We start from the raw sequence: 69,177 nt of genomic DNA on the forward strand, positions 1-69,177 counted from the left end.
TCAAAGTTACCCTTTCTTACTTTCTTGCTTACCTTTGTCCTTTTTCAAAAGGAGGCGAGGAGGATGCGAGCAGTCGTTAAACCAATTGTAAATCTACCATGTGCACTTTCTCTATTCCCCTTTCCTCCATTCCTCGCATCCTCTCTCGACTCCTTCTCAAAAGGTCAAAGGTCCCCTCAGGTCCACCTTCTCCTCCAATACAGTTGATAATATGGAAAGAAGATACTGTATAATGCTAGGAAAAGCAGAAAGAAATGTAGATTAGAGCCATGGACAATCATTATTTAATTTTCTATTTCACCTGCAGACAAACCAGGACATACTCTAAAATAAGGTGTATTCCAATCGATATTTGTCTGTTTGAATTCACAATTTAGCCTCACTTCTAGACTCCCACTTTTCATTAGTTAGAGATTTATTGAAACAATACATTTCTTAAATAAATTAATGTACCGTTCTAGTTCTAACAGAGTGTTCTAGGCATTAATGGACTTGGTACATAATAAGTACGGTATTGCGGCATAATATGTTATGTTAATGGAGGGAAGTACTATTGGAATCTGTTAAAATACTTTAGCTGTGCTTGATTGAGCTTGCCTGTTGCAATGGACCCAATAGAAAAGTCCCAAAAGTTCCAACTTAACCCACCTGGCACTCCAGGTAGAGTAGAACAAATGCTCAAAAGTATTTGAAAGATTTCAAATATATCAGATTCTGAACCCAGGTGTGGTTTCATTCCTAGTACAGCAGTCACCATTCTGAAGACGAGCTGTGTTCGAATACCCATACGAACATACTATATTTAATGAGTATATACACACACTGCACACTATTAGTTCATTTTAATATACTGTAAACAAACGGTAATCCTTTCAGTTGAGCGTACTAGTGCTTCGCCTGTCTACCTGAAGTTGATACTGTTGCTATGCAACCTCTTGCTAGCTTGTTAGCATAACAAATGACTAGCTAGACATTTTACGATTTTGGGTGTGTTCGTAAATTCAATCCGTTGTCCGTTAGAAAAGCTCAGAATTTACAATCTCGGAGCTTTCAAGGAGTAGGGATGATCCGAGCGTTCGGACCCCACAACGGCAGTCAAGCACCCAAGCTAACTGGCTAACTACTGCCGAACACAAATGAGAGACCACCTCACTGACCATTTTACTCATCCTAGCCGAGTTGATTAGGCTGTTTTCATGTTATTTCATGTTATCCAGCTGCTGGCAATAATTTAATTCCGCTTTTTTTTGCCGACGTTTACTGACACCGGTCATATTCAACGGGTGTTGAGCATTCATAAAATTAATCTATTATTCTGTGCTCTGGCACACTCAGACGAGAGTGCTCTGAAATCAGAGTAGATAGCTAAGAATGATGTGAATAATAAAGTCCATAATGTTGGGTAGATAGATAGCATATATGTAATATACTGCCTGGCAACTTCGATGTATTAGTAACCAACTAATGTTAGGTAACTAGCGAACATACCGGTACTGCTGTAATGCTATGCGGTTTGTAAGGATAGCGTGGCTAACAAATTGTCAGCCAACATATAACTTATTTGAAAAGCCATGACTTTATTACATTGATCAACATTTTCACATTTGTCATCATTAGTTAAAGCAATGAATTTGTATCTGCTCTCGTCGGACTTCGGCTGCATATTTTCCACCATTTTCTTCAAATCTGAAAAACGTTGTGAAGCCACGCTCATTTTCTGAAGAATTGCATTATGGGGCCCTAAAAGCACAGAAATAGTGTTCACTGCTTGTATACTTTGTATTTTGGCGAATTTAGTACGACATCCGGGAACTTTTGGCATACTAACTCCATCCATACTATGACCAATAAGCATACTACATACTCAATTTATGTCACAAAAAGTATGGTTAGTGTGGTTAGTATGGGTAATCGAACACAGCTAAGGTCATCAATATCACTGTCACATTTCACGTAAGAAAACAGAATCTCTGCTTCTGTTAGGAAACAAAAACATATTCATAACTAAAATATTTAATTCTCTGCAAGTCCCTTTTCAACATGGCCCACCAGCCAAGTACTTTCTATTACAAACACACACCAGAATCAAAAAACTGTAAAAAAAAACAACGCAGGCTGTTGTGAACATCACTACTTTTGATTAACAGATGCGATGAGGCACAGCAAATCTCTAAGTAAGAAGTCCGTTGTGCTCCTTTTCCAGTATCCCTTTGTCATCCTGTGCTGTCCCTGTTGTGACCCCGCCCATGTCTGTGTCCCAAATGGCCCCCTATTCAGTACACTACTTTTGAGCATAGGACACTGGTCAAAGGTAGTGCACCATTTAGGAAATAGGGTGCCAATTGGGACGTAACCCTTGTTCTCTGCATCCCCAGAGCCCCTCGCTCAGCGCTGTCCGGCGTCTCGGATGCGACAGGCCACCGCCGTGATGAGAGCCGCCCCCTTTCCACTTCCGTCCTCTGATTGGAGGAAAGTGACCTCGCACTGAGGCGCCAGGTCCCTGACCGTCTCATGCATGATGCTGGAGAAGCTGTGAAGAGGAGAGATAAGGAGAGAGATCAGAGGCAGGTTAGAATGTTCTTACTAAGAATAGACAATGGACCAGAAGCTGCAGGGAATGAAGGGGAAGTGAGTTCATATGGCCAGGGACAAGAGAATGAGGCAAACCCATAGGCAGATGTACATGCAGGCACTGTAAAAAGGTGCTGTTAAAAGGTATGAGGCTAGACTTATATATTTATATATCATGTTCCATACTTATTCTTAAATGGATTAAATTGTATACATCAACATATACACACAATGACAAAGGAAAAACAGGTTATACATTTTAGAAAAATGCTAAACTGAAATATCACATTTACATAAGTATTCAGACCCTTTTACTCAGTACTTTGTTGAAGCACCTTTGACAGCGATTACAGCCTTGAGTCTTCTTGGGTATGACGCTACAAGCTTGGCACACCTGTATTTGGGAAGTTTCTCCCATTCTTCTCTGAAGATCCTCTAAAGCTCTGTCAGGTTGGATGTGGAGCGTCGCTGCACAGCTATTTTCAGGTCTCTACAGAGATGTTTGATCAGGTTCAAGTCCGGGCTCTGGCTGGGCCACTCAAGGACATTGAGACTTGTCCCGAAGCCACTCCTACATTGTCTTGGCTGTGTGCTTAGGGTCGTTGTCCTGTTGGAAGTTGAACCTTCGCTAAAAAGTCTGAGGTCCTGAGCGGATCTCTGTACTTTGCTCCATTCATCTTTCCCTCGTTCCTGACTAGTCTCCCAGTCCCTGCTGCTGAAAAACATGTCCACAGCATGATGCTGCCACCCCCACGTTTCACCGTAGGGATGGTGCCAGGTTTCCTCCAGACGTGACACTTGGCATTCAGACCAAAGAGTTCAATCATGGTTTCATCAGACCAGAGAATCTTGTTTCTCATGGTCAGAGTCCTTTATGTGCCTTTTGGCAAACTCCAAGGGGGCTGTCATGTGCCTTTTTACTGAGGAGTGGCTTCCATCTGGCCACTCTACAATAAAGGCCTGATTGGTGGAGTGCTGCAGAGATGGGAGAACCTTCCAGAAGGACAACCATCTCCACAGAGGAACTACGGAGCTCTGTCAGAGTGACCATCGAGTTCTTGGTCAAATACCTGTTTTCGCTTTGTCATTATGTGGTATTGTGTGTAGATTGATTAAATACAAAATAACCTCATCAATTTTAAAATAAGGCTGTAAAGTAACAAAAATGTGGAAAAAGTCACAGGGTCTGAATATTTTCCGAATACACTGTGTGTGTGTATATATATATATATAAAACACAATCTATCTATTTATATCTCACACCAATTAAACTCAAATTCTTATCATTATTGAAAGGAGATTAGGTTTGTAAATGCATAAAGAAACCATGCGTAACATTTTAATTAACTACATTGATGTTTGCATTTTACCTACGTAACCACGAAATGGAAACCATGGAAACAGCGCCTCAAAGAAAAACTTATGTTCGAGTTTCTCAATGTTTATCCTTTTGGCACCCACTAATTTTATTCATAGATTCATTAAGATAAAAGGGAAAAGTAAGAGCAAAGTAAAGGCTATAAACTAAAACTACCAGCGGCCTACAGTTAAATGCGCAGTAATGTCTGCGCCAGTATTTTAAAAAGTGTACGAAAAACAGTGCTGATCTAGGAGTAGAGTACACCCAGTTCATATGTTTTTCATTGTAATTCGAAAAGGCAAAATCCTAAAATCAGCACTCGTACTCTGAGACGATTCATGAATACAGCCCCTGGATTATAGCTTTAACCGGACTCTCTTTTTGTGATAATACTATCTAATAACCACTCACTGTGGATGTAGTTTGTAGAGCGTTCCATCGACACCCACTGTGATTTTGAGCTCGGAGAGGTTGCGGTTCTGCCGGATCTTATCGACCACAGCGGCCAGGCCGGCACCACAGAGTTGGGCAGCGCGGCGAGCCACCACGCTGCACACCTCCTTCACCAGGATACTGTCGTCACACGTAGAACTGGTCAGACCCAGGTGCTGCAGGATGGAGCGCACCTGCCTCAGGGCCAGAGAGGGAGGGGGGGGGGGGGGGGGGGGGGAAGACAGGCAGGCACTGACTGTTACAGACAACAGTCAAATCATTTTTGTGATCATGAAGTGCACACAACATTGTTCTCCATCCTATGCTAGACATTGGTGTCTAGGAGGGACATAATTGAAATCCAATAGCTTTGATACCCTGAAAAAGGGACGCAGACGTTGCTCCCACCATGGCTGTTAAACTTTTTAGTGACACTTTTCCAAATCTTCCTTTTGCTCATCAGACATCAACACTAGATAGTGACTGAAGGCATAATTGCCACAAACATTCCCAGACAAGCAAACTGACAGACTCACCTCTCGATCTGGGAGAGGAACTTGGTTTCAAAGATGCCTCTGGTCTTGAGCCTCTCAGAGAGTTTGCCTCGGAACAAAAGTCCCTTTGCAGTGAACTCCAGCAGTACGTTCCTCACTATCTCCCCAAGGTACATCCCACTGATCATCTTCTCATACCTGAGAGAGAGAGAGAGACTTGAATCCTGAGGCTTACTGCTGAATCCTGAGGCTCACCACACTTCAGGTTTTATTGATGAAAGCGTTATTGCACTGGTGCGTGTAGTCCCAGCCAGGTTTACAAAAAAATGACAGCAATTTTCTGCTATTTTGGTAATTAACAGACAATATATGTTGGTATTTTATACTTTAATAACTATTTTGTTATATATACACACACACATAACCAGTCAAAAGTTGACACACCTACTCATTCAAGCGTTTTCTTTATTTTTGACTATTTTCTACATTGTATGAAGACATCAAAACGATGAAATAACATGTGGAATCATGTAGTAACCCAAAAAAGTGTGAAATCAAAAGATATACAAAGCTGTCATCAACGCTACTTTGAAGAATCTAAAAAAAAATGCTTGTCCTTCTAAACTCAGCAAAAAAAGAAACGTTCTCACTGTCAACTGCGTTTATTTTCAGACAAAACCGCGACTCCTCAGTGAAGAGCCCTTTTTGCCAGTCCTGTCTGGTCCAGCGACGGAGGGTTTGTGCCCATAGGCAACATTGTTGCCGGTGATGTCTGGTGAGGACCTGCCTTACAACAGGCCTACAAGCCCTCAGTCCAGCCTCTCTCAGTCTATTGCAGACAGTCTGAGCACCGATGGAGGGATTGTACGTTCCTGGTGTATCTCGGGCAGTTGTTGCCATCTAGTACCTGTCCCGCAGGTGTGATGTTTGGATGTACCGATCCTGTGCAGGTGATGTTACACGTAGTCTGCCACTGCGAGGACGATCAGCTGTCCGTCCTGTCTCCCTGTAGCGCGGTCTTAGGCGTCTCACAGTACGGACATTGCAATTTATTGCCCTGGCCACATCTGCAGTCCTCATGCCTCCTTGCAGCATGCCGAAGGCACATTCACACAGATGAGCAGGGCATGTTTCTTTTGGTGTTTTTCCAGAGTCAGTAGAAAGGCCTCTTTAGTGTCCTAAGTTCTCATAACTGTGACCTTAATTGCCTACCGTCTGTAAGCTATTAGTGTCTTAACGACCGTTCCACAGGTGCATGTTCATTAATTGTTTATGGTTCATTGAACAAGCATGGGAAACAATGTTTAAACTCTTTACAATGAAGATCTGTGAAGTTATTTGGATTTTTACGAATTATCTTTGAAAGAATCTCCTCTGTGGAGATGGGAGAACCTTCCAGAAGGACAACCATCTCTGCAGCACTCCACCAATCAGGCCTTTATGGTAGAGTGGCCAGACGGAAGCAACTCCTCAGTGAAAGGCACATGACAGACAGCTTGGAGTTTGCCAAAAGGCACCTAAAAGGACTCCGACCATGAGAAACAAGATTCTCTGATCTGATGAAAACATGATTGAACTCTTTGGCCTGAATGCCAAGCGTTATGTCTGGAGGAAACCTGGCACCATCCCTACGGTGAAGCATGGTGGTGGCAGCACCATGCTATGGGGATGTTTTTCAGCAGCAGGGATTGCGAGACTAGTCAGGATCGAGGGAAAGCTGAATGGTGCAAAGTACAGAGAGATCCTTGATGAAAACCTGCTCCAGAGTGCTCAGACTGGGGCGAAGGTTCACCTTCCAACAGGACAACGACCGTAAGCAAACAGCCAAGACAATTCAGGAGTGGCTTCGGGACAAGTCTCTGAATGTCCTTGAGTGGCCCAGCCAGAGCCCAGACTTGAACCCGATCGAACATCTCTGGAGAGACCTGAAAATAGCTGTGCAGCGACACTCCCCATCCAACCTGACAGAGCTTGAGAGGATCTGCAGAGAATGGGAGACACTCCACAAATATAGATGTGCCAAGCTTTTGGCTTCATACCCAAGAAGACTTAAGGCTGTAATCGCTGCCGAAGGTGCTTCAACAAAGTACTGAGTAAAGGGTCTGAATACTTATGTAAATGTGATATTTCCATTTTTTATTTTTAATAGATTTGCAAAAATCTGAATACTTTCCGGATGCACGGCACATACACTGAACAAAAATGTATAACGCAACAATTTCAAAGATTTTACTGAGTTACAGTTCATATAAGGAAATCAGTCAAATTAAATAAATTCAGTAGGCCCTAATCTATGGATTTCACATGACTGGGAATACAGATACCTTCAAAAAAGGTAGTGGCGTGGATCAGAAAACCAGTCTGTATCTGGTGTGATCTCCATTGCCTCATGCAGCACGACACATATCCTTCACATAGTTCATCAAGCTGTTGATTGTGGTCTGTGGAATGTTGTCTCACTCTTCAATAGCTGTGTGAAGTTGCTGGATATTGGCAGGAACTCGAACACGCTGTACTACACTTTGATCCAGAGCATCTCAAACAAGCTCAATGGGTGACATGTTTGGTGAGTATGCAGGCAATCGAACAGACATTTTCAGCTTCCAGGAATTGTGTACAGATCCATGAATTATCATGCTGAAACATGAGGTGATGGCGACGGATGAATGGCACAACAATGGGCTTCAGGATCTTGTCACAGTCTCTGTGCATTCAAATTGCCAAAGATAAAATGCAATGCTGTCCGTAGCTTATGCCTGCCCATACCATAACCCCTTGCCACTACGGGGCACTCTGTTCACAACGTTGATATCAGCAAACCGCTCGCCCACACGACGCCATACAAGTGGTCTGCGGTTCTGAGGCCAGTTGGACGTACTGCCAAATTCACTAAAACGACTTTGAAGTCTGCTTATGGTAGAGAAATTAACATAAAATTCTCTGGCAAGAGCTCTGGTGGACATTTCTGCAGTCAGCATGCCAATTGCACGCTCCTTCAAAACTGTTGTGTTGTGAAAAAAAACTGCACATTTTAGAGAGTCCTTGTACTGTTCCCAATACAAGGTACACCTGAGTAATGATCATGCTGTTTAAATCAGCTTCTTGATATATGACACCTGTCAGGTGGATGGATTATCTTGGTAAAGGAGAAATGCTCACTAAAAGAGATGTAAACAAATTTGTGCACAAGATTTGAGAGAAATAAGCTTTGTGTGTGTTTGGAATATTTCTGGGATCTTTAATTTCAACTCATGAAACACTTTACATGTTGCATTCATATTTTTTTAGTGTATTGTTCATTTATTATCTCCGTCTAGTCGATAGCCCATATGTTCGAGAAAATAGTATAATAAATGAAAAAAAATATTCTAAAAACAATGTCCTTATTTTCTATTAACACCGCAACTCTTCCAACTATTTACTTTTTTCACAATTGCCACCAGTTCAACTCCAAAACATTAACAAATACATTGACATAGCAAAATAAGTAAATAAATGGATATGTCATGCTAAAATCGTCATATTAACACCAATGGTATTGACTAAGTTTGTTTATATTTAGAATATTTTTTTTTTTTTTTTTTTTTTTTTTTTTTTTACAGCTGTCATTCTTTAAATTTAAAAAATAATCTAATTTAATATATTTCACATTGATAAAGCCACACAGAGGGACAGAGATAATTACAGACACCTGTGATAATCTGAAGTACCCAAAATGGCCACTAGATGTTTTGTGATAGATTACACAAATTCTGGTAGTTTACTGGTAAATTTGGAAAGTTTCCTTTAATATACCTTCCCTTTGCAAACCTAATCCCAGCCTCCAAAGACATATACATCAACTTTAACAAACAGTCTAATAAATCAACAGGAAGGAGATTTAATTTGTTAAATTCAGCCTCCGTAAATCAGCACCCCGACTAAAGGTCTCTTTCTTTCTTTTTCTTTCAACACCGCTATAAACACCGTTATAAACAAACAGTAATAGGCTACCTCTGTTTGCCAGGGTTGGTGGCACAGTCGTCCACGGCTCTGTCGAATTCTGTGCTGAAGTCGTCCAGCTCCCCGTGGTCCCCAAAGGCCCCCCACTCCATGTTAACACACATCCTCCCCTCGTCCCCCTCCACCAGCTCCACATTCTGCATTTCCTCCATGTAGCAGGCATTAGTGCCAGTACCTGGAGAGAGGGGAAATGTGTGTGTGTGTGTGTGAGAGAACAAGAGTGACAGACACTCAAAGAAAAAGGCAGTTATTGATTTCTTACAGACTGTGCTTGTGATTCAGAAAGAACATACAGTAGGCTATTGGAGACTCACCTACGATGAGGCCCACCTCACACAGTGGGTCTTCGTAGCCACAGGTCATCATGGTGCCCACAGTGTCATTCACCACGGCAACCACGTCCAGATCAAACTCCTACAAAAACATCAACACAAGGACTTACGGATCACTAACATGGAACCCTTTTTCATAACCAAAGGATTTCAGATGGGTATACTATAATATCAAATTCCAAAAAGTTACGGTTGGTGTACTTTCATGGTATCATATTAAATTTTAAATGGATTTGAGATCCTACCGGTACTGTAATGTGTAACAGCGTTTTGATTCTGGGCAGTGTAGGATTGTGACTAAGCCCAGTGGGTGGGTGTGACCTCTAACCTCTCTGCGCTGGATAGCATCCTTCAGTAGACACACAACATCCTCTCCCTCGCAGCCGGTAGCTTTGAAACCCTTGGTCCACTTTATCAAGATACCCTGAGGAGGAGGAGGAATGGACATCACATTAGGAGGGCGGGGGATGGGCATCTTTACCTGGCCCTGAGCAGAGTGCTGGTTAGTCTATACTATGTCAGGACGCGTCATAATTCCTATAATAACTACAACCTAAAACTAACTGGGAATATTGAAGAACTGGGAATATTGAACCACCAGCTTTCATGTGTTCTGGGCAAGGACCTTAAATTATTATTATTTTTTTTACATGGCACATATTGCAATTTGACTTTCTTCTCCAACACTGTGTTTTCTGCATTATTTAAACCAAACTGAGCATGTTTCATTATTTATTTGAGACTAAATATATTTTATTAATGTATTATATTAAGTTAAAATAAAAGTGTTCATTCAGTATTGTTGTAATTGTCAGTATTACAAATAAATATTTAAAAAAAAATATATATATATATATATAAAAAAAGGCTGATTAGTCGGCATTGGCTTTTTTTGGTCTTCCAATAAATCGGTATCGGAGTTGAAAAATCATAATCGGTTGACCTCTACTACAGATGCCTATAGAATGTGTGAATAGACCATGTGATGCACTTCGTCCACTCCTGTCAGCGCTTGTCCTTCCAAGCTTTGCCATTTGAATGAACAGGTGCAGACAGAGCACATTGACTGTTCTCAAGTGTTTTCAACGTTCTGTCTGTGAGGTTCAGCAGTGGTTCAAGCCATCCAAAAACTATGTTTAAAACGACTTTTGCGTGTGCGTGTTTGCTTTGTTACCTGGTCCAGTTTATTCTGATGGCAGGGGAAGGAGAAAGTGAAGCCGAGGGGCAAGGAAGCTCCTTTCATACCCATGTACTCCAGGAAGTCAGCGATGCAGTGCACTATGTGGTCAAACAGCTGACAGAGAACAGACCGAGAGAGATGTGTCAAATGACCAATACAGTGGACTGGGACTGTGACATAACAGACATTGAGACAGACATTTCTGGTTTACCTCCTCTCCAGTGCCCTGCATAGCCTCCTGGGGGATGGCGTAGATCTTGTTGTGCATCTCCACGCTGCGTCTCTTCCCGCCCCGCACGCGAACCAGCAGAACTCGGAAGTTGGTCCCACCCAGGTCAAGGGCCAAGAAGTCACCGTGCTCTGATAAGTTCAATGAGTCAGACAATCGGGAAGGTAGCTAAGCAAGCGCGATAACATTTAACTTAACACATATATATATATTTTTTTTTACATTTAGCAGCTTGAGAGTTATGGTGCCTTGTTAAAGAACGGAAGTAGGTGTTCACATCCTGGCAGACTTTTTTGTCAGCCCTGAATTTCCAACCGGTAACCCTCTGATTGCTGGCTGACCACCCACCCACACATCCCAGGTACAGGTGGACTGTTCCTAAGTGAAATTGGTGTATTGATTTGGTAAATTCTTAATTACATGCAACAGCTTACAGTTTCCTACTCCTCAGTCTCCTGCTATCTATAGTCCTTCCAAGGACATCTGTCTATTTTCCAGGATGTTCAATCAAGGGCTTTCTGAAATTCTAAAACTTAAGAATTTTCAAGGCCCATGGTGGGTACCCTTCAATCTCCTCCCAGACACACACATTCCTCCCATCTCCCTCCCCTCTGACCTTCTAATCCAATGTTTTTTGAGAATGAGCCGAGAGGACACGAGGAACTGCAATTGAGATTCTTCCGCAGATACCACCCCTTCCTATGCTGAACCTATATACCTGTGCCGTCAGGGGTGGAGCGGACGTAGGTGGGCAGCATCTTGACGGTGGCCTGGTCATGACTCTCCTTGGCCAGGCCCCTGTTAATCTCCTCTCCCATCCTCCTCTTCACCTCCAGCAGCTGCTCCCGGCTCAGACGCAGGGTGTCCAGGATACGCTGCCGCTCAGCATGTTGGGTAGCCAGCCGGTACGCCACCGCCGTCACCATGGCCGCCCCCTTCCCGCTGCCGTCCTCTGAGCGCAGAAAACGCACGTCGCAGTCCGGCACCAGCCGCCGCACCATCTTGTGGAGCCGCCGCGCAAACCTGGGCGAGGAGAGGCACAACTTTACTTTTAATAAGCTTATAAAAATGTTAAAAGGTTTAATTAGCTATTAGTAAACTAAATACAATTTGTTCATGTTTCTTATTAGTGAATACATGTGTATAAACCATTCCTTACTTGGTCTTGTAAATTCAATTGGCACTTGAGATTTAAGGGTCATTTCCATTGCAATTCCCCTCATCCAGTGTAATTTATACAGAATAAAAATATAAAAACGCAACATGCAGCAATTTCAAAGACTTTACTGGAGTTACAGTTCATATGAGGAAATCAGTCAGTCAATTGAAATCAATCCATTAGGTTCTAATCTATGGATTTCACATGACTGGTAATACAGATATGCAGCTGTTGGCCAGAGACAACAAAAAACTTTTTATTTTATTTTATTTTTTTAATTTAAGGGCCACACAATAGGCCTCAGGATTTCATCACTGTATTTCTGTGCATTCAAATTGCCATTGATAAAATGCAATTGTGTTCGCTGTCTGTAGCTTATGCCTGCACATACCATAACCCCTCACTACCATGGGGCACTCCGTTCACAACGTTGACATCAGCAAACCGCTTGCCCACACGACGCCATACACATGGTCTGTGATTGTGAAGCCGGTTGGACATAGTGCCACATTTTCCTAAAATGATGTTGGAGGTGGCTTATGGTAGAGAAATACATTCATGAGGTCCTACTCCAAACGGGCGGCGGTTCGTGTGCAAAATATATGATTACTGTGTGAGTAGTTTCTAAATGTACCAAAGTACTCTCTCTCTCATAACAAGCTGCAATATTGTGTCAGTCTGCTAGGGACCTGTTTCTAATGAATTAAGTGTGTATGTTTATCCTGTGTTATCATTTAGTTAGCTAGTAAACAAATAATTAAACCAATTTGTGTAGTACTGAATCATAAGGATGGGGTTTTGCAGATGCAGGAGGTTACGACTGTTCAGAATGATGATATGTTTTTATGATTAATGAGTTGACCCTTTATGGATATAATAGGTAGGGACCTTTAGAGTTTAATTTGGGAGATGATTAAAGTTAAATAAAAAATAAAAAAATAAACGCTCTCGTGGTGCCCCAATTCCGAATGAGTTAATTGTTGCATGATTAATTTAAAAATAAAATTGGTAACAATTAAACATCGTTAGTTGATTAGATAAATAACAGTCAGATTAATGAAAGTAAAGTCACAACAATAGTTTATTCTAGGAAAATTCCTATACTTCACAGTGAGTCATGGCTCTGGTGTGAAACTCAAGAGTTGTAGATGGAGTGTCAAATTGAGTGAATACATTTGAATGAAATGTGACATTGTGCAATTGCATTTCATTTTTGATGTGGTGAAAGGACTGGAGTAGTAGTGTATTTGAGCCTTGCGCTGCTTAAGATCTATAGTGTCCACAAGGGATAGAGGATATGAGGGAAATGGTAGCACTTGATTTGAAGGTCTTATTTTACATGGCGTAGAATCTTAAATTTGACCAGTTTCTCACAACAGGAAAATAATCCTGCAGAAACAGGAAATCTGAATTAGTGTGAATTATAATTAATAAACATTTTTGTTGGGATGGATACATTTTTGTAAGGGGAAATCAAGTCAAGTGGAAATTACAAAGCCTTTCTAAACGAATACACTAAAAGTTTGCTGCAGGAAATGTCCTGAAACAACAGGGTGATCAAATTAAAATCCAACATCTGTAGAACAGGATGAACTGAAAGCCAACCACATTCTTGACTGGCATTTGAGATGAGGGTCAGTTCCACTGTAATTACACTGTGCAATCTAGTTTAGTTCATTCTAATGCCATAGAAGAGCACTTATTCTATACTTCAGTGAGTAGTAACCAGGAGTGGTGTGTCACAGAGAAGATGTAGATTACCTGAGTATCAAGTACAACACTTCATCTGTTCTATCCTGAATTGGCGGGAGCCACAATGACAATGTCATTGATCCCCACTCTGTTAGAGATAACCCCAGAGTACAGCATCTCAAAGCTCACACACACACACTTGGGCTAAAACACATGCGACGCACAAAGACAGCTCCACTCACTGTGGGTGGTTCTTGTAGACAGAGCCGTCCACTCCTATGGTTGTCCTCAGCCTCTCCGCAGCCTTGTTGTCTCTGATCTGTCTTAACACAGCGGCCAGGGTGGCAGCACACAGGTGGGCGGCCCGCGTCGACACCACCTGACACACCCTCTGAGTGGCCACACAGTCCTCCCCAGAGGGGTCCAGGCCCAGCCCCCTCAGCACCTTCTCCGCACTCACCAGACCCTCCTGGTCTCTGTCAGAAAGAGAGCCCCACCTCAGTTACATACTGGCTTAAAAAAGTATAACATTAGGTTTGGTACTTGCTCTTCATTATCATCATCATCAGCATCATCACACTCATTATCATCATATTCATCATCAGCAGCATCATATTCATGATCATCATCATTAGCAGCAGCATCATATTCATGATCATCAACCAAGTTATATCAAGATACAAGACGGAGTCAAAGAAAGAGCCATGTCATCTATTATTTTATACTTTGATTAAATAGGCCCACAGTCAAACACATATATTGTACACTCATACTACTGACTTGTCGTTTTCGATGGCGGAGACGAAGCTGGTCTGGAAGTGTCCTGTGGTGAGGAGGTCAGGAGTGGTGTGACCCTTGAACACCAGGTCCTCCTTGGCCATCTTTACCAGGATCAGACGCACCAGCTCCCCCATGTACATCCCACTGATCATCTTCTCAAACCTACACACGCACACACAGGCACGCAAATCCTGTCATGATTACTTGGTTGGTACAGGCGAGCACATCAGCGGTGGAGCTCGAATGATTGCTCTCGGTCTCATGGAAATAGTTTGTGTTTAGCTGTACTAGTTGGTTGTTCAATCTTGTTTCTACCGATGTAATTCATATGGAAAACAGCCCAAGCTGCTGCTATAGCTTGCTAAATAGCTAGTCTGTCTGGCCAGAACAGTTGTTTGGTGGTATATTTGGCCTGACTTGCGTAGTGTCAACTTCAGCTGTCACTTTCACTAGCTAGCCATGCAGACAACCAGCTAACTAGCTGCCAAAATGGAGATCAGAGTAATGTTGTGTTTATCTGTTAGGCTTAGGTTATGGTTTGTCATGTTTGCTAGGTACAGATATTCACTGTCATCCTAAAATTTGACACCTTAGCTGTCGTGTTAGGGTAGAAGTCTGCACAGTGGAGTTCATATGATATCGATTTGCAGTGATATTTGTTTGCATAGCCGGCTAACAAGTTGCTTGTTTTGTCCTGTTTCTACCGATGCTATTCATTTGGAAACTGTCCCAGCTTTGTAACTAATTGAATCTGTAAACAGTTCTGCCACATACTTTGACTTCTTACCATCTATTTAAAGTAATCTGACCATGGGTCTTCAAGTGTGAGTACCCTATATAGCCTTTATGGTTATAATCTAACCCCGCTGGTCATCCATGACCATATTAAGTGTGTATGCTTAGTGGGACCATCAGTTGTTTTTCAACAGGACAATGACCCAACACACCTCCAGGCTGTGTAAGGGCTATTTGACCAAGGAGGTGATGGAGTGCTGCATCAGATGACCTGGCCTCCACAATCACCCGATCTCAACCCAATTGAGAGGGTTTGGGATGAGTTGGACCGCAGAGTGAAGGAAATGCAGTGCTCAGCATATGTGGGAACTCCTTCAAGATTGTTGGAAAAGCATTCCAGGTGAAGCTGGTTGAGAGAATGCCAAGAGTTTGCAAAGCTGTCATCAAGGCAAAGGGTGGCTACTTTGAAGAATCTCAAATATATTTTGATTTGTTTAACACTTTTTTGGTTACTACACGATTCCATAATGTGTTAATTCATATTTTTGATGTCTTCACTATAATCTATAATGAAAAACCCTTGAATGAGTAGGTGTGTCCAAACTTTTGACTGGTACTGTATGCACACCATGAACTGCTGTCTCTTATACACATCTAGATGTGTATAAGAGACAGGTCATTGACAGGAGTGAGGGAAGTAATTGGGAGAGCCATGGCTCAGCACCAGAAGGCAGGGAGGAGTTGGAGATGATTGGAGGGATAGAGCGAGGATAAAGAGGGGAATGGAGGGAGAGGGGAATGGAGGGAGAGGGCAAGAGGAGGAGTGTGAAAAGGAATAGGGAGGAGAAAGTAGAGTGAAGAGGGAGGAGTGGCAGACAAGAGAATTTCCCCAAACTACTTCACCCATGGCAAGCCCTCTCAGTGGATGAAGCTATGATACAACTTGACAGTAGACTACTGTGGAAGCAGCATAGGCCCCCCAAAAAACAGTAAAGTGGGGGGTAAAATATTGTGTCTCTGACTCCTTGACTGGCTACTGCCTAGCTTTCAGTGTGTACATAGGTCGGGGGGGAATCAAGCAATTTAACTTGGCTTAGCCTGCAGAGTTGTCATGGAGCGCATGAGCTCTCTCGTCACAACACCATGTCTATGCTGATGACAACTTTTCAGCCATACCTCTGGTGAGATATCTTCTTGATGTCGACATACTTTTGTGGCACAGTGAGGCCCAATAGAAAGAATTTACCCAAGGCCATAATGAAGGCAAGCTCCTGTTAGGGTTCGTTCCTTACGTCCTTCTTTGTCAATCATTGGTGAAATTAGCATTATGACAATATTTTTTATTAAATAATTCAAAAACCTTTATTAATGCAATTGCAGACAGAAGTTGACAAACAGGAACATAGCACGCATGTTTCTGAGTAAATTCTGCCCCAAACAAAAGGTCTCAAGTTGTTTTATTAAACCAAAGTCCTTACCTTTTTACTCCTGAGACCAAAACCCTGCATCCATGGCTATACAAACAGAGTTTCAGTGTTTATCTAAAAGCTAGGCAATATATGTCCCCTCCCCAAAGTTGATTTATTGTGGAATGTCTGAGTAGTCTCTTATCTCCCACACTCCCCTGCAGAGTTCTGTCTTAGTCACACATTGAGTGAGTGAATGAGAAAACAACTGCGGAACAATTCTAAAACCATATAATGAATATATATATTGTTCATCTGTAGTCTAGGACCCTATAAATGTAAGGAGGGAGGGGTCTTATAACCCCTCCCCTTCTATTAATATAACATCAGCATAATCAATTATTCTAATACATCAAACATTTGTACAGCCCCAAATCATGACCGCTAGGTGAATCCTGACACTCCATACAGGTTAGAGTCTGAAACGGTATGCAGATAATCTTAAAGTGTGCTACTGTAGGGACAAACGAGATGTGTACTTTCTATGTCCTAACAGCTCAGGGAATGACACCATAAAACCAGTATCAAAACATGGGCAGAACGTACTCATGCGATCCAGAGCTGGTCCTGGATTCAAATTTTTTAAAAATGGGCCGGGTTGACCAGGAATTCCATGTAGAATAAGAACACCTCCTCCCAGCTGCCCACTGCACTGAGGCAAGGAAACACTGTCACCACTGATAAATCTACGATAATCGAGAATTTCAATAAGCATTTTTCTACAGCTGGCTACGCTTTCCACCTGGCTACCCCTACCCCGGTCAGCAGCCCTGCACCCCCCACAGCAACTTGCCCAAGCCTCCCCCATTTCTCCTTCACCCAAATCCAGATAGCTGATGTTCTGAAAGAGCTGCAAAATCTGGAACCTACAAATCAGCTGGGCTAGACAATCTGGACCATCTCTTTGTAAAATTTGCCGCCACAATTGCTGCAACCCCTATTACTAGCCCGTTCAACCTCTTTCGTATCGTCTGAGATCCCTAAAGATTGGAAAGCTGCTGCGGTCATCCCCTTCTTCAAAGGGGGAGACACTCTAGACCCAAACAGTTACAGACCTATATCTATCCTACCCTACCTTTCTAAAGTATTCGAAAGCCAAGTTAACAAACAGAACACCGACCATTTCAAATCCCACCGTACCATCTCCGCTATGCAATCTGGTTTCCGAGCTGGTCATGGGTGCACCTCAGCCACGCTCAAGGTCCTAAACGATATAACCGCCATCGATAAAAAACAATACTGTGCAGCCGTCTTCATCGATCTGGCCAAGGCTTTCGACTGTCAATCACCGCATTCTTATCGGCAGACTCAACAGCCTTGGTGTCTCAAACGACTGCCTCGCCTGGTTGACCAACTACTTCTCTGATAGAGTTCAGTGTAGAGGCCGATTAATTAGGGCCGATTTCAAGTTTTCATAACAATCGGAAATCGGTAATTTTGGATGCCGATTTTGGCGTTTTTTTTGTTGTTGTACACCTTCATTTAACTAGGCAAGTCAGTTAAGAACACATTCTTATTTTCAATGACGGCCTAGGAACGGTGGGTTAACTGCCTTGTTCAGGGGCAAAACGACAGATTTTTACCTCGTCAGCTCAGGGATTCAATCTTGCAACCTTACGGTTACTCATTCCTGTCTCCTTCGGCCTCCCTTCACATTAGAGTCATCAGACTAAGTTCTATTGACTGTTGACATCTAGTGGAAGCCGTAGGAAGTAAAAACCCATCAATATCTCTGTATTTTCAATGAGAGCTTGGTTGAAAATCTGGCACCCCCAGAATATATCCAAACAGGAAGTGGAACTTCTCAGGTTTTTGCCTGCCATATGAGTTCTGTTATACTCACAGACATAATTCAAATGGTTTTAGAAACTTCAGTGTGTTTTCTATCCAATACTAATAATAATATGCATATATTAGCAACTATGACATAGGAGCAGGCCGTTTACTCTGGGCACCTCTGTGCACCTTTCATCCAAGCTACTCAATACGGCCCCTTCAGCCATAAGAAGTTAACTAGTCCAACGCTCCAACCACCTGCCTCACGAGGAGCCCACCTGTTACGCGAATGCAGTAAGAAGCCAAGGTAAGTTGCTAGCTAGCATTAAACTTATCTTATAAAAAACAATCAATCATAATCACTAGTTATAACTACACATGGTTGATGATAGTTTATCTAGCGTGTCCTGCGTTGCATATAATCGATGCAGTGCGCATTCGTGAAAAAGGACTGTCGTTGCTCCAACGTGTACCTAACCATAAACATCAATGCCTTAAAATCAATACACAGAAGTATATATTTTTAAACCTGCATATTTAGCTAAAAGAAATCCAGGTTAGCAGGCAATATTAACCAGGTGAAATTGTGTCACTTCTCTTGCGTTCATTGCACGCAGAGTCAGTGTATATGCAACAGTTTGGGCCGCCTAATTTGCCAGAATTTTACGTAATTATTACATAACATTGAAGGTTGTGCAATGTAACAGGAATATTTAGACTTATGGATGTCACCCGTAAGATAAAATACGGAACGGTTCCTTATTTCACTGAAAGAATAAATGTTTTGTTTTTGAGATGATAGTTTCCGGATTCGACCATATTAATGACCTAAGGCTCGTATTTCTGTGTGTTATTATGTTATAACTAAGTCTATGATTTGAAAGAGCAGTCTGACTGAGCGGTGGTAGGCAGCAGCAGGCTCGTAAGCATTCATTCAAACAGCACTTTTGTGCGTTTTGCCAGCAGCTCTTCGCAATGCTTCAAGCATTGCGCTGTTTATGACTTCAAGCCTATCAACTCCCGAGATTAGGCTGGTGTAACCGATGTGAAATGGCTAGCTAGTTAGCGGGGTGCGCGCTAATAGCATTTCAAACGTCACTCGCTCTGAGACTTGGAGTAGTTATTCCCCTTGCTCTGCATGGGTAACGCGCTGCTTCGAGGGTGGCTGTTGTCGATGTGTTCCTGGTTCGAGCCCAGGTAGGAGCGAGGAGAGGGATGGAAGCTATACTGTTACACTGGCAATACTAAAGTGCCTATAAGAACATCCAATAGTCAAAGGTATATGAAATACAAATGGTATAGAGAGAAATAGTCCTTTAGTTCCTATAATAACTACAACCTAAAACTTCTTACCTGGGAATATTGAAGACTCATGTTAAAAGGAACCACAGGCTTTCATATGTTCTCATGTTCTGAGCAAGGAACTTAAACGTTAGCTTTCTTACATGGCACATATTGCACTTTTACTTTCTTCTCCAACCCTTTGTTTTTGCATTATTTAAACCAAATTGAACATGTTTCATTATTTATTTGAGGCTAAATTGATTTTATTGATGTATTATATTAAGTTAAAATAAGTGTTCATTCAGTATTGTTGTAATTGTCATTATTACAAATATATATATATATATTTAAAAAACAAAAAAAACGGCAGATTAATCGGTATCAGCGTTTTTGGTCCTCCAATAATCGGTATCGGTGTTGAAAAATGATAATCGGTCGACCTCTAGTTCAGTGTGTCAAATCGGACGGCATGTTGTCCGGACCTCTGGCAGTCTGTGTGTGTGCCACATGTTTAAATTCTCGGGCGGACTCTTTTCTCTGTATACATCAATGATGTCGCTCTTGCTGCTGGCGATTCTCTGATCCACCTCTACGCAGACGACACCATTCTGTATACTTCTGGCTAGAGGGCGACCAATTATGATTTTTCAATGCCGATACCGATAATTTGAGGCCCAAAAAAAGACGATACCGATTACTTGGCCGATTTTTATATATATTTGTAATAATGACAATTACAACAATACTGAATGAACAATGAACACTTATTTTAACTTAATATAATACATAAATAAAATCAATTTAGTCTCAAATAAATAATGAAACATGCTCAATTTGGTTTAAATAACGCAAAAACACAGTGTTGAAGAAGTAAAAGAGCAATATGTGCCATGTAAAAAAGCAACGTTTAAGTTCCTTGCTCAGAACATATGAAAGCTGGTGGTTCAATATTCCCAGTTCTTCAATATTCCCAGTTAAGAAGTTAAGTTGTAGTTATTATAGGAATTATGACACGTCGACTATTTCTCTCTATACCATTTGTATTTCATATACCTTTGACTATTTGATGTTCTAATAGGCACTATAGTATTGCCAGCTTAATCTCAGGAGTTGATAGGCGTGAAGTCATAAACAGCTCTACAAATCAAGCATTGCTAAGAGCTGCTGGCAAACGCAGTAAAGTTTGAATGAATGCTTACGAGCCTGCTGCTGCATACCACCGCTCAGTCAGACTGCTCTATGAAATATCAAATCAGACTTAATTATAATAAACACAGAAATACGAGCCTTAGGTCATTAATATGGTCATCTCCGGAAACTATTATTTCGAAAACAAAACGTTTATTCTTTCAGTGAAATACGGAACCGTTACGTATTTTATCGAACAGGTGGCAACCAAGTCTAAATATTGCTGTTACATTGCACAACCTTCAATGTTATGTCATAATTATGTAAAATTCTGGCAAATTAGTTCGCAACGAGCCAGGCGGCCCAAACTGTTGCACATACCCTGACTCTGCATGCAATGAACGCAAGAGAAGGGACAATTTCCCTAGTTAATATTGCCTGCTAACATGAATTTCTTTTAACAAAATATGCAGGTTCAAAAATATACTTCTGTGTATTGATTTTAAGAAAGGAATTGATGTTGATGGTTGGGTACATCCGTGCAACGATTGTGCTTTTATCGCGAATGCGCTGTTGTTAAATCATCCCCCGTTTGGTGAAGTTGGTTGTGATTCGATGATAAATTAACAGGCACCACATTGATTATATGGAACGCAGGACAAGCTAGTTAAACTAGTAATATCATCAACCATGTGTAGTTAACTAGTGATTATGTGACGATTTATTTTTATTTTTATAAGTTTAATGCTAGCTAGCAACTTACCGTGGCTCCTTGCTGCACTCGCGTAACAGGTGGTCAGCCTGCCACGCAGTTTCCTCGTGGAATGCAATCGGCCATAATCGGCGTCCAAAAATGGCGATTGTTATGAAAACTTGAAATCGGCCCTAATTCTTTTTTTAAAAGGCCCTGCCGATTAGTCGGTGGACCTCCACTTCTGGTCCTTCTGTGGACAGTGTTAACAAACCTCCAGACGAGCTTCAATGCCATATACAACACTCCTTCCGTGGCCTCCAACTTCTCTTCAATGCATGCAAAACTAAATGCATGCTCTTCAACTAATCGCTGCCCGCACCCGCCCCCTGTCTAGAATCACTACTCTGGACGGTTCTGACTTAGAATATGTGGACATCTACAAATACCTAGGTGTCTGGTTAGACTGTAAACTCTCTTTCCAGACTCACATTAAGCATTCCCAATCCAAAATCGGCTTCTTATTTCGCAACAAAACATTCTTCACTCATGCTGCCAAACATACCCTCATAAAACGGACTATCCTACCGATCCTTGACTTCGGCAATGTCATTTACAAAATAGCCTCCAACACTCCACTCAGGAAATTGCATGTAGTCTATCACAGTGCCATCCGTTTTGTCACCAAAGCCCCATATACTACCCACCACTGCGACCTGTATGCTCTTGTTGGCTGGCCCTCGCTTCATATTCATCGCCAAACCCACTGGCTCCAGGTCATCTATAAGTCTTTGCTAGGTAAAGCCCCGCCTTAGCTCACTGGTCACCATAGTAGCACCCACCCGTAGCACACGCTCCAGCAGGTCTATTTCACTGGTCATCCCCAAAGCTAACTCCTCCATTGGCCACCTTTCCTTCCAGTTCTCTGCTGCCAATGACTGGAACAAATTGCAAAAAATATATATATTTTTTAAATAAATAAATCACTAAAGCTGGAGTCATATCTCCCTCTCTAACGTTAAGCATCAGCTGTCAGAGCAGCTTACCGATCATTGCACCGGTACAAAGCCCACCCCTACTACCTCATCCCCATATTGTTTTTTGTTTTTTTGCTCCTTTGCACCCCAGTATCTCTACTTGCACATTAATCTTCTGCACATCTATCACTCCAGTGTTTAATTGCTAAATTGTAATTATTTCACCACTATGGCCTATTTATTGCCTTACCTCCCTAATCTTACTACATTTGCACACACTGTATATAGATTTTTCTATTGTGTCATTGACTGTACGTTTGTTTATCCCATGTGTAACTGATGTTTGTTTCACACTGCTTTGCTTCATCTTGGCCAGGTCACAGTTGTAAATGAGAACTTGTTCTCAACTGGCCTACCTGGTTAAATAAAAGGTGAAATAAAAAAATAAAACATCAACCAGCTCAGGAGCTACTAGAATGTTGGACGGACAGGCAGGAAAATGGTGGAAGTATGTGTTGAGGGATGCTCAAAATTTCTATTATTAATGCTTACATTGTGTGGGGACCCTGCAAAGACCCCTTCGCAGAAACTGCAGGCACTTGTCCCTGAAGGCATTCAAAATGCAAATTGCACATTGGCTTTGTGATGGATACAGCGGCAGGAAGCGAAGAGCCAAGAGTGTGGCACCAGGGGGTGTGGACCGAGTTGTAACTCATAATTTGAAAGCAGGACAAAATTATGAGAGGGCGCAGGAGAGGGTGTGTGGTGTGCATCCGGAGTGGACGCAGGGCAAAGAGTGGGAGAGTGGGTTTTGAAATCATTTCTGAATAGTGTCCGCCGGTCAACTTTTTGATACATTTTTGAATATGTATACGTAAATAATATTTCTAAGTATAATATATTATAGTTTGTACATTTGGTCAAATTTACTACAATTTAAATACTCAAGTTCCTTGTTGTGTTGAATGTTAGTTTTTTTTATAGTGAGTGTCTGTACACAATGGGAGACAAAATTTGTGTTATTCCTATTGAAATGAATGTGGTATCATACTAAAGATGAGGTAACTTGTCATTTCTTTTTTGTTTTTGAGCTATGTCTGTTTGAAATGTGAGAAAATTAGTTGAAAATCCTCAGTAATCTACAGCATTATTCTAGAATTCTACCGGGGTCCAAAGAGTTAACAAGGTCAAAATTACAGTTTCAACAACAAGCCGGACCTACATGGCAGCTGGAGGTTGATATCTTTTCCAGGTGGCATTGGGCAATAGACAAAGAGGACTAGCGTAATAGACAGTATAGTAGAAGTAGAGGGCGGGCCATGCATCTGCCCTCTCACTCACAGCTGTTTGCCGGGGTTGAGGGAGCCGGCGTCGATCTCCCGGTCGAAGTCTGTACGGAGGTCATCCATAGCGCCGTCGTCACCGAACGCCCCCCACTCCATGTTGACACACATCCTCCCCTCGTCCCCCTCCACCAGCTCCAGGTGACGCATCTCCTCCATGTAGCAGGCGTTAGTGCCGGTACCTAGGGGGGCAGCGACAGACAACATACTGTTGGCAACAGGGACATAAGGACTGACTAATCTGATGACAAAGAAAATTAACCTCTGGAGCGCATATGTGGATATTGACTCATCAACAATCACGCTTCAAAATCTAATTAAGGTTTAGATTTGTACAGAGGTTTCAACGCTAAGCCTTTCTTACACCAAAAGCACAATTGAACATGTCGCAATAAACCCACAGTAGGTGTATTATTTACATACTGATTATACTCCCCTCCATATGTATTTGAACAGTGGACATTTTGTTTCATATGAGGCGAAAGTACAGAATGTCAGCTTTTATGTGAGGGTACTTTCATACATATACAACAATATAAATGCAACATGTTAAGTGTTGGTTTCATGAGATTAAATAAAAGATCTCAGAAATGTTCCATACACACAAAAAACGTATCTCTCTCAAATTGTGTGGACAAATTTGGTTACATCCTTGTCAGAGAGCATTTCTCCTTTGCCAAGATAATCCATCCACCTGACAGGTGTGGCATATCAAGAAGCTGATTAAACAGCATGATCTAAACAGCATAATCATTAAAGCCGCACCTTGTGCTTGGAACAATGAAAGGCCACTCTAAAATGTGTAGTTTTGCCAAGCAACACAATGACACAGATGTTTTGAGGGACCGTGCAATTGGCATGCTGACTGCTGGAATTTCCATCAGAGCTGTTACCAGAGATTTTAATGTTAATGTTTCTACCAGAAGCTGTGTAAAACATTTTTGAGAATTTGGCGTTATATACAACCGGCCTCAACCACAGACCACATGTATGTCGTGGGCGAGCGGTTTGCGGATGTCATCGTTGTGTTGGTGGTGGGGTCATGGTATGGGCAGGGTTAAGCTATGGACAATGAACACAATTGCATTTTATCTATGACAATTTTAATGCACAGAGATACTGTGACAAGATCCTGAGGCCCATTGTCATGTCATTCAACCGCTGCATTTACCTCATGTTTCAGCATGATAATGCATGGCCCCATGTTGCAAGGATCTGCACACAATTCATGGAAGCTGAATATGGCCCAGGTCATCCATGGCCTGCACACTCACTAGATGTCACCCATTGAACGTTTGGATGCTCTAGATCGACGTTCCCGCCAATATCCAGCTACTTCGCACAGCCATTGAAGAGGAGTGGGACAACATTCCACAGGCCACAATCAACAGCCTGATCAACTCTATGTGAAAGAGATCCCGCACTGCATGAGGCAAATGATGGTCACTCTGATCCGCACCTCTACTTTTTTTAAGGCATCTGTAATCGACAGATGCATATCTGTAATCCCAGTCATGCGAAATCCATAGATTAGGGTTTAATGAATCCATTTTAAATTGGACTGATTTCCTTCTATGAACTGTAACTCAGTAAAATGTGAAATTGTTGCATTTATATTTCTGTTCAGTGTATGCTTTACTGTTTAGAAATGAAAGCACTTTATCTAATCCCCCATGTGAAGAAGTCACTTTAGTGTATTAATGTAGTCAAAAGTTTAATATTTGGTCCCATATTCCTAGCATGCAATGACAACATCAAGCTTATGAGACTACAAACTCATTGGATGCTTTTGCTGTTTGTTTTGGTTGTGTTTCGGGTGTTTTGCCCAATAGGAAGTCAATAATGAATTGTGTCATTTTGGAGTAACTTTTATTGTAAGAATAGAAGATGTTTCTGAACACACCTACATTCATATGGATGCTACCATGATTATAACCCCCCCCCCCCCCCCCCCCCGAAATGCTAACCTCCCCTGTTATGTGTAATGGTAAGAGGTTAGCATGTTTTGTTGTAGCCTCTACCCTCCTTCCTCATCATTATTCATGATTTTCCTAATCATGGCATTATCAGGATTCATTTAGACGTGTTTAGAAACATCTTATCTACTCATTTAGAAAGACAGACAATTACTCCAGTCGCCATTCAGTTACTATTAGGAAAAACACAAAACACAACAAAAACAAACTGCAAATGCACCCAACGAGTTTGTAGAGTCACAAGCTTTATGTAGTCATTTCGTGCATTAATACTGTAAAAGTGAATTTGTCCAAATACTTCACATGGGGGCGACTGGATATATAAATAATATAATAGCCATTTCACAGAAGCGACTTACAGTCATGCGTGCATACATTTTTTACGTATGGGGGGGGGGGGGGGGGTCGCATAACTCAAACCCACTATCCTGGCATCGCAAGAGTCATGTGCTACTAACTGAGCGACAGAGGACTTTCATTTCTAAACAGTAAAACATATGTATGAAAATACCCTCAAATGAAAGGGTTTACATCCCTGTTAGTGAGCATTTCTCCTTTGCCAAGATAATCCATCCACATTATATACTGTTGCCTCATGAAATATTTGATCTGAAACCCAAAATTCTGAAGAAAAATAAATAAATAAATGTGCTTCACTGTCCAAATACATATGGAGGAGAGTGCATGTATGGACTGTATTCACACAATGGAGGCCTCTCAGCAAATACATTTTCATAAACATCAAAACATTGTGAAAGTGAGCACCAAGAGATCCTATAATAATTCAGTGTTCTAGATGTAATTCTATGGTGAGGAAATCGGGAGCCAGAACATTGGAAGTCAGTCCTATTGATTGTGTACGGAATGCATTCATGATGAAATGCAATCCGTAGAAAATCCAACTAATCCCCATATGTGTTAGGATGGAGAGGGACTCACCGACAATGAGGCCTATTTCACAGTGATGGTCGTCGTATCCACAAGTCATCATTGTGCCCACAGTGTCGTTGATTACGGCCACAATGTCAATGTCAAAGTCCTTAGGAAAGATAGAAACATGTCGTAATTAACAAGTGACTTCCTTGGCCAGCCGGCGGTGACAAACCATTACGCATGATGCAACTCCTATGAGAAACAAGTCAAGATGCAGGGTGTGATCAGGGCCCGTATTCAGAAAGCGTCTCAGAGTAGTAGTGCTGTTCTAGGATCAGGTCCCTTCTGTCCATGTCATCTTATTCATTATGATCTAAAAGGCTAAACTGATCCTAAAAATCAGCAGTCCTACTCCGATGTTATAAGCAGCCAATATAATCTGTTTTATATTTTGGGGGGGGCTTCCTAGTCTCCCTTCCACCTCATTTAAACACTTGATTTACTTAACAAAAAGGTATCTCTCAAGAGTTTCGCTTCATACATTAATGAAGAAAAGTTACAAGTGCAACAGAATAGGTCCGGACCCTGTCCAGCACTGGGCGCGAATCAGCGACTCTCTAATACCAACAACACCGTCACAAAGCAGCATTAACGTTCCATAGCCCTTGCAGAGCAGGGGAAAACAAGCCTCTGCCCTGAATTGACACTGAAATCTAAATGAAATCGGTGGCACAACATGTTGTCAAAGCAACAAAATGTGAACCTCTGGGTTGCATTTGAGAGTGAGCAGCTAGCTAGTTCAGCCCAGAGGTCTCTAACAGAGCTGGTCCTTCTGCTACATGCTGGGAAAGCAGCTGTGTTTCAGCAAATATCGCTTAAGAATGCAACAACTTGTGTTAGTTTCGGAATCCATGGCTGACAGTACACAATATAATGATGACCTATTCAAATATAATTTGGTGCTTTTCTTGGAAGGACGAAAACACAGTAATTCCACTATAGATCAGGGCAGCGGTCAGGACAAGAGCAAAGCACAAGAAAACACGCCAATCCTATTTTTCCCGCCAAGCATAGTGTAGACTAAGCAAGACATGTGAACGGTGCATGCCCTGCATTCAGCAAGCGACTAGTTCATCAGAGAAACAACAAATAAACAGAAATGTATACTGAATAGCTTTGCTGACAAATAGCACTCTCTGCATCTCTAGGGCCTCAAACAGCCCTCTATACACTCCAGGTGCATTCCCATAATTTTTCATGTACATTTCCATAATATTCTCCAAAATGTTACTGTAAATGTACATTCCCATCACACACACACCCCCCCACCCCCCACACACACACACAATTCCCACAATTTCCTTACAGTATTGAGTGTTTACCAAGGATACTTGAGACCAGCCCATTTAATGCCCCTTCATGTATGACTAAGCAGACTGGCTCTGAACAACAGCTTTTTTCACACATCCAGACTTTTGTATACAAGGAAAAAAAGAAAAGTTATGCACATCCAAATAAACATTATAAAGAATGAGTGTTGTATTGTAAGCTCCCACTGTGGTTTATTGTGAGGCACACAAAACAGATTACATCAATAAAGCGGGCTACCACTACTTGTTTTGAATACACCCTCAGGAGAACTACTGTAAAGTTCAATATGAAAAGTTAAACTTAATGGTCGCATACAGAAATGGGTAAAAACATTTATGGATTTTTCTTTGTGAAAACAGCAAGCATGGGAACAGACAAACTCAAGTTCTGAGTGTAATGTGGTTCCCCTGCCTGTTGTTATTAAATATATAATTTTTTTAATCACACAGAAGAACAATGGGTTATTTGCCTATTGTGTTATAAAAATCTATATAATTTATTGGATTTATTATACATTTGTGTGCGTGCATCTCTTATTGGGACCGGTTTTAGTCACCAATGAATAACTTCTAAATCCCCAAGTGGGTTGAGTGCGATGGTATCTTTCTAAACTTGAATAAACACTGTTTCAGTTAGCCATAATAGTGCTGGTCTGACGCCTTCATGCGATACTTTCCGCTTAACCTTAGTGGGTGGGTCAAATGATTTGTGTAGCACACACCATCTGGAAAGCTCCTAGAAGAAACATGATGTGGCAAGTTAGTAGGCACAGAGTGCTGCTACTGCAATGGCTACTCAGTGCATAACCATGGCCTATTAACTTTCTATTGACTCACCCCTCTCTTTTTGATGGCTTTCCTCAGAAGGCTGACCACGTCTCTCCCTTCCACCCCGTGTGACTTGAAGCCCTTGGTCCATGACACCAGAATACTCTGCATGAAGACGCACACAAATGGCCACACACACAGGCAATGAAAACTTCTGGAGCATTCTGAAATCAGTGACTTTTTTCCCTTTAACTTTCCAATGCGGTCTTCAAGTGGTCACCCTTCTTATTCCTCACCTCATCCAGTTTGGTCTGCTGGCAGGGGAAGGAGAAGGTAAAGCCCAGAGGAAGCTTCTGATTCTTTATTCCCAGCTTTTCCAGGAAGTTAGCTAGACACTCAGCAATGTGGTCGAAGAGCTTAGGGAGAAACAGAGGGGTGTTCTGTGTTAACATACAGCAGCAAACTGGTCAATGTGCTAGAAAACCCTTCAGCTCATTGATTGGTTATTTTTCCAACCCCAATATTATTCTGTTGTGTTTATTACATTTGTTTTATTTGATGACATTTCATTCCAAGTCAACTCATCTCTATAGAGCTGCTGTCTATGCGCTGACAAAAATCACTATTTTAGTAGTTCTTCAAAAGTAAATAAAGGCCTACTTTTATCAATGCTGAATACCAACTATCAATTGTCTTAGATTATGTATTTTCTGGTAGAGAGTCTTCTGTTTGAAACACTCCAGTCAATGTTGAATGAGGACCCTTGCATTCTCTCAACCAGCTTCACCTGGATTTATTTTCCAACAGTCTTGAAGGAGTTTGCACATATACTGAGCGCTTATTGCTGCTTTTCCTTCACTCTGCAGTCCAACTCATCCCAAACCATCTCAATTGGGTCATGTCTTAAAGTAATGATAGACTTGCATTTATTTTCGCATCTTTGAACTGTTCTTGCCATAATATAGACTTAGTCTTTTACCAAATAGGGCTATCTTTTGTATAAAAATGAATGAGTAGAGGTGTCCAAACTTTTGACTGGTACTGTAGTTGATTTTATTTAAAAAATTGAATGGAAAAAACAGTTTAAAATGTTGACCAATCGAGAACATTTTTTGTCAGGGACATGGTCCACTCCACTCCCCCCACTCACCTCTGAGCCGCTGCCCCTCATCAGCTCCTCAGGAATGGCATAGATCTGGTTCTCCATCTCCACCTTCTGCTTCCCATTGTCAGACACTTTCACCAGCAGGACCCGGAAGTTGGTCCCACCCAGATCTAGAGCCAGGAAGTCTCCCTTTTCTGGTGGAGAAAAAAAATGAGAAAAAAAACAAAAAAAACACTGAAGAAACATGTCTTCAGAAACATGTCTTTTTCACAACTTGCTGTAAAGCAATATAAAAAAAAAAGTTAACTCACACCACACAGTGGTAATTGCAATAGAGATGGTAAAGAATACAAATATATGCTACTAAAGACTTAAGTGGGAATGTGGTGTTTGTCTAGTTAAATATACTACAAGTCTTCCAAATAGCCTGTACCACAACTAGCCCTAATGGTATTTTTAATGAAATAGGGCTCTTTTATAAAAAGCGTGTGTGTCACTAACACAGCCTATCAAAGCTACATAGCTGCAAACAGATATGACCGCAAGCAGCAAGAATGTGATTGAAGCCAAGTCTCTCGAGCCAGATGACTTACAATTTTAGAAATACCGGCTTTCTGACATCGCTGCTTTTTCTGCTTATTGCCTTACCGTAAACATCCTCTTAACAACAACAGAGGAACTAGTAGCTCGCAAGATGGACATAACAGGTTGTTCTTAATGACTGCATTTAATTACTATTTTGTGAAGAGTCGTTTTAACACTAGTAGTATTTGAAACAAACCAGTGCCACGGTTATCTAGCATTTACAGTTTTGTATAATTTTCAATTTGTGATATCAGATACAGACATTTAGAACAAAGTAGGTGGGGTGAAGATGAGGCTAACCCTGCTTTCTTGCCTCCGCTCCAGCCCCTGGTTGCCCACCAGCCTGACAAGCCAGAGAGCCTGCTTGAGATGACACTGTCTGGAGCCGATCAAAGTTCCCCTGCATGTCCCCTGTCTAACAGCATGCCATCATCAGAAAGGTTTACACACAGCAGGGAAGGGAATACAGTGAAATGATAAGGAATGTCTACAGAAAGGCTTATGAAAACAATCCATGTTCAACAAGTAGTTGCACAGGTGGTTTAGCAAAAAACACCTATGCAACACTTAACACCTATAAATACATTTAAAAAAGTGACCCCCTCTCAGTTCTAGGTACAGTAGGTGTTAAAACAGTACCTGACTCAAGAGACCCCTGCAGTGGTAAAAACAAACAAACGAGGCTGCAATGGCTGCTGGTGTTTCTCTCTCTCTCCCTCCCTCTCAACAATACTAGCCAAATACGAGTCCCAAGAGCCCTCACCAGACATCGGCTTTGAAATGTAATGTCTGTTCTATTCATTCTAATTCTATGGTACCAAAATAGCTAAATATCTTTGAATGCCCCATTGAAGGTTTAAGTAACCCTAGTCTCTGGCTCTTCCCTCTCCCCCAAGGTAGCAAGCATGTGTTTGGGGCACAGTTGGATGTGTCTGGCACTATGGCTCCGTGTCTGGCGGAGCTGAAGACTAAGCTGGCCTCTCATCTGGGACCAGCTGCATCACAACACAGTCAGGTAAACTAATCCCTCCCTCCAGGGGTGAAAGTAAAGCGGTATGGCGTCCCGGCAAAATAAATAGTGGAGTACACCGTACCAGTAAAACATGAGCCCGTCACAATAATTAAAACAAAATGTCAAGAAAACTGTAGGCTACTACAGCATTTTGTATCATTATCGCATGTCAGAGGCATTAAACATTTGTGACTGGACTTACACTGGTGGTATAGCCTACACTCAAATGCAATAGGATTAGATTACAACAAATTTGGCCATGGCAGAGATGAGTGGCTGACACCGAGACGCTCGCGGACAACAGGTGACGCATAAATTCTAGTCTACACTTTGTGGTGTTGTGTGTAACAAACGGCTCTTTCTATTCAACACTGTTTGGAGCAGTGCTGGACTTGGACTGAAATAGGTGCTGGTACTTTTCAGCTAATATTCTATAAGAAGAACAAGCGCTCAAGCAGCAGAAACATTTTAAGTGTCGGTTGTCAGGTCAGGTGAGCTCCTGTCCAAGTCAAGCACTGGGGACTGCGAGTGGATGAACGTGCACGGGTAGCCTAGTAAAGGAGCCCTTTGAAGTGATTGACAAATCTGATGAAAAACATCATGGCTAGTTGTGTTTATGCCACAATAAAAAAGGTAATATATTTTTTAAAGTTAAATGACAAATCTTTACGACTAGGCCCAGAGAGCCTATTCAATTAATAGGGATTCTATATGTAACTATATGATTAGGCAGATAAAATGTTGGGGCACGGATATAGGAGGTCGTAGAATAAATTATTTCTAATTATGTTAGTCAATTGTTTCAAAGTGGAAAATTACAGACAGTTACTTCACGTTTCACGGAAGGTGATCATTTTTGTGCCTTTATTTAAAATGGGTAAGTCATTGAGATCACTTTCTCTTCTACAACAATCTGACCAAAAAGGAGCAATGAATCAAATGGCAAAGCAGACCAGTGATGTTGCAAACAGGTTCAATATGTACATACTACTACACCCATTTGGTGTGGTCATATCTAACCCCAGACCCCTGACTGTTTCCCAGGTTCGCTCTGCTGGCGTTTTCTAGGGGGTGAAGGCATAACGCTCAACACTGCAGGAACCCACAGAGGGGACGTTTCATGATGTGGTGCAGTAGGCGTGTCAGCTCGACACCAACACCCTGGAGGCCCTAGAGGTGAGCGTTTCAGTAATAATTGGCTGTGTCATGTTATAACCTCTGGGTAATAACTGGCTGTTGTACGTTGTGTATGCTCCTCAGACTGGATGAGAGTTTAGGAACAGTATGGGCCTGTACATGCTGTTCTAGTTACCTGGTTATGTCATGCTATAACCTCTGCTCCCCAGACTGGCTGTGGACCAGAGTGTTATACTGAATATCAGTGTTTTCCACAATTGCATAGAGTAGCCGGCCTCTGGTACATTCGAATGCCTTGATTACATCCGAAATTCACAGCGAAATTATTGAATAATGAAGTAAGATGGCGCAGACAGACATGGCAGCTCTGCTTCTAGCTCCTAAGCAACCATACAGTATTTTGCTTGTGTGTGTGTGTGTGTGTCATTTCTTACATTATTAGCACAGAACGTTTGTTTTATTACATACAGCCAGAAATAAGTTCTGGATAACTCACCAGCATTAAGAATCTCAAATATATTTTGATTTGTTTAACACTTTGGTAACTACATGACTCCATGTGCTATTACATTGTTTTGATGTCTACACTATTATTCTACAATGTAGAAAAATACATTTTTACTAAGAAAAACCCTTGAATGAGTATGTGTTCTAAAAAATCTTGACCGGTAGTGAGTGAGATAGATAAAATCAGCAAAAAAAGAAAGGTCCCTTTTTCAGGACCCGACCTTTCAAAGATAATTTGTAAAAATCCAAATAGCTTCACAGATCTTCATTTTAAAGGGTTTAAACACTGTTTCCCATGCTTGTTCAATGAACCATTCATGAACATGCACCTGTGTACCGGTCATTAAGACACTAACAGCTTATAGACTAGAGGCTGACGGATTATGATTTTTTAACGACGATACCGATTATTGGAGGACCAAAAAAAAGCCGGTACCGATTAAATCGGCCGATTTAGATAGATCTAGCTATCTATATAATGACAATTTCAACAATACTGAATGAACAATGAACACTTATTTTAACTTAATATAATACATAAATAAAATCAATTTAGTCTCAAATAATGAAACCTGTTCAATTTGGTTTAAATAATGCAAAAACACAGTGTTGGAGAAGAAAATAAAAGTGCAATATGTGCCATGTAAAAAAAGCAGTCTTTGTTAGGAAGAAATGGTTCTCACACAGTTTGCAACGAGCCAGGCGGCCCAAACCGCTGCATATACCCTGACTCTGCTTACACTGAACGCAAGAGAAGTGACAATTTCAGGCACCGCATTGATTATATGCAATGCAGGACAAGCTAGTTAAACTGGTAATATCGTCAACCATGTGTAGATAACTAGTGATTATGTTAAGATTGATTGTTTTTCATAAGATAGGTTTAATGCTAGCTAGCAACTAACCATGGCTCCTCGCTGTCTGCACTCGCGTAACAGGTGGTCAGCCTGCCACGCAGTCTCCTCGTGGATTGGAATATAATCAGCCATTCCGATTAATCGGTCGACCTCTACTACAGACGGTAGGCAATTAAGGCCACAGTTATGAAAACTTAGAGGACACTAAAGAGGACTTTCTACGGACTTTGAAATACACCAAATGAAAGATACCCAGGGTCCCTGCTCATCCGCGTGAACGACATGCTTAGGCATGCTGCAAGGAGGCATGAGGACTGCAGATGTCCTCGCAGTTGCAGACCACGTGTCACAACACCTGCACAGGATCGGTACATCCGAATATCACACCTGTGGGACAGGTACAGGATGGCAACAACAACTGCCCAAGTTACACGGACAGTGCTCAGACTGTCCGCAACAGGCTGAGAGGCTGGACTGGGGGCTTGTAGGTCTTGTGTAAGGCAGGTCCCCACCAGACATCACCGGCAACAATGTTGCCTATGGGCACAAACTCACCATCGCTAGACCAGACAGGATTGGCAAAAAGTGCTCTTCACTGAGGAGTCGCAGTTTTGTCTCACCAGGGGTGATGGTCGGATTCGCGTTTATCGTCGAAMGAATGAGCGTTACACCGAGGCCTGTACTCTGGAGCGGGATCAATTTGGAGGTGGAGGGTCCATCATGGTCTGGGGCGGTGTGTCATAGCATCATCGGACTGAGCTTGTTGTCATTGCAGGCAATCTCAACGCTGTCCGGTACAGGGAAGACATCCTCCTCCCTCAAGTGGCACCCTTCCTTCAGGATCATCCTGACATGACCCCCCAGCATGACAATGCCACCAGCCATACTGCTCGTTCTGTGCAGGACTTCCTGCAAGACAGGAATGTCAATGTTCTGCCATGGCCAGCGAAGAGCCCGGATCTCAATCCCATTGAGCACGTCTGGGACCTGTTGGATCGGAGGGTGAGGGCGAGGGCCATTCCCCCCAGAAATGTCCGGGAACTTGCAGGTGCCTTGGTGGAAGAGTGGGGTAACATCTCACAGCAAGAACTGAAAAATCTGGTGCAGTCCATGAGGATGAGATGCACTGCAGTACTTAATGCAGCTGGTGACCACACCAGATACACCAGACACTGACTTTTTTTTTTTTTTTTACCCCCCTTTGTTCAGCAACACATTATTCAATTTGTTAGTCACATGTCTGTCGAACTTATTCAGTTTATGTCTCAGTTGTTTAATCTTGTTATGTTCAAACAAATATTTACACATGTTAAGTTTGCTGAAAATAAACGCAGTTAACAGTGAGGACGTTTCTTTTTTTGCTGAGTTTAGAAGCACAAGCATTTCGCTACACTCGCAATAACATCTGCTAACCATGTGTATGTGACCAATAAAATTTGATTATCTTCTTCTTTTTTTTTGTCTCAAAAACTGTTTTTGTTTGTCATTATGGCGTAGTGTGTTGATTGATTAAATAGTTGTTTTTTTCTCATCAATTTTAACAAAGCTGTAACGTAACACAAATGTGGAAAAACTCAAGAGTTCTGAATACTTTCCGAATGCACTGTAGCCAAGTTAATATGAAGTGGAAAAAGTAACCTGCTGATTAGCCGGCAGCCAGCGCTAATGGGAAACACTGGAGTATGAGGAAAACACTGGAGTATGAGAATGGAGGTTGTGGGGGTGTTATAGTATGCAAATGCAGTGTTTAAATCAGAAAGATTTATTTGAAAATGACAGATCCAGTCTGAAAAGTGTCCCGTCTACATATCCTTTTATGTTTTACAGAACACCAGTTATCCAGAATCATGCTACTGAGGCTGAACAATAATTATTCCACTGCACCAGGGGACAGAGGAGAATGAAAACAGACCACTCACTATACAGTGGCAGCAGAAGCCCCTGGAGGAGCAATGGCGATGCCTACCATCACCATGGCACCCAGCACAGCATGCAAATTGTAATCTCTTCCCCTCTCTTTACTGCTGTAGGATGCAGAGAAGATGAAGGCAGCATTCAAGAAGTTAAGTTATTGTCACGTGCACAAGTACAGTGAAATGCCTTTCTTGCCAACTCTTTCCCAACAATGCGGTAATCAATATCAGTAGTACTACACCGCTGTGACAACTCCTCTACATCCATGGTAATGTGGATGACAACAGACCCAAGTCAGCCGGCCCCCACTCACACCCAAGCTGTGCCACAAATGCACTCAACTGAATGGTTCTACAAAGTCAACAAGGGTGAGATGCTACAGATCTCCAATGGCATACGTTGACTAGGGATCAAAATGCTATTCTTAAATCCAGGTGACATCTTGCCCATGTGCAAACAATCTCTACAGTACATATTCCTAACTCAATTTCATAAGTCAGAAAATGTGCGCGCTTACTGGGTTGAGGCTGCACTACTTTCTGGCCTGGTTGGTGAAGGTTAGGAACCAAACCAGAGTGTGATGTTGAATATGAAGATGGCGATTGTGGGCCTGCTATATTGTGCACAGAAAGTTTTTAACCTCTAGGGTAGGGGGCAGTATTTTCACCTCCGGATGAAAAGCGTGCCCAAAGTAAACTGCCTGATACTTAGGCCCAGAAGCTAGGATATGCATATAATTGGTAGATTTGGATAGAAAACACTAAAGTCTCCAAAACTGTTAAAATAATGTCTGTGAGTATAACAGAACTGATATGGCAGGCGAAAACCTGAGAAAAATCCATCCAGGAAGTGGAATTATTTTCATGTGGCTGTTTTCAACTCAATGCCTATAGAGAATCCAATGGGTTAGGAATCAGATTGCCGTTCCTATGGCTTCCACTAGATGTCAACAGTCTTTAGACATGGTTTCAGGCTTTTATTTTGAAAAACGAGTAAAAAGCCATTTTTGGTCAGAGGACAGAGGAACTTTGCAGACCTGATTTTGCGTGCTCGTTTGTTATTTTTCCTTTCTATTGAAAACGGTATTGTCCGGTTGAAATATTATTGATTATAAAGACAAACAACCTGAGGATTAATTATACACATCGTTTGACATGTTGTTTCGACGAACTTCACCGGTACTTTTAGTATGTATTCGTCTGCCTGTTGTGACAGCCTTGGAGCCATTGGATTACTAAACAAAACGCGCCAACAAAACAGAGTTTTTGGGACATAGAGGAACTTTATCGAACAAAACATTTACTGTGTAACTGGGAGTCTTGTGAGTGCAACCATATGAAGAACATCGACGGTAAGTGATACATTTTATTGCTATTTCTGACTTTAGTGACTCCTCTACTTGGCTGGTAAATGTTTGTATGCTTTTTTATTTTATTTTTTATTTTTTACACGGGCCGCTGTCCTCAGATCATCGCATGGTATCCTTCGCCGTGAAGCATTTTTTAAATCTGACACAGCGGCTGGATTAACAAGAAGTTCATCTTTAAGCCACGGTATAACACTTGCATATTTTATGAATGCTTATTATGTGTATTCCCGTATTTTGAATTTGGCGCTCTGCAAATTTACCGGATGTTGGCCAGGTGGGACGCTAGATATGTTTCAAAATGTCAGATCCAGTCTGAAAATGTCCTTTCACTGTTTACAGAACGCCAGCTATCCAGAGTTATGCTACTGAGGCTGAATAATTGTTCCACCGCACCAGGCGACAAAGGATGGAAACAGAAACACTTTCACTCAATTCCACCCAAAAATTTATGGATTTTTGTACATGCGCTCGGTTCTCTTTACATTACTAAATGTTGAATTTGATCAGGGGTGTTACTAAATTCATGGAGGGTCATGCGTCTGCTGGTTTTGGTTAGTTCCTTTCAATTTGCGTCCAATTAAAGGCATACTTCGGGATTTTGGATACAATTTTTGTGTTTGTCTGGGAAGATGGAAGTTAGAAGTAGTTTCTTGAGCCAATGCTAACTGGAAGTCTATGGGTATCTGCTAGCATGCTACAGTAGAATGCATGGGTGATTGGTTTATGTAAACAGGGCATTCAAGCAGAAACATGAATAACTACAGTGAAGGGAAATGTTTAGCCTGTAGTAGAGCTAGCTAACTGGCTAATTTATAACAAAAACATACATTACCAAGGGCTAGTAAGCAAGCTAAAGCTATTATTAGCTTGCTGGAGGAATTGGGCTTAACAATACTAGGTAGCTAGCTAGCATAAGTTGGTAGCTACCAGAATGCAACCTGTAAAACGTTGAAGTCATCTAATATGACCCTTTTAGTATAGAAGGTTTGTTAACATTTTGAAATGGTATGATGATTTATGTGCCATAATTATAACGAGGAGAAGTTCCTCACCTCATCCAGAGCAGACTGCCAGTCTTTCTTCCCTGCTAAGCCTAGCTAGCCATCTGCGTCCGCATTTGGTCCACCTCTTTACGAGGGGAATCTTTTCCATGAGCACAATTCCCGCCCGCATTTTAAGCCCCACCTACCCAAACTCATGATTTGTTGGGGGAAATTGTCTGAGATCCCCCTCTCCCCATTTCTAAAAGTCCGGGAGTAGTTAACATCCTACCCAGATCTTGTGGCGTTACCCAAGGTCTGGCTCCTCTAGACTAATTGGAGCTGTGGGGGGGGGGGGGGAATCATGGGTGAGACTAAAATGAATTTCATTATAGCCACTGAGAGGACTGACCATGAAGCAGTAGACTCCTTGCCACCACATTCCTCTTTGAAAAGTGTTTGGTCTTTACACCTATTGCCAATAACATACCCATGGCCTTTAAATGTGCTACAGATTTCTCAGAATTTCTCCCATTAGGGGGCTAGGCGAATTGCAACAGCACAAGTCTGCAATCATAACAAAATCTCCTCATCCCACTTCCCCATAACATAGTGGAGACTTGCATTGAGCCTTTTACTTTCAGTTTTGGTCCACCAGTTTAGATGGTACAATGACTCCCTGCACTATTCAGTGCTTGTATTCTTCAACAAACTGCCATTGAGCGAACAGTGTAGAGTTTTAGCAACCAGGAAGGGACAAAGCGATTTCTACATTGACATACACCGGGTTTCCACTAGACAACACAGTCAAAGTCAAAACAGAACAGCTTTCCCATTTTGACAACAGAAGCCGGCGGGAGAAAATCAATAGGCAAATATCGTAGCCAATCACAACACTGGCGGATAAGTATTACTGTGAAAACACTCATTCCACCATTATTCCCCTTGCCTCTCCACAAAACATTTCTAGAAAATAAATAAAATGCCTTTCGTGAACCAACACTCACACTTGATGTTTTACCCCCCCTTACTAGCTCTGACTTTGCTGATAACTACTTTGAGGAGAAATGTACTTACTATGACGTGTAGCTATCTTAAGATGAATGCACTAACTGTACGTTGCTTAGGATAAGAGCGTCTGCTAAATTACTCAAATGTACTGCAGCTACATTATACATTCTGAAATAACAATGCAAAAAAAATCATGTTTAATCCTGTGTATCATCTATAACAGTTTCATGAGATAAAGTGGTGAATCTTTCAATGGACTGACATTCCTCTTTAATGCATAACAACCAGACAAACACAATGTTAATTATCACACCCAGAGGTTTTATTCAACTCAATAAAAAAGTATAAAATCTATATGTTTTGAATCCTGTCACATTCGTTAAGTGACTAGCCTAACATTTCAATGCCCTTTTAATTTGAATGTCATTTTCAAACTGAGGAATACTTGATCAAAAGGTCAGTCTTAACTTAAGGAACATTCCTTTAGATAGAAAATAAAACCATGACTTGAGAACAAAGACAGTGGGGCAGAGGCAGAGGCAGAGGGAGAGGGAGAGGGAGAGGGAGAGGGAGAAAGAGAGAAAGAGAGAAAGAGAGAGAGATAAGTGGTTCAGTTGGATAGACACTTATCTGCTAGGTTGGGGTTTAATGTGCCAATAATGACCCGAGTCAACAGGCTGGGCAAATAGGTTTGGCCTGGTCACCTCTTCAGTCTCCAATGATAAATCACCTTCCCCAGTCTCTGAGAGTGTTTTTGGATATGCCACCTGCCCCGGTCACAAATCACTAACACCGGTCTAACTCTGGGAAAACGCAGCTGGGACTCAAGGCTTCACATTACAATGTTCATGCAGCATAGCCCTACCGGTAGAGTGCATGCCCAATTCACTGTTTCCTTCTTAGTGGTACACTAGTGTGGATGGATATTGTAACAGAGCTCAGATGTTATATGTGCCCTTCTTCACCAGCATACTCTCATTAGCTAAAATTGGTCATTTGAATGTAAATTATATTTTTGTCTGTAATGTATTTTTAGTTATGAATCGGACCCCAAGAGTAGATGTCATGATGGCATCAGCTAAATCGGCATCCTAATAAAACAACTAAAAGGGGTTAATCAAATCAGAAAACTCCAACATCCTATTCATCTCGGCAAATTACAGAACTGTCCATAGTTGAAATGTTTAAGCACACTTCAAGCCGCTAATCGTGTCCTAAACAAGTACAACGGCCACTGAAAAAATGTATCTTCCATTCACAATCCACACCCATTCAACCTATCCTAGATTTACAAAGTCATTACTTCCAAACAAAAACACTTCCCGGGGTTCTCATAGGCTTACGTTGTTTTGATTATTGCTTGAACAGCCACAAAAATTATATTTGGTCGTGCTAGTTGCAAAATTCCTATTTTGGATGCAGCAGTTGTTTGCTGAAATGCTAACGCTCATTGATATAGGGTGGTAGCAAAGCTAGCCAAAGTGCCATTTTATTGGATTAAGTGTTTATTTGTTTTGGTGTAATGCAGTTGATTTGCAACGATAACAAACATATTAAGCAGGACATTCGTGAGACTTTCAATCCAATTATAATCCAAAATGTGTGTGAAATACACTCATAAGGAACATGTAAATGTAAGATTTTTTTTGCTGCTGGTCTGTAGACGGGTTTGTAGACGGGTTTGGCAACAAAACCGGAGTGTGCGCAACAGACGGGGTTGGCTTAGATTGTTGACACATGTAAACTATATTTCGTATCTAATATTTATTGAAAACAAATACATTTGCACAATGAGCACTTGTCTCTCAAATCGCTACAGTTATTGGTTAGCTAGCTAGTAAATTTTAGCCATATTAGCATAAACGTGACATCAGTCAAAACAAGACATGGTATCAAGAAAAAGATCATTCTAGCTGAAAAATCTAGCTGAAAGGAGCCACCTACAATTTCCCACATGGCTAGCAACAAAAACAAGTTGCCGCCATCTGGCCATCCAGAATCCCAATAACACATTGCCTTCTGCCCCATTGAAGTGTGTGCATTGTTTTCATGACGTTGTCAGCTAACCAGTCTATGAGAACTCCCCTGTGTTTCCCCCATGGTATGGTAATTGTAAATAGCAACTCAGAGTATGGGTTGTGCCATTTCCTTGAATAATCAAATTACAGTGCATTACAAGTCCAAGGCTTGAAGGCCAGGTCTCTCTGGAGAAAGAGGTCTTTTGACACCAATGGGACTTCCTAGTTAAATACAGGCTAAATAAAAACACTTCGGATTGGGCCAGAGCTAGCTAGATAAAGAGCCTTCGGAAAGTATTCAGATCCGACTTTTCCCACTTTGCAGGCAATCTATTTTAGATAAAAGCTGTAATGACCAAAAAAGTTTTAAAGATCCTCAGCAATCTATACACAATACCCCACAATGACAAAGTGAAAACAGAAGAGACACTTAAGCAAATGTATTAAAAAGAAAACAGAAATAACATATTTACATAAGTAAATGCCATGAAACTCGAAATTGAGCTCAGGTGCATCCTGTTACCACTGATCAATCATCCTTGAGATGTTTCTACAACTTGGAGTCCACCTGTGGTAAATTCAATTGATTGGACATGATTTGGAAAGGCACCACCTGTCTATATAAGGTCCCGTAGTTTACAGTGCATGTCAGACCAAAAACCAAGCCATGAAGTCAAAGAAATAGTCCGTACAGCTCCGAGACAGGATTGTGTTGAGGCACAGATTTGGGGAAGAGCACTAAAACATTTCTGCAGCATTGAAGGTCCCCAAGAACACAGTGGCCTCCATCATTCTTAAATGGAAGAAGTTTGGAACCACCAATTCCTAGAGCTGGCCACCTGGCCAAACTGAGCAATCCGGGGAGAAGGGCCTCGGTCAGGGAGGTGACCAAGAACCCGATGGTCACTGACAGAGCTCCTCTGTGGAGATGGGAGAACCTTCCAGAAGGACAACCATTTCTGCAGCACTCCAATCACGCCTTATGGTAGACTGACCAGACGGAAGCCAGTCCTCAGTACGACAGCCTGCTTGGAATTTGCCGAGTCACCCAAAGACTCACAGACCATGAGAAACAAGATTATCTGGTCTGAAGAAACCAAGATTTAGGCCCAAGCATACAATGGCAAGCATCATATCTGGAGGAAACATGGCACCATCCCTACGGTGAAGCATGGTGGTGTCGGCATGATGCTTTGTGGATGTTTTTCAGAGGCAGGGACTGTCAGGGGCTGGGAGAATAGTCAAGATCGAGGGAAAGATGAACAGAGAGATCCTTGACGAAACCCTGCTCCAGAGCACTCAGGATGCCAGACTGGGGTGAAAGTTCACCTTCCAACAAGACACCGACCCTAAGCACACAGCCAAGACAACGTCTGAACCCGGACTTGAACCCGATCGAACATCTCTGAAGAGACTTGAGAGCTTGAGAGGACAATACTATACTTTTGGAGAATCTCCCCAAAACACCGGTGTGCCAAGCTTGTAGCGTCATACCCAAGAAGACACGATGCTGTAATTGCTGCCAAAGGTGCTTCAACAAAGTACGGAGTTAAGGGTCTGAATACTTACATAAATGTGATTATTCCTTATTTTTTAACAAATCAGCAAAAAAAAATCTAAACCTTTTTTCTTCATCATTATGGGGTATGGTGTGGAGACGGATGAAGAAAAAAAGTAATATATTTTGGAATAAGGCTGTAACATAACAAAATGTGGAAAAAGTCAAGGGGGTCTGAATTAGAGGTCGACCGATTATGATTTTTCAACGCCGATACCGATTATTGGAGGACCAAAAAAAGCCGATACCGATTAATCGGTCAATTTTTAAAATGTATTTGTAATAATGACAATTACAACAATACTGAATGAACACTTATTTTAACTTAATATAATACATCAATAAAATCAATTTAGCCTTAAATAAATAATGAAACATGATCAATTTGGTTTAAATAATGCAAAAAGAAAGTGTTGGAGGAGAAAGTAAAAGTGCAATATGTGCCATGTAAGAAAGCTAACGTTTAAGTTCCTTGCTCCGAACATGAGAACATATGAAAGCCTGTGGTTCCTTTTAACATGAGTCTTCAATATTCCCAGGTAAGAAGTTTTAGGTTGTAGTTATTATAGGAATTATAGGACTATTTCTCTCTATACCATTTGTATTTCATATACCTTTGACTATTGGATGTTCTTATAGGCACTTTAGTATTGCCAGTGTAACAGTATAGCTTCCATCCCTCTCCTCGCCGCTACCTGGGCTCGAACCAGGAACACATCGACAACAGCCACCCTCGAAGCAGCGTTACCCATGCAGAGCAAGGGGAAAACTACTCCAAGTCTCAGAGCCAGTGACGTTTGAAACGCTATATGCTTATCTCTCTTTGTTTACAATGGTGCTAACTTAGATAATAGCATCGTTTGCTTTCGCCAAAAAGCCTATTTGAATTCTGACATGTTGGCTGGATTCACAACCAGTGTAGCTTTAATTTGGTATCTTTCATGTGTGATTTAATGAAAGTTAGATTTTTATAGTAATATATTTGAATTTGGCGCTCTGCATTTTCTCTGGCTTTTTGCCAAGTGAGACAGTAGCGTCCCGCCTAAACTCAGATTTTTGGATATAAATATGAACTTAATCGAACAAAACATATATGTATTGTGTAACATGAAGTCCTATGAGTGTCATCTGATGAAGATCATCAAAGGTTAGTGATTCATTTTATCTATTTCTGCTTTTTGTTACTCCTCTCTTTGACTGGAAAAATGGCTGTGTTTTTCTGTGGCTATCTACTGACCTAACATAATCGTTTGTGATGCTTTCGCCGTAAATCCTTTTTGAAATCAGACATGTTGGCTGGATTCACAACAAGTGTAGCTTTAAATTTGGTGTCTTTCATGTGTGATTTCATGAAAGTTAGATTTTTATAGTAATATATTTGAATTTGGCGCTCTGCATTTTTACTGGCTTTTGGCCAAGTGGGACGTTAGCGTCCCACATATCCTAGAGAAGTTAAATAAAGGTTTAAAAAAAAATCCTAATCGGTGTCCAAAAATACCGATTTCCGATTGTTATGAAAACTTGAAATCGGCCCTAATAAATCGGCCATTGCGATTAATCGGTCGACCTCTAGTCAAAATTATTGTTAACCCCGTTTTCAAAAATCTATCACCTTCCCTTGCGAGGATAACGACACAGACTTTTTCTAAAATATTTTATGAGATTGGAGAACACGTTGGGAGGGATCGCCATACAGAATCTTTCCAGATCCTTGATCTGCACTTATGGACTCCCCTCTTCAATTCAAACCACAGGTTTTCAAATATGAATACTGAGAAGCCCATTGCAAAAGGTTGATTTTGTGGTCAATTAACCATTTCTTTGTGCTTGGGGTTGTCTTGCTGGGAGATCAACTTGCAGCCATGTGTCAGCCTCCTGGGAGAGGCAAACAGGTTCCTGGTATTTGGTAAAGTTCATGATGCCCTTGACCCATATCAAAGATCCACCACCATATTTTACCGTAGGTACGAAGTAATTTTTTTGCATATGTTTCTGTTTTTCAACACCAAACCCACCATTGGTGCGCGTGACCGAAGAGCTCTATTTCACGTCATCTGACCAGTGTCAGATCCAATCCAAGTGCCAATGCAGTTTTTCAAACTCCAGGCAGTGCTTCGGTCAGATGACATGAAAATAGAGCTCTTAGGAAACCCACAAACCAGTTGTGGGTTTGGAATCTATATTTACAACTCAATCTAAATAAATAAAAATTACTCAACAGCTGTCAGTCAAGCCCCCTCCCCCAATGCTCTTACCTGTCCCATCAGGGGTGGAACGCACAAACGTGGGCAGCATCTTGACAGCGGCCGTGGGGTTGGAGTCCCGGCCCAGACCCTTGTCCATCTCCCGTCGGAATCTCACCGACACGTCCATCAGGTTCTCGTCCGATAACCGCAGGTGGTACAGGTATTTATCCACCTTGAGAAAAAAAGAGAGTAAGCTAGAGTAAGCTAGCAACTGGAGGTGCTACACGTATTTATCCAACTGACCTTAGGAAAGGGAGCGAGCGAGATAGGAAGATGGATGAGTAAGCCTTGTTTGATCCAGAAAGGCTCATAGGGTAGGAGCTGATCACCTGATTCTGTAGCATGAGGCAGCTTGATGTACCAGTGCACACCCTGGACAGCAAGCTAGGATAAATATGAACCAATATTCCCTATTGATTACGAACTACGTCTGACATGAGTATCCAATGCTCATGAGGGTTGCCATGCAGTGACATCAGTAGCTATGCAAAGGAACCAGCATCTGTTTGTTTAGGCCTAGATATTTGCTTACGTGGTTATAAGCTTGTGTCTATATTTTGTCGCTTTACCACTGAAGTTAGGCTACATAATGTTGTGTTCAATTAGTGTGAGTGTGTGTCAGGGTTTCCGTTAGCTGATTAAACCGTTTCTGGACAAAATAACCAGGAGACAAAAAATTCCATTGCAAAATAATGCTTTTCATTCATTGCAGGAAATACATTTGACCGTCATGCTTTTATTTTTTAAATTCACCTTTATTTAACAAGGTAGGCCATCCATCGTTAAATATCCGACCTGGCAAATGTTTCAAAAATGATGTCTTATTGGCTGCTTTATTACAGGAGTTGCATGTTCTGTTCAGATTAATTACCATAATCTAAAATGTGAATCCTGTCATTCTGAGCACAGTGGGTGGATGCCCTAATGGGTTACACACCCAATGCATGAGTCTGGTAAATTTCTCAAATGGTCGGTAAATTAAAATCTTCCCGGTCACGTTGTTCGGCGCCACATTTTCTTAATGGAAACCCTAGTGTGTGTGTGTGTGTAGCTATGGTCCGGAGCCAATAGGGACAGTGGCATTACATCTTATCATACTACAATCTCCCCTGGCTGAAATGCCAACAGTCATGTGGTAATGCCCGCTTTGTCATGATAATAGTAATGGTTCAGAATCTGAACAGAGTGACTGTTTCCATAGTCTGGGTGACATTACAGACAAGCAGTCAACAGAGAGACTACACAATGGAAAATCATAATTATCTATCTTATTTGTTAGGCACGTCGTCTACAATAGTCCTAGACCCATTTCACTGTCAAAGCCAAATCTGACTACCTCTGTAGGCCTCAACTCAAACCTCCGATAAAATGTTATTGTACTGGAAGTCACATTTCCCCAGGGCTAACTAACCCCACCCCCTGCATTACTGGTTGGCTCCAACTCCAGGAACTGAATGGCTCTGCTAGGCAGCAGCCATAAGAACTGTACAAGCAGCTGATTTCACACATGGCCCAACCACATTACTCTAAATACCAGGAACCTCACTGACTTGCAAAACGTGTCCGGCAGCAAGGAGCACGTGACTGGAGGAAGGGGGAACACGAGACGAGTGAAAAGGTCTAGCAAACCACAAACCAAATATTATGGCTTTATTGTATTTGTCTCAAATGGCTAGACCTAGCTGTCTACAGTAAAAGCCGGCAAACTGCAACATATCAATGATATCAGCATGTATAGGCTAAAAGTGGTAGACTGCTGCCTTGCACAATCACGTGGCCCAGCGCCACTAAGTAAGGTAAGACCCTGGTACAGTGGCTGAGTCCCGAATGGCACTGTATGCATGTAGTTCACACACACAACTTTTGACCAGAAGGCTCTAGTCAAAAGTAGTGCACGACATAGGGAATAGGGTGGCATTTGGGACACATCCCCTTAAGTCACCTTGGCCTGAAGGTCCTGGCTAGCAAAAAGACTGATAATAAATATCTGATACAGACAGAACACAACGTTCCAGCAGCAACCTGGAACAGACTGACCGTACAACATTCAATCTGAAACTGGAGATGGACTTAGAAAGCAGAACCTCACCAGAAAGGGAGGGGTAGAGGGAAAATGGGGAGTAGCGAGGGAAGAATGGTCGAGACATTATGACACTACCATAGCCACAAGAAGATGTTGTGAGTTAATGGAAGGCCTTAAATTTTACGTCATTAAGGTCTACATGACATTAGACATTCTCAGTATATTTTTTAATACTACACAAATGACGGAAATCTACTCTGACACTGTCATGATAATAAAAGACCAATTGTAGAATATTAGGAGATAACACAATATTAGAGATAATACATACATACATACAAGACCAAAAGTACGTGGACACTAGAGGTTGACCGATTAATCGGAATGGACGATTAATTAGGGCCGATTTCAAGTTTTCATAACAATCGGAAATCGGTATTTTTGGACACCGATTTTGCATAATTTTTTTTACACCTTTATTTAACTAGGCAAGTCAGTTAAGAACACATTCTTATTTTCAATGACGGCCTAGGAACGGTGGGTTAACTGCCTCGTTCAGGGGCAGAACGACAGATTTTCACCTTGTCAGCTCGGGGGATCCAATCTTGCAACCTTACAGTTAACTAGTCCAACGCAATAACGACCTGCCTCTCTCTCGTTGAAGACTGCCTGTTACGCGAATGCAGTAAGCCAAGGTAAGATGCTAGCTAGCATTAAACTTATCTTATAAAAACAATCAATCATAATCACTAGTTAACTACACATGGTTGATGATATTACTAGATATTATCTAGCGTGTCCTGCGTTGCATATAATCTGACTGAGCATACAAGTATCTAAGTATCTGACTGAGCGGTGGTAGGCAGAAGCAGGCGCGTAAACATTCATTCAAACAGCACTTTCGTGCATTTTGCCAGCAGCTCTTCATTGTGCGTCAAGCATTGCGCAGTTTATGACTTCAAGCCTATCAACTCCCGAGATGAGGCTGTTGTAACCGAAGTCAAATGGCTGGCTAGTTGGCGCGCGCTAATAGCGTTTCAAACGTCACTCGCTCTGAGCCTATGGTTGTTTCCCTTGCTCTGCATTGGTAATGCTGCTTCGAGGGTGGCTGTTGTTGTGTTCCTGGTTCGAGCGAGGAGAGGGATGGAAGCTATACTGTTAAACTGGTAATACTAAAGTGCCTATAAGAACATCCAATAGTCAAAGGTTAATGAAATACAAATGGTATAGAGAGAAATAGTCCTATAATTCCTATAATAACTACAACCTAAAACTTCTTACCTGGGAATATAGAAGACTCATGTTAAAAGGAACCACCAGCTTTCATATGTTCTCATGTTCTGAGCAAGGAACTCAAACGTTAGCTTTCTTACATGACACATATTGCACTTTTACTTTCTCCTCCAACACTGTTTTTGCATTATTTAAACCAAATTGAACATCTTTCATTATTTATTTGAGGCTAAATTGATTTTATTGATGTATTATATTAAGTTAAAATAAGTGTTCATTCAGTATTGTTGTAATTGTCATTATTACAAATAAATAAATACATTTTAAAAATAAATAAAAATAAATCGTCCGATTAATCAGTATCGGCTTTTTTGGTCCTCCAATAATGGGTATCGGCGTTGAAAAATCATAATCGGTCGACCTCTAGTGGACACCTGCTCGTTGAACATCTCATTCCAAAATCATGGGCATTACTATTGAGTTGGTCCCCCCCTTTCTGCTATAACAGCCTCTACTCTTCTGGGAAGGCTATCCACTAGATATTGGAACATTACTGCGGGGTCTTGCTTCCATTCAAATACAAGCACATTAGTGAGGTTGGGCACTGATGTTAGGCGTTCCAATTCATCCCAAAGGTGTTCGATGGGGTTGAGGTCAGGGCTCTGTGCAGGCCAGTCAAGTTCTTCCACACAGATCTCGACAAACCATTTCTGTATGGACGTCGCTTTGTGCACGGGGGCATTGTCATGCTGAAACAGGAGAGCACATTATTGTCGAGAATGTTATTGTATACTGTAGCGTTAAGATTTCCCTTCACTGGGACTAAGGGGCCTAGCCAGAACCATAAAAATAGCCCCAGACCATTATTCCTCCTACACCAAACTTTACAGTTGGCACTACGCAGTCGGGCAGGTTGCATTTTCCTGGCATCTGCCAAACCGAGATTCGTCGGTTCAACTGAAGAGTGATTCATCACTCCAAAGAACACGTTTCCACTGCTCCAGAGGCCAATGGCGGCGAGCTTTACGCCACTCGAGCCGACACTTGGCATTGCGCATGGTGATCTTAGGCTTGTGTGCGACTGCTCGGCCATGAAAAGCCATTTCATGAAGCTCCCAACGAACAGTTATTGTGCTGACATTGCTTCCAGAGGCAGTTTGGAACTCAGTAATGAATGTTGCAACTGAGAGACAGATTTTCAAAGCTACAGCACTCTTCGGTCCCGTTCTGTGCGCTCCTGTGGCCTACCACTTCACGGCTGAGCCGTTGTTGCTCGTAGACATTTCGTTTTCACAATAACAGCACTTACCATTAACCGGGGCAGCTCTAGCAGGGTAGAAATTTGACAAACTTACTTGATTGAAAGGTGGCATCCTATGACGGTGCCACGTTGAAAGTCACTGAGCTCTTCAGTAAGGCCATTCTACTGTCAATGTTTGTATATGGAGATTGCGTGGCTGTGTGCTTGATTTTATACACCTGTCAGCAACAGGTGTGGCTGAAATAGCTGAATCCACTCATTTGAAATGGTGTCCACTCCACATTAATATACACTACAGTTCAAAAGATTAGGGTCACTTAGAAATGTCCTTGTTGTTGAGAGAAAAGCAAAATGTTTTGTCCATTAAAATATCAAATTGATCAGAAATTCAGTGTAGACATTGTTAATGTTGTAAATGACTACTGTAGCTGGAAACAGCAGATTTTTTATGGAATATCTACATAGGCGTACAGAGGCCCATTATCAGCAACCATCACTCCTGTGTTCATTATTTTAAAAAGGCTAATTGATCATTAGAAAACTATTTTGCAATTATGTTAGCACAGCTGAACTGTTGTTCTGATTAAAGAAGCAATAAAACTGGCCTTCTTTAGACTAGTTGAGTATCTGGAGCATTTGTGGGTTCGATTGCAGGTTCAAATGGCCAGAAACAAAGAACATTCTTCTGAAACTTGAGTCTATTCTTGTTCTGAGAAATTAAGGCTATTCCATGTGAGAAATTGGAAAGAAACTGAAGATGTCGTGCAACGCTGTGTACTACTCCATTCACAGAACAGCACAAACTGGCTCTAAACAGAACAGAAAGAGGAGTGGGAGGCCCCGGTGCACAACTGAGCAAGAGGACAAGTACATTAGTGTCTAGTTTGAGAAACAGACGCCTCACAAGTCATCAACTGGCAACTTCATTAAATAGTACCCGCAAAACACCAGTCTCAATGTCAACCGTGAAGAGGCGACTCCGGAATGCTAGCCTTCTAGGCAGAGTTCCTCTGTCCAGTGTGTGTTCTTTTGCACATCTCAATCTTTTATTTTTATTGGCCAGTCTGAGATATTGCTTTTTCTTTGCAACTCTGCCTAGAAGGCCTGCATCCCAGTTGCCTCTTCACTGTTGAGGTTGAGACTGGTGTTTTGTGGGTACTATTTAATGAAGCTGCCAGTTGAGGACTTGAGGCGCCTACGTAGATATTCCATTGAAAATCAGCCATTTCCAATAGTCATTTCCAACATTAACAATGTCTACACTATTTCTGATCATGTAGGGAACTTCTTATGGCTGCAGGGGCAGTATTGAGTAGCTTGGATGAAAGGTTCACAGAGGTGCCCATAGTAAACTGCCTGCTCCTCAGTCGCTAATATATGCATATTATTATTCATATTGGATAGAAAACACTCAGAAGTTTCTAAAACTGTTTGAATGATGTCTGAGTATAACATAACTCATATGGCAGGCAAAAACCTGAGAAAAATCCAACCAGGAAGTGAGAAATCTGAGGTTGGTCGATTTTCAACTCATCGCCTATTGAATACACAGTAGGATATGGATCTGTTTGCACGTCCTACGGCTTCCACTAGATGCCAACAGTCTGTAGACCCTTGAATGAAGCTTCTACTGTGATGTGGAGCCGGATGGGAGCTGTTTGAGTCAGTGGTCTGGCAGACAGCCAGGTCACGCGCATTTTACATGATAGGGACTTGCGTTCCATTACTTCTATAGACACAAAGGAATTCTCCGGTTGGAACGTTATTGAATATTTATGATAACATCCTAAAGATTGATTCTATACTTAGTTTGACAAGTTTCTTCGACCTGTAATATAACTTTTTGAAGTTTTCGTCCGACGTTAGGCTGGACCTGCACGAGCGTTTGGATTTGTTTACCAAACAAAAATAGCTATTTGGACATAAATGATGGACATTACCGAACAAAACAAAAATGTATTGTGGAAGTGGGAGTCCTGGGAGTGCATTCCGACAAAGATCAGCAAAGGTAAGTGAAGATTTATAATGCTTTTTATGAGTTTTGTTGACTGCACAATTTGGCGGGTAACTCCATGGCTTGCTTTTGTGGCTGAACGCCGTTTTCAGATTATTGAATATTGTGTTTTGCCGTAAAGCTTTTTGAAATCTGACACAGCGCTTGCATTAAGAACAAGTGTATCTTAATTATATGTAAAACATGTATCTTTCATCAAAGTTTATGATGAGTATTTATGTTATTTGACGTGGCTCTCTGCAATTTCTCCGGATATTTTGGAGGCATTTCTGAACATGGCGCCAATGTAAACTGAAGTTTTTGGATATAAATATTAACTTAATCGAACAAAACATACATGTATTGTGTAACATGAAGTCCTATGAGTGTCATCTGATGAAGATCAAAGGTTAGTGATTCATTTTATCTCTTTCTGCTTTTTGTGACTCCTGTCTTTGGCTGGAAAAATAGCTGTGTTTTCTGTGATTTTGCGGTGACCTAACAATCGTTTGTGGTGCTTTCGCTGTTAAGCCTATTTGAAATATGACACTTTGGTGGGATTAACAACAAGATTACCTTTAAATTGGTAGAAGATACATGTATGTTAGAGGAATTTTAATTATGAGATTTCTGTTGTTTGAATTTGGCGCCCTGCACTTTCACTGGCTGTTGTCATATCATCCCGTTAACGGGATTGCAGCCATAAGAAGTTAACAAAAAAAGGGTTAAACAAATCAAAATATATTTTATATTTGAGATTCTTCAAAGTAGCCACCCTTTGCCTCGATTACAGCTTGCACACTCTTGGCATTATCTCAACCAGCTTCATGAGGTAGTCACCTGGAATGCATTTCAATAAACAGGTGTTCCTTGTTAAAAATTTACATTTGTGGAATTTCTTTCCTTCTTAATACGTTTGAGCCAATCAGTTGTGTTGTGACAAGGTAGGGGTGGTATAAAGAAGATAGCCCTCTTTGGTACAAGACCAAGTCTATATTATGTCAAGAACAGCTAAAATAAGCAAAGAGAAACTAAAGTCTATTATGACTTTGAGACATGAAGGTCAGTCAATCCGTAACATTTCAAGACCGTTGGAAGTTATTTCAAGTGCAATTGCAAAAACCAGAAACTGGCTCTCATGAGGACGGCCACAGGAAAGGAAGACCTCTTCTGCAGAGGCTGAGTTCATTAGTTACCAGCCTCAGAAATTGCAGCCCAAATAAATGCTTCAGAGTTCAAGTAACAGACACATCTCAACATCAACTGTTCAGAGGAAACTGCGTGAATCAGGAATTGCTGCAAAGAAACAACTACCAAAGGACACTAATAAGAAAAGACTTGCTTGGGCAAAGAAACATGAGCAATGGACATTAGACCGTTAGAAATCTATCCTTTGGTCTGATGAGTCCAAATTGGAGATTTGTGAGATGCAGAGTAGGTGAATGGATGATCTCCGCATGTGTGGTTCCCACTGTGAAGCATGGAGGTGTGATGGTGCTTTGCTGGTGACACTGTCAGTGATTTATTTCGAATTCAAGGCACACTTAACCAGCATGGCTACAACAGCATTCTGCAGTGATACGCCATCCCATCTGGTTTGCGCTTATTGGGTTTTGCGCTCATTTGTTTATCAACAGGACAATGACACAACACACCTCCGGGCTGTGTAAAGGCTATTTGACCAAGAAGGAGAGTAATGGAGTGCTGCATCAGATGACCTGGCCTCCACAATCACCCGACCTCAACCCAATTGAGATGGTTTGGGATGAGTTGGACCGCAGAGTGAAGGAAAAGCAGCCAATAAGCGCTCAGCATATGTGGGAACTCCTTCAAGGCTGTTGGAAAAGCATTCCAGGTGAAGCTGGTTGAGAGAATGCAAGAGTGTGCAAAGCTTTCAAGGCAAAGGGTGGCTACTTCGAAGAATCTAAAATATATTTTGATTTGTTTAACACTTTTTTGGTTACTACATGATTCCATGTGCTATTTCATAGTTTTGATGTCTTTACTATTATTCTACAATGTATAAAATAGTAAAACCCTTGAATGAGTAGGTGTCCAAACTTTTGACTGGTACTGTGTATATAAATAATAAGCTACTAAATCAACTTTCCAGTGGCACTGACTAAACCGATGAAGATAGCATGAATATGCATAGCCTAAGCTTCTCACCATCTTCTCACCATACCGGTGATCGTTTCCAAGACATGCCTGAGCTACTAAAACAGTGCTGTTCATCTGTTGCGAGAAGAAGAAAAAAATAGTTGCTTCTATTGACTGAGATTAGATTTCTCTTTTCAGCAGTAGGCATTTGCTTTGCAAACACATTTCCCAAAACCGTATTTTTACATTTGTGAAAGGCACTTTAGTCCCTCCAGGATTTTTTGTGATATTGGTGGGCAAAAGTTGATTTGCTGCACCAATCCTCACATATTGCATGGCAATATGCATGAATTTTGTGCAATTGGTAGCGGAAATGCGTTGACGAGGGAAACATTTTGTTGATGTGTGGCTTAATTGAACCATATAAACAAAATGGGGGAAATGTCCACTGATTGGTCGAAATTGCAAGTCCTCTTTTTGTACTGCGGTGATGGGTCAGTATCATGAGATATTGTGAAATGATTTTACTGTTTTATGCAGAAATAATGCAGTGATTGTCAAATTTGCAAGCACTCGCATAATATGCAGGGAATTGTTGATTTTGCAAAAATAAAATGTGATCAGCAAATCCTGTAGGGGCTAAAATGTTGCTATTCACACACCACAAAGATAAATTAAATTCAGGACTGGCAGCTATTTTGAGCAAACCCATGAGTTTACCAGTCAAATTTCCAAGGTGAGAGGTTCCAAAATCCTTCTATGGATTATATTCTTATGACTACAACACAAGTTGTTTGCTATTTGGTGTGGGTGCTGCCCAAATTCAGTCAGTGTTCAGACAGGAGTAATTGTATAATTTGGGCAAAATTATTTCAATTTATCAGTGGGCGCTGCAGCACCCCTACTTCCCGCTGCTATGGACAGGAATCAATTTTGTCAGGGCATAAGTAGGGTAAAGCAGACTAGCCTAGAGAGAAAGGATCAGAAGGGTGAAAAGCCCAAATGTAACAGCCATTGACAGAGCAGGCAGATCAAAAAGGATAAGTATGTGACATTTATTTACCTAATGTAAAATGTTTTAAGTGTGATGCTAGTAGTACAGTCTGTGGCCACACCTTACAGACTTTGACTTGCAAACTCACAGCTGGTGAGTTTGTCTGGACTGGTGCAATACCAACAACGAGACAGCCTACAGGGAGGAGATGAGAGCCCTGGCAGAGTGGTGGCAGGGAAATAACCTCTCTCTCAACGTTAACAAAACAAAGGAGCTGATCATGGACTTCAGGAGACAGCAGAGAGCACACCCCATCCACATTGATGGGGCCACAGTGGAGAAGGTGAAAAGCTTCAAGTTCCTCTGCGTACACTTCACTGACAATCTGAAATGGTCAACCCACACAGACAGTGTGGTGAAGAAGATTCAACAGTGAGGTCAGTACAGGTGCATTAATACTTGGATCTCAAGGCCATCAGACTAAAATATCCATCACTAGCCAGCCTCCACCCAGTACCCAGCCCTGAACTTAGTCACTGTCACTAGCTGGCTATTGTACATTGACATGGAACACTGGTCACTTTAATAACGTTTACATACCGTTTTATACATTTCTTCTTAACCTTTATTTAACCAGGAAGGGCTAATTGAGATTTGAAATCTATTTTTCAAGTACATCCCGGCCAAGTCGATACTCAATTACAGACAGACATGAAAATCTACAGACAATCTAATAGTATACTGTATTCTAGTCAAGGCCATTTATTAAGCTATTGCTGTAAATATACGATCCTATCCACTTATTCTTCAGATATACTATATATTCTATCCACATTCTGTGCATGTCTATACATCACATACACACACATAGTTGAAGTCAAAAGTTTACATGCACTTAGGTTGGAGTCATTAAAACTCGTATCAACCACTCCACAAATTTCTTGTTAACAAACTATAGTTTTGGCAAGTCGGTTAAGACATCTACTTTGTGCATGACAAGTCATTTTTCCAACAATTGTTTACAGACAGATTATTTCACTTATAATTCACTGTGCCTTTAAAAAGCTTGGAAAATTCCAGAAAATGATGTCATGGCTTTAGAAGCTTCTGATAGGCTAATTGACTTAATTTGAGTCAATTGGAGGTGTACCTGTGGATGTATTTGAAGGCCAACCTTCAAACTCAGGTCCTCTTTGCTTGACATCATGGGAAAATGTAAAGAAATCAGCCAAGACCTAAGAAAAATAATTGTAGACCTCCACAAGTCTGGTTCATCCTTGGGAGCAATTTCCAAACGCCTGAAGGTACCACGTTCATCTGTACAAACAATAGTACGCAAGTATAAACACCATGGGACCACACAGCCGTCATACCGCTCAGGAAGGAGACGCATTCTGTCTCTTAGAGATTAATGTACTTTGGTGCAAAAAGTGCAAATCAATCCCAGAATAACAGCAAAGGATCTTGTGAATATGTCCGTAAAAGGTGCCTTTACGGAGGACATATTCAATCAATCCCTATCCCAGTCTGCTGTCCCCACATGCTTCAAGAGGGCCACCATTGTTCCTGTTCCCAAAAAGCTAAGATAACTGAGCTAAACGACTACCGCCCCGTAGCACTCACTTCCGTCATCATGACGTGCTTTGGGAGACTAGTCAAGGACCATATCACCTGCACCCTACCCGACACCCTAGACCCCACTCCAATTTGCTTACCGCCCCAATAGGTCCACAGACGACAGAATTGCAACCACACTGCACACCGCCCTAACCCATCTGTAAAAGAGGAATACCTATGTAAGAATGCTGTTAATCGATTACAGCTCAGCATTTAACACCATAGTACTTTCCAAACTCGTCATTAAGCTCCGGACCCTGGGTCTCGACCCCGCCCTGTGCAACTGGGTCCTGGACTTTGAGGGTAGGAAACAACTTCTCCACCCCGCTGATCCTCAACACTGGGGCCCCACAAGGGTGTGTTCTCAGCCCTCTCCTGTACTCCTTGTTCACCCATGACTGCGTGGCCATGCACACCTCCAACTCAATCATCAAGTTTGCAGACGACATTACAGTGGTAGGCTTGATTACCAACAATGACGAGACGGCCTAGAGGGAGGAGGTGAGGGCCCTCGGAGTGTGTCAGGAAAATAACCCCACACTCAATGTCAACAAAACAAAAGGAGATGATCGTGGACTTCAGGAAACAGCAGAGGGAGCACCCCTATCCACATCGACGGGACAGTAGTGGAGAAGGTGGAAAGTTTTAAGTTCCTCGGTGTACACATCACAGAATACTGAAATGGTCCACCCACACAGACAGCGTGGTGAAGAAGGCGCAACAGCGTCTCTTAAAACTCATGAGGCTGAAGAAATTTGGCTTGTCGCCAAAAACACTCAAACTTTTACAGATGCACAATCGAGAGCATCCTGTCGGGCTGTATCACCGCCTGGTACGGCAACTGCGCCGCCCACAACCGTAAGGCTCACCTACACCACCCGATGTCACAGGAAGGCCAAAAAGATCATCAAGGACAACAACCACCCGAGCCACTGCCTGTTCACCCCACTTTGCTGCAGGAGGGACTGGTGCACTTCACAAAATAGATGGCATCATGAAGCGGGAAAATTATGTGGATATATTGAAGCATCATCTCAAGACATCAGTCAGGAAGTTAAAGCTTGGTCGCAAATGGGTCTTCCAAATGGACACTGACCCCAAAGCATACTTCCAAAGTTGTGGCAAAATGGCTGAAGGACAACAAAGTCAAGGTATTGGAGTGGCAATCACAAAGCCCTGACCTCAATCCCATAGAACATTTGTGGGCAGAACTGAAAAAGTGTGTGCGAGCAAGGAGGCCTACAAACCTGACTCAGTTACACCAGCTCTGTCAGGAGGAACGGGCCAAAATGTACCCAACTTATTGTGGGAAGGTTACCTGAAACGTTTGACCCAAGTTAAACAATTTAAAAGGCAGTGCTACCAAATACTATTTGAGTGTATGTAAACTTCTGACCCACTGGGAATGTGATGAAAGAAAGAAATCACTATTATTCTGACATTTGACATTCTTAAAATAAAAGTGGTGATCCTAACTGACCTAAAACATGTTATTTTTACTAGGATTAAACATCAGGAATTATGAAAAACTGAGTTTAAATGTATTTGGCTAAGGTGTATGTAAACTTCTGACTTCAACTCTATTTATACCCCGGACTACAACATTGCTCATCCTAATATTCCTATATTTTTGAATTCCCCTCTTTACTTTTAAAATGTATTGTTAGATATTACTGCACTGTTGGAGCTAGGAACATAAGCATTTTGCTACACCCGCAACAACATCTGCTAAATACGTGTATGCAACCCATAATATTAGCTTTCACATCCTGCTACAAGCAACACAAAGCTCTCATAGATGCTGCCCTTGCCACATATGCAGCACAGCTGAGAGGGAGAGTGTGTGTGTTTGGGGTAGTGAACCTAAACCTAAGGTGAGTGAGATGGAGAAGGGTGAACAGAAGATAAGTTACCAACCTGGTCTCAAAGCATTTTGTAATATTCTGTACGTAAATCCAAAACATTACTTTTAGGCAAAGGGGGATACCTAGTCAGTTGTACAACTGAATGCCTTCATCTGAAATGTGTCTCCCGCATTTAACCCAACCCCTCTGAATTAGAGAAGTGCGGAGGGCTGCCTTAATAGACATCCACGTCGTCGGCGCCCGGGGAACAGTGGGTTAACTGCCTTGCTCAGGGACAAATCAATAGATTTTTAGCTTGTCAGTTCAGGGATTCGATCCAGCAATTAGTATATGTTACGTTTCATATGGTATGAATTAATTTGTGGATGGCCATCACCCATTTTGTATGATATGTTATTAATTACAATTCATATATATGTTACAAATTAACAAAACTTACAAAATGTTATGAATTTGGAGACCATATATGTTTGGAATTCTAGTTAACTGACTAACGTTAGATAGCTAGGGTTTAGGGTTAAGTTGAGTTGTTAGGTTAAAGGGTTAGGACTAGCTAAAAGGGTTAAGGTTAGGGCTAGAAGAAGGGTTCACTAAAAGGGTTACGGTTAGGGTTAGCTAACATGCTAAGTAGTTGCAAAGTATCTAAAAAGTAGGTAGTTGAAAAGTTGTTAATTAGCTCAAATGTAAAAGTTGTCCGTGATGAGCTTCTTACTCGCACCCAACGAACCTACTTAATAAGTAACCATCTGCCTTATTTAACCATACCAAATGTAACATATACTAATGGATTTACGTTTACCATGTTACGTCTAGTCTATGAGACCACGCTGGACTTACGTAGAAGCACTTCATGATAGGCTCATTTCCACAACCATTTATCCTACTACTGATGTAACGATAAGTGTGCATGCATCCTGTCTAATTATGTGGATAGTCCTGTTTAGGTCAGTGATGTAGACAGTCTTACGTTTCAGGTTCAGCCAAGCGAAACTGACATGCCAACCGTCTATTTCTCAAAACATTGCTAGGTCAGTGTTGCCATTTCTTGGAATCCCTGCCCATCCATAGACCGGGCCGACGGCTCTCGCTCTGGCATTGCATTGAAATGCGGAAACAAGAAGATGCGCAATTATTGCATATTAAACAAGTCAGTAAAAGTGAATAATACTTGGGCATATCTTGTCAGTGTCTTCAACTTTAATTTAGTTCGTTTGGATAGACATTGTGGGGCATTTGACGGAAAATAAAACCTATTAACTACCACTCCTTAGAGGAAATTCGACACAATGGAAACTAGCTAGACGCTCCACTGACGCAATGCCAATATGATCCGAGTCATCACACGACACGTGTGGCGTACTTCAAGTAACCTAGCCTCTTCTTTCGAGTGCTAGCTAACCGGTCAACGGCCAATATCACTTGTAAAATATGTCCCTTTATAACATAAAAAGAGCAAAGACATGTAGCTATGTTTTCTAGGCACTTACTTGTTGAACTTTGTCATGGTGGAGCTCCGTGAAGTAGTAAGCCAGAAGATGAGAGGCTATCATCGTCGTTGTAAATGTCCTTCTCTACCTCTTAGTTAGTTAGCTATGTCAATGTAATTATTTCCTATAGGGCTTGTTCGTTAAAGTTGTCGGCAACTAATCATAACGTCGAACAAAATCTTCTCTGGCCTTCGTAATGACAACTTTAGAGATGAAGGCTACAGAAGTCACATCGATAACTTCCACCTACTTCGAACAAGTAATTCTTAATATTCTTCGCGTCATTGCTGGCGATTGGCCACGAGGAAGGTGTGGCTTCTCTTCTTGTCTAACGATAAGCAAATTATCATAATGATGAATATTATAATTAAACACAAGATGTCCTTAAATATTATTATTTGATCTCTCAGAGCAACTTTTAACATTTGTTATATAATATTAATATATCTTATTCATAGAGATACAACTATAATCGAATATATATAAAACAGGAGTGAGTTTGGTTTGTAATACGGATTAAACTGATTTCAGAGTGCAGTTCCATCTATTGACATGATGTTCCTGATTACAGGACTTAGAATGACAATTCACATTTCTTACATTCATGAACTGCCAGAAGAAGAAAAAATCTCATCATAGGAAGAAAAAGACTGTATGGGGGAAGAATACAATTTAAGGCAGGAAATTGACAGGGAGGAGAGAATTATTTCAACAACAATGTAGCAATACATCCAATTTAGCACATGCTGTAGCCTATTCAGGTGCCACATTCAATTATGTAGCCTATCCTGTAGCCCATTCAGGTGTGAGTGTTTGATGTATTATATGCACCAAATCAAGGTCAGTCATTTTCTGCAACAACTGAAATCATACTGACAAGATCACAGTACTTTGGTTCACATCTGCACTTCCCATGAAGCTGAATGACTAGGCATTACAGGGATCTGAGTATTCTTCTCTATTAGAACAATAGTAGGCTACTGTCTCAGAGGATGAGGGTTGGGGTCAGTTATATTTCAATTCAGAAAGTTTTTTGTGATCTTGATATTTCAGCATGGACTATAGATATAACCTTCAGATAATGGTGTGACTCAGACAGTGCTGCTCATAGAATCTCTGAGTTGGATACAATAAAACAGATCACAAGGTCAGAACATTGGGATCTAACTCCAAACTGCTGCTGCATAGCAGCTATTGTCCAGAAGAAATGCCACACCAACAGCCACTATTGTCACACCAGAGCAACGCAAACCTACTGGCTGAAGTATGCCTATCTCTTTGTCAGTACCTACGCAGTGGTCAGGCCATGTACTGGTCATTCTGCCAATTCTCATCCTCATTGTATCTCTCCATCCATCCATTGTATTCCTCTCCATCCATCTGAAACTTTCCCTCCTATGACTCCTTGTCGAAACCCTATGGGAGTGCACTAGGGAATAGAGTGCCATGTCAGAAGCAGCCCTTGTCAATACTGTGTTCCTTCCAAACACACACAGTACCACATTAAATCACGATTAAATTAACATAAGCAAAGCCATTGCAAAAGGCCATCAGTACTGATTACAGCCCTCACACTGTTCATATTGGACACAATTCAAACAAACACTCTTTCAATAAAATGTGCCTTTTATATGAGTGTAGAAAAGGTCAGTAAATATTATGATGTTTCTAAATATTTCAAGGTTTGTATATCAATTGACTCTATTGCTCTTTTCCTTCTACTAATAAAGCATTGCTCATGCAACTCAGAAATACCAGCAACCAGTTTGGCATGTTTTGAACACACAGATGTACACGTAAACATGAATGCAAATAGACGTCACATTGTCATGCTGCCTTAGGTCATGCATTCGACTAATGCTGTACGATACGATCATATTCTAAACACATGCTCATGTGGCAGAGGGAAATATCTGATCTAGCTCTGATCAGACTGAGGGGTGACTGGGAGTTTTAGGGCCCGTATTTATAAAGGGTCTCAGAGTAGGAGTGCTGATCTAGGATGAGGTCCCCTCTGTCAAAGCAATCTTATTCATTATGACCTAAAAGGCAAAACTGATTTAAGATCAGCACTCTTACTCTGAGAAGCTATATTAATACCGGCCCAGGTTCAGCTTTTGGATATAGCCTAACCCACTCCTCTGTATTCTGGTTGTATTCCCTGTCTTCTGCTTGGACAGGACAGAATAAAAGGAGCGGCAAGATAAACTAGGTAATCCACGATGCAGGTATTAAAGGATTAGCTATTTATAACTCAAAGTTTAATGCCAAGTACAGTTGGCCAGAGTGTGAAATGTTTAGGATACTAAGCTATCATGTAGAGATAATGTTGAATAACATTTTTATACCATATATTTATAGTGTTATACATAAACTGTCTCCTATTCCTCAGTCATGATGTGACTTTTACGGTGATAAACTCACATCAGGTTCAGACCGGCTCCTCCTGGCAAAGCCCCCAAAACTGGGTTATGTCATTAATTTAATGTTCAGCGATCCACTCACGTATCTTCCAGTTGTATTTTAGCCTACGAGAGAGACTACGACTGATGATAGAGCCTAAATGTCCAAGAAACAAATGAAATGTAATTTATGTGCTTCATTGCGAAACACACATATTTCATGCTCTGTTTTAACACAAACTTGTTTTTTTGTGGACCTGAGTGAAGATGTAGATAAAGGATATATAAATGCAGCCAGAGAAAAAACATGACATTCTGTATACTCTAGTCCAGGTCATATTTGAAGTATGCACTCTTTTTCTGATGTGATAACTGTAGCTTCTATTTTCCCAAAAATATATTACAGCACTCATGACCTCTAGTGGCTAACATTATTAGTACAGTTTTCAGCCAAGCTCAATTGCTCTAGCTCAGTAGTTCCCAAACTTTTTATAGTCCCGTACATTCAACCTCCAGCTGCGTACCCCCTCTAGCACCAGGGTCAGCGCACTCTCAAATGTTGTTTTTTGCCATCATTGTAAGCCTGCCACACACACACTATACGATACATTTATTAAACATAAGAATGAGTGAGTTTTTGTCACAACCCGACTCGTGGGAAGCGACAAAGAGCTCTTATAGGACCAGGGCACAAACAATAATATAATAATTATCAATAATTCTGCTCTTTATTTCACCATCTTACATATAAATCCTTATTTGTTCATTGAAAATTGTGAATAACTCACCACAGGTTAAAGAGAACGGTATGCTTGAAAGGATGCACATAACTCTGCAATGTTGGGTTGTATTGGAGAGAGTCTCAGTCTTAAATCATTTCCCACACAGTCTGTGCCTGTATTTAGTTTTCATTCTAGTGAGGGCTGAGAATCCACTCTCACATAGGTACGTGGTTGCAAAGGGCATCAGTGTCTTAACAGTGTGATTTACCAAGGCAGGATACTCTGAGCACAGCCCAATCCAGAAATCTGACAGTGGCTTCTGATTAAATTCAATTTTCACAGAACCGCTTGTTGCAATTTCAATGAGGCTGTCTTGTTCAGATATCGGTAAGTGGACTGGAGGCAGGGCATGAAAGGGATAATGAATCCAGTTGTTTGTGTCATCCGTTTCGGGAAAGTACCTGCGTAATTGTGCACCCAACTCACTCAGGTGCTTCGCTATATCACATTTGACATTGTCCGTAAGCTTGAGTTCATTTGCGCACACAAAATCATACAATGATGGAAAGACCTGTGTGTTGTCCTTGTTAATGCAAACAGAGAAGAGCTTCAACTTTTTAATCATAGCATCAATTTTATCCCGCACATTGAATATAGTTGCGGAGAGTCCCTGTAATCCTAGATTCAGATCATTAAGGCGAGAAAAAACATCACCCAGATAGGACATTCGTGTGAGAAACTCGTCATCATGCAAGCCGTCAGACAAGTGAAAATTATGGTCAGTAAAGAAAACTTTAAGTTCGTCTCTCAATTAACAAAAAAGTGTCAATACTTTGCCCCTTGATAACCAGCGCACTTCTGTATGTTGTAAAAGCGTTACATGGTCGCTGCCCATATCATTGCATAGTGCAGAAAATACAGGAGAGTTCAGGGGCCTTGCTTTAACAAAGTTAACCATTTTCACTGTAGTATCCAAAACGTCTTTCAAGCTGTCAGGCATTCCCTTGGCAGCAAGAGCCTCTCGGTGGATGCTGCAGTGTACCCAAGTGGCGTCAGGAGCAACTGCTTGCACGCACGATACCACTCCACTATGTCTCCTTGTCATGGCTTTTGCACCATCAGTACAGATACCAATACATCTTGACCACCAAAGTCCATTTGGTATCACAAAGCTGTCCAGTACTTTAAAAATATCCTCTCATGTTGTCCTGGTTTCCAGTGGTTTGCAGAAGAGGATGTCTTCCTTAATTCACCCCCATAAACATAACGGACATATACCTGGAGCTGTGCCAGGTATGACTCATCCAGCTGTAGCGCCTAGAATTCACTGGCTTGTATGCTAAGCAGTAATTGTTTCAAAACATCTCCTGCCATGTCACTGATGCATTGTGAAACAGTGTTGTTTGATGAAGGCATTATCTGAATGGCCTTTTCCCCCAGCCATATCTGTGGCAGCAGGAAGAATTAAGTCCTCCACAATAGTATGGGGCTTGCCTGTCCTAGCCACTTGGTAACTCACCATATAAGACGCTTCTAGCCCCTTCTTATTCATGGTATCTGTTGCTTTTACAAGTCTTACTACACGAAAGTCGTCTTAATTCCCTTATTTTTCAAATTGTCATGTTTTGTTTCTAAATGTCTGCGCAAGAGTGAAGGTTTCATCGAGTTGTGAGATAGTACTTTTTCACCAATAACACACTGTGGCTGAGGAAAGGCACTCTCCTAATATAAGTTAACACCAAATCAATGTAGTTTTCATCATAATTGCACCTCTTCGATGGTCCAACATCCCTGTCTGTTGTTCGGTGCTGTCCCGGGTAAGGGGGCAGTAGCTCTTCGGCTGCATCAGATTCCCAACTGTCAGTGTCCATGCTAGCTGGGCTAACAGCAAATGTAGAATTACTGATGCTAGCATTGGATGTACTCGTGGAAGCAGATCAACTTGTGTTGTCGACAGGTGCAGGTGTAGTACTGCTGGTAGGAGCAGTTCTACCAGTAGAGCTGGTATGTGTCTCTATGGATGCGGGCCTTACATGTTTTTAACCATTTATCAATTTCCGAGCAAACGGAATGAGCAGCAGCTACGTTTGGCTACATACGGACCGTTAGTGGAATTCCCGCGAGAGAGTAATGGTTAATGTGATTGGATGTTAATTATTTGATTAGGTTACCTGTATTTGACATTGTGTTGTTATTTCGCTGACCACTAGATGGTTTAATTTTATTTTTGGCAGTGAAACGAGACTACTCAGGTGAGAAAAAAACCTCACCCAAATGTTGGAAAATATAATTGGACAGTTAAAAAAAAAAAATGTGAATCACATTTTTATTTGGCGTACCCCCGATGGCATTGTGCGACCATTACTTGAGACCATAAGCCTCAAGTAAATCTATCTAGCGACGATTTGGTTAGGTACATAGGTGAACTTTCTTAAGATGAATGCACTAAATCGCTCTGGATAAGAGTGTCTGCTAAATGAAAAATTGCGTATGTGGGATTCAATTAATTACCGATACACATTGTCATTTATTTTCAGTGATGGAAAAAGTACCCAATTATCATACTTGAGTAAAAGTAAAGATACCTTAATAGAATATGACTCAAGTAAAAGTGAGTCACCCAGAAAAATACTACTCGAGTAGTCTACTGTAACATTGTAACATATCAGATATGACCACACGTAAAATACATCACCATGAAAAGCTTGGAAGATAGTGCTGGAGTAATAAGGGTCCCCGAACGTGAGTCGATGGGTGACATGAAAAAGGTGGATCCTTGCTCCCAATTATCTCTAACGTAGCTAAATTCAGACGAGGAAACAAGGGACTTTATGTTCACACTGGAAGGTTATTGTGAAGAGAAGACGAATGGTAAACACCAAGGAACAAATGAGAGTGAGCGTAGCTGTAGGCGCAATATCAACACACAAACTCTACCTGTCGGCTAGCGGACTAAACTCCACTCCATGGTGATGGAAGTTTCTGACGAATTTAACCAACGGCGTAGAGCCGAGACCAGGCTTTGTGTAATCTAGCTCCGACTATATCGATTCGCCCTACATCAATATTTAAAAGTACAATTATTAAACGCCCACCTTGTACATATGTTTGTCCTCTGTAGTTGCATACCTTTCTTTGTTTGCGGAATTCCATGCTTTTTAAATAAATGAAATACCACCACCGACTGTTTCCTTTTAGATTTAATGGGCATTTGCGCTGAGTAGCCATCTTAGAGAAACAGCAATGAGCAACCAGTTGGAGGGTGTATTTAAATGAAATAAGTGGTTCACTATTTCATAACTTGCCACTACAAAGTTAAGCTAACTTTAGGCACCACAAGCTAACAATCAATGGAATGATGGGTGGGGGCATGTGAGTGTTATTTTATGCCCCTGATGTGTTTCGAAAAAGGAACAAAGGAGAATTAACTGTTTGCCAAATACATTTTCCAAAATTGCATGTGTTAGTCAAGCACAATCACTATTTATTATTAGTCAACTAAGCGAGAACTTTCTTGCTCTCACATGCTTTGGTCTCCACAAAGGTAGTAGGCGCAAGCGCATTGATGAGCAAGGAAATGTGCAGTATTTTTTTGTTGTTGAAACGTGCAGTCTTACGGCAGTTGAGTTTGCTTTACTATGTGGATGGAAATGGACATGGCAGAGAGAGCTGTTCCGCTAATTCCGTCCTTCACAGAAAGTTATGTTATGCCTACTGATCTTTAACAGTCTTAATCAGTTCTTCATCTGTCCTCTTGACATAGCTGTATGTCAACAGTAGGCTGCTAATTATGTGATAATAGTCAGTTCACCAATGACAACAAAGCATGTTGAATGAATAGTAGCCTAGTAGTCAGACCTAACTTGATGAATTAGGTCAGGGATGGAGATCTGAAACAAGCTCATATACAGTGCATTTAGAAAGTATTCAGACCCCTTGACTTTTTCCAAATATTGTTATGTTACAGCATTATTTTAAAATTGATTAAAATGTTTTTCCCCCCTCAATCTATACACAATACCCCATAATGACAAAGCAAAAACGGGTTTGTAGACATTTTTGCTAATTTATAATAAAAAATAAAAAATAGCACATTTACATAAGTATTCAGAACCTTTACTCAGTACTTTGTTGAAGCACCTTTGGCAGCAATTACAGCCTCAACGCTACAAGTTTGGCACCTGTATTTGCGGAGTTTCTCCCATTCTTCTCTGCAGATCCTCTCAAGCTTTGTCAGGTTGGATGGGGAGCGTCGCTACACAGCTATTTTTAGGTCTCTCCAGTTGTTTGATTGGGTTCAAGTCCGGGCTCTGGCTGGGCCACTCAAGGACATTCAGAGACTTGTCCCGAAGCCACTCCTGCATTGTCTTGGCTGTGTGCTTAGGGTCTTTGTCCTTCTGGAAGGTTCTCCCATCTCCACAACTCCACAGAGGAGCTCTGGAGCTCTGTCAGAATAACCATTGAGTTCTTGGTCACCTCCCCGACTGAGGCCCTTCCCCCCCGATTCCTCATTTTGGCCGGGCAGCCAGCTCTAGGAAGAGTCTTGGTTGTTCCAAACTTCTTCCATTTGAGAATGATGGAGGGCACTGTGTTCTCAAATCAAATTTTATTTGTCACATGCGCCGAATACTTCAAGTTTATTAGACCTTACAGTGAAATGCTTACTTACAAGCCCTTAACCAACAATGCTTTAAGAAGTTTTAAGAAAAAAAGTGTTAAGTAAAAAATAGTTAAGTAAAAAATTTAAAATAAAAGTAACAAATAATTAAACAGCAGCAGTAAAATAACAATAGCAGGCTATATACAGGGGATACCAATACAGAGAAATGTGCGGTTAGTTGAGGTAATTGAGGTAATATGTACATGTCGGTAAAGTTAAAGTGACTATGCATAGATAATTAACAGAGTGTAGCAGCAGCGTAAAATAGGGGTCTGGGTAGCCCTTTGATTAGCTGTTCAGGAGCTTGGCAGTAGAAGCTGTTTAGAAGCCATGATAGTTTTTTGGTGATGTGGACACCAAGGAACTTGAAGCTCTCAACCTGCTCCACTACAGCCCCTTCGATGAGAATGGGGGCGTACTCGGTCCTCTATTATCCTGTAGTCCACAATCATCTTCTTTGTCTTGATCACGTTGAGGGAAAGGTTGTTGTCCTGGCACCACACGGCCAGGTCTCTGACCTCCTCCCTATAGGCTGTCTTATCATTGTCGGTGATCAGGCCTACCACTGTTGTGTCATCGGCTAACTTGATGATGGTGTTGGAGTCGTGCCTGGCCATGCAGCCATGAGTAAACAGGGAGTACAGGAGGGAACTGAGCACGCACCCCTGAGGGGCCTCTGTGTTGAGGATCACCGTGGTGGATGTGTTGTTACCACCTGGGGGCGGCCTGTCAGGAAGTCCAGGATCCAGTTGCAGATGCAGGTGTTTAGTCCCAGGGTCCTTACCTTAGTGATGAGCTTTGAGGGCACTATGGTGTTGAATGTTGAGCTGTAGTCAATGAATAGCATTCTCACATCGTTGTTCCTTTTGTCCAGGTGGGAATAGGGCAGTGTCGAGTGTCATATAGATTGTATCATCTGTGGATCTGTTGGGGCGGTATGCGAATTGGAGTGGGTCTAGGGTTTCTGGGATAATGGTGTTGATGTGAGCCATGACCAGCCTTTCAAAGCACTTTATGGCTACAGACGTGAGTGCTACGGGTCGGTGGTCATTTAGGCAGGTTACCTTAGGGTTCTTGGGCACAGGGACTATGGTGGTCTGCTTGAAACATGCTGATATTACAGATTCAGTCAGGGACAGGTTGAAAATGTCAGTGAAGACACTTGCAAGCTGGTCAGCGCATGCTCGGAGTACGCATCCTGGTAATCCGTCTGGCCCTGCGGCATTGTGAATGTTGACCTGTTTAAAGGTCTTACTCACATCGGCTACGGAGAGTGTGATCACACAGTCATCTGGAACATCTGATGCTCTCATATGCATGTTTCAGTGTTACTTGCCTCGAAGTGAGCATAGAAGTAATTTAGCTCATCTGGTAGGCTCGTGTCACTGGGCAGCTCGTGCTTCCCTTTGTAGTCTGTAATAGTATGCAAGCCCTGCCAAAAACGACGAGCTTCAGAGCCGGTGTAGTATGATTCAATTTTAGTCCTGTATTGACGCTTTGCCTGTTTCATGGTTCGTCGGAGGGCAGGTGGGATTTCTTATAAGCTTCCTTGAAAACGACAGCTCTACCCTTTAGCTCAATGCGGATGTAGCCTGTTATCCATGGCTTCTGGTTGGGGTATGTACGTATGGTTACTGTGGGGATGATGTCATCGATGCAATTATTGATGAAGCCAGTGACTGATGTGGTGTACTCCTCAATGCCATCGGAAGAATCCTGGAACATATTCCGGTCTGTGCAAGCAAAACAGTCCTGTAGCTTAGCATCTGCTTCATCTGACCACTTTCTTAGGGAAAGGGAAAGGGGGATACCTAGTCAGTTGTACAACTGAATGCCTTCAACTGAAATGTGTCTTACGCATTTAACCCAACCCCTCTGAATCAGAGAGGTGGGTTCTTATTGA

The 69,177-nt window shown here is 41.6% G+C and overlaps 1 protein-coding gene across 1 annotated transcript; it reads right to left on the reverse strand.

Annotated features, from left to right (window-relative positions):
• Nucleotides 1-267: 267 nt before the first annotated feature.
• hk2 (hexokinase 2) lies at nucleotides 268-59,797 on the reverse strand. Its single transcript, XM_024001704.3, has 18 exons — nucleotides 59,491-59,797; nucleotides 44,927-45,089; nucleotides 29,769-29,917; nucleotides 28,915-29,034; nucleotides 28,688-28,783; nucleotides 26,547-26,646; nucleotides 23,630-23,813; nucleotides 14,232-14,393; nucleotides 13,694-13,927; nucleotides 11,319-11,623; nucleotides 10,583-10,731; nucleotides 10,366-10,485; nucleotides 9,520-9,615; nucleotides 9,174-9,273; nucleotides 8,851-9,034; nucleotides 4,900-5,055; nucleotides 4,343-4,579; nucleotides 268-2,530 (listed from the first exon to the last, which is right to left on the reverse strand). Exons 1-18 carry the CDS (start codon nucleotides 59,551-59,553, stop codon nucleotides 2,386-2,388), a joined length of 2,763 nt encoding a protein of 920 aa, XP_023857472.1. The 5' UTR covers nucleotides 59,554-59,797; the 3' UTR covers nucleotides 268-2,385.
• Between the last annotated feature and the right edge of the window lie 9,380 nt (nucleotides 59,798-69,177).

This window comes from Salvelinus sp. IW2-2015, linkage group LG15 (assembly GCF_002910315.2).
Source record: "Salvelinus sp. IW2-2015 linkage group LG15, ASM291031v2, whole genome shotgun sequence".
Classification (NCBI taxonomy): domain Eukaryota; kingdom Metazoa; phylum Chordata; class Actinopteri; order Salmoniformes; family Salmonidae; genus Salvelinus; species Salvelinus sp. IW2-2015.

What these genes read in the sequence shown, in the direction of transcription:
- hk2 (XM_024001704.3), bottom strand. Translation starts at nt 59,553, where the DNA reads ATGATAGCCTCTCATCTTCTGGCTTACTACTTCACGGAGCTCCACCAT. An exon ending in TTCCACCCCTGATGGGACAG is followed by an intron (nt 29,918 to 44,926) that starts GTAAGAGCATTG and finishes TTTCTCCACCAG; the next exon opens with AAAAGGGAGACTTCCTGGCT. An exon ending in TCCGCCATCGAAAACGACAA is followed by an intron (nt 13,928 to 14,231) that starts GTCAGTAGTATG and finishes TCTTTCTGACAG; the next exon opens with AGACCAGGAGGGTCTGGTGA.